At 52.1% G+C, this 57,311-nt stretch overlaps 3 long non-coding RNA genes across 3 annotated transcripts; all 3 read right to left on the bottom strand.

Annotated features, from left to right (window-relative positions):
- Positions 1 to 14,747: 14,747 nt before the first annotated feature.
- On the bottom strand, positions 14,748 to 17,990 carry LOC148056603 (uncharacterized). Its single transcript, XR_015702828.1, has 3 exons — positions 17,939 to 17,990; positions 16,033 to 16,132; positions 14,748 to 15,502 (listed from the first exon to the last, which is right to left on the bottom strand). It is a non-coding gene; the product is annotated as an uncharacterized LOC148056603 (long non-coding RNA).
- A 12,924-nt stretch (positions 17,991 to 30,914) lies between these two features.
- On the bottom strand, positions 30,915 to 34,107 carry LOC148056602 (uncharacterized). Its single transcript, XR_015702826.1, has 3 exons — positions 33,979 to 34,107; positions 32,094 to 32,193; positions 30,915 to 31,563 (listed from the first exon to the last, which is right to left on the bottom strand). It is a non-coding gene; the product is annotated as an uncharacterized LOC148056602 (long non-coding RNA).
- A 12,829-nt stretch (positions 34,108 to 46,936) lies between these two features.
- On the bottom strand, positions 46,937 to 50,192 carry LOC148056601 (uncharacterized). Its single transcript, XR_015702827.1, has 3 exons — positions 50,050 to 50,192; positions 48,118 to 48,217; positions 46,937 to 47,586 (listed from the first exon to the last, which is right to left on the bottom strand). It is a non-coding gene; the product is annotated as an uncharacterized LOC148056601 (long non-coding RNA).
- Positions 50,193 to 57,311: the final 7,119 nt, after the last annotated feature.

The raw sequence follows: 57,311 nt of genomic DNA, 5'->3' as shown, positions 1-57,311 counted from the left end.
AAGAAGGGAACAGGCAGCTCTTCATTTCTCCTAGAGGAAAGTCTGTTCTTTTGCTCCGGGAAGGCAAACAGCTGAAACTGCTATGGGAGCACTGTGCAGGAACGCGGCGCGCTCTCTCAGCTGCAATTTGTCATCGGCTTTTCTGTACGGGTGCAGCGGCTTTGCCTTTCCTCTGGCTTTGATGTGGCGCTTCTGGAGCGTCCTTGACCCGGCAAGGGTTTCTCCCCGTTCCCGCAGCCCCAGACACGTGATTACCTGAGCGCCGAGCGGAATCACCCACGCGGGATTTTCTTTCCGGGACGCAGAAGGTGACGCTGGGAAAGGAGGAGGCAAAAAAGGAAGCGGTCGGTCCGGTGCCACGGCCCTAGAAACTACACCTCCCGGCATGCCCCGGGCAACCAACGTGGCCGACCAAAGGCCCCGGATGCCAGGGGACGCAGCCCTCCGTGCTTTGGGATCCTGGTGGGGACACCGTTCACCGCGGCCACCGCCGCACGTGGAAGCCCCGCCGAGCCCCCAGCGCGGCTCCCCCCGCCGCCCGGCCCTGGAGCGGAGCGGCGCGGCTCGTGCGGCGCCCCCCGCCCCGCACCGCGGCTGCGCCCGCCCAACTCCGGGGCTCACCTCGCCACCGGCCCCGACCCGACGCGCCCCCCTCGCCCGGCTCCGGGAAGCCCCGCCCGCCCGGCTCCCACACGGCACCGAACCCTCCCCGCTCCGTGCCTCCCGCCGGCCCGCCGCTCCCCCGCAGGCAAGGGAAAGGAGTGCAAAAAAGGAAGCGGTTTGCCCGGCAGCCACGGCCCTAGAAACTACACCCTCCCGGCATGCCTGGAACCAACGTGACCGACCAAAAGCCCCGGATGCCGCGAGACGCAACCCTCCGTGTGCTTTGGGATCCGTGCGGGGACACCGCTCTGCCCCCCCGCCGCCGCACGTGGAAGCCCCGCTGACACCCCCAGCGCGGCTCCGGCGGAGTCCCCTCTCGCCAACACCTCCGGCTGCCCGCCCCCGCCCGGCTGACGCCGCGCTGGCGCCCCCGTCGCCCGTCCCCGGACCGGCGCGGCCCCCCCCCCCCCCCGCCCGGCCCCGGAGCCGGCAGCGGCTCGGCGCGGCACTCTGCCCCGGAGCGGCGCGGCTCGGCGCAGCGCTCCCCCGCTGCCCAACCCCGGCGCGGCTCGGTGCGGCGCCCCCCGCCGCCCGGCCCCAGCGCGCGCGGCGCCCCCCGCCGCCCGGCCCCGGCGTGGCCTCGGCGCTCCCCCGCTGCCCAACCCCGACGCGGCCTCGGCGCGGCGCTCCCCCCGCCGCCCGGCCCCTCCCGGCCCCGGCGGGGCCTCCGGCTGCGGCGCCTCTCCGCCGCCCGGCCCCGGAGCGGCGCGGATCGGCGCGGCGCCCCCCCCCCGCCGCCCAGCATCGGACCAGCCGCGGCTCAGACGCGCGGCGTCCCCCCCCCGGCGCCCGGCCCCAGAGCCGGCGCGGCTCGAGGGCGCGGCGCTCGCCGCCCGGCCCCGGAGCGGCGCGACTGCGCCGCCGCCCGGCCCAGCGCAGCTCGGCGCTGCTCCGCCGCCCGGCCTTGGCGCGGCTCGGCGCTGCCCCTCTCCCCCCGCCGCACTTCTCGGCCCGCACCGCCGGCGCGGCGCCCGCCCAGCATCGAACCAGCGCCGGCTCGGCTCGGCGCGGCGCCCCCCCGCCGCCCGGCCCCCAGGCGGCGCGCGGCGCCCCCGCCGCCCGGCCCGGGAAAGCCCCACCCCGCCCGGCTCCCACACGGCACCGCACCCTCCCCCCGGCTCCGTGCGCCGCCTCCGCGCCCGGCCGGCCGGCCGCTCCCCCCCCCGGGCACGCGCCGCCCTTCTCCGGGACTTTCCCCGCTCACCTCCTCCCTGCCTGCAGCCGCAGCCGGACTCCCGCTGGCGCCCCTCCGCGCACGGGGGGAAGCTCCACCCACGGCGCGATGCCCGCCCCGATGCACCTCTCGCAGGCGCGTGGCCGAAGCTCGGCCCTCCCAGCGGAAAACCCCGCCCTCTGCAGCCAAGGCTCTGCCCTGCACACAGCACGCATGAGCGGGTGCAGCTCCGCCCCCTCGGCAAAGCTGCCCACCTCCCATGGCAAAGCTCCGCCCCCCGCAGCAAAGCTCCGCCCCTGAGACAGCGCGCATGCGCAGACAAAGCTCCGCCCTTCACAGCAAACCTCCGCCCTCCCACGGCAAAGCTCCGCCCCCCGCAGCAAAGCTCCGCCCCTGAGACAGCGCGCATGCGCAGACAAAGCTCCGCCCTTCACAGCAAACCTCCGCCCTCCCACGGCAAAGCTCCGCCCCCCCGCGGCAAGGCTCCGCCCCCGACGCATCGCGCATGCCCTGGTCAAGCTCCGCCCTCACCCGGCAAAGCTCCGCCCTCACCCGGCAAAGCTCCGCCCCCCCGCGGCAAGGCTCCGCCCCCGACGCATCGCGCATGCGCTGGTCAAGCTCCGCCCTCACCCGGCAAAGCTCCGCCCTCACCTGGCAAGGCTCCGCCCCCCCCCCGCGGCAAAGCTCCGCCCCCGAGGCAGCGCGCATGCGCGGCAAAGCTCCGCCTTTCACATCAAAGCTCCGCCCCCACGGCAAAACTCCGCCCCGAGACAGCGCGCATGCGCTGGGTAAGCTCCGCCCTCACACGGCAAGCTCCGCCCACCCGCGGCAAAGCCCCGCCCTTCAGAGCAAAGCACCGCCCCCCCTCGGCAAGGCTCCGCCCCCGAGACAGCACGCATGCGCCAGTGAAGCTCCGCCCTCGCACGGCAAAGCTCCGCCTTACCACCGCTAGGCTCCGCCCCCCCGCGGCTAAGCTCCACCCCAACACAGTGCGCAGGCGTGGTCTCCAGGGGCGGGGCCTGTCACTAGGGGTGGTGCCCTTCCCCTGCCCGGGGGCATCCAGGGGCGGGGCCCGGCGCTAGGGGCGGGGCCGCTCCACACCAGGACCGGGGCATTCGGCGGGGCGGGGCTGCAGCGGAGGCGGACGCCACGGGGCGGGGCTGCAGCGGAGGCGGACGCGGCAGTGCTAGCAGCGGCAAGCGCCTCCCGTGCGGCGAGAGCGGCGCTTCCTTACCGGGAGGCAGCAACGGCTGCGGCGGCAGCACCCCGCGGCCACCGCGCTGTCGCATGCCCGTTACCGGCCACCGGCACCGGCGACCACGGGGACGCCACCGCCCCTGCGCGGCTCCCGCCCTGCAGTACCCGCTTTTGGCCGCCAGGCGGCAGCACCACACCAAGCCCGGCGCTCCGACCGCGCCCCGCGGGGGGAAGGAGTCGGCCCCCGGGCCGCCTGGGGCCGCCCGCAGCCGCCGCCGCCGCCGCCGCCGCCTTACGGGGGCGGGGGGTGTCACAAGCCTCGCCCTTCTCTGCCCCTGCTCCCGCTCACAGCCCACGCAGCCACAGCCATCGCCTCGCCACCAAAAAGCACCCAAGCGGCTCGAGCATTTCAGTCCTCTGCACTTGACAGCTTGCAGCGGCTGCTGGCCCTTTCTCTCCGCGCCCCCCACCCCAGCACCCAGCCGGGGGACGCAGCACAGGGAACCTGGTCAATACCTTTGCCTTGCCTCGGCTTTTTTGCCCCCAGAAAAAGCCCCCGGGAGTGCTGGATTCATCTGCATGTGCCATCAGGGGTGGGAGAGTGACACCAGCGAGTCAACAGACCCTGGACAGATTTTAGTAAAAAAAAAAAAAAAAAAGAAAAAAAAAAGAAAATAAAAGCGACACCGATGGCATCCTCAAGGCACTGAAAGCTGCTTTGCGTCAGAGGGGCAGCTACGATTATCAGGAAGCGGTGCATGCGAGCAGACCACGGGCAAGCGCGCGATCTGCGAGCGAGCGATACGCTGGCGCCCCTCGGGCTCTGCTGCGGTGCCCTCTGCTCATCCTGCACACGCACCGGGCTTCCCGCGCAGGGCTTGCCGCTTAAACAAGACGCTGCGCCATGTTACTTACCGCCCTGCCCTGCGGCGTGCAAAGGAATGAGACGTGAAACAGGGAAAGCAAAGGGGCACGGCGGCCCCTCAGCTGGCCGCACCAGACGGCCGTAGAGCCCTGCCAGTTCCCTCGCTGCTCTGGACGGCAGCGCAGCTCCGCGCTCCCTGCCGCTCCCGCCAGCACGCGCGGCGCCCGCGCTTGGCCGCCTGCAGCGCGCGAGACTCGGGAGGCTGGAGGGGCCGCTCGCCTCCTTCGGCTGCTTCATTTGCCGCCTTAAAACAATCGCTTCCACGCTCCCTTTCTTCATTTCAGACCCCTCTCCACATCTCCTGGCCTGCAAGCCATTTGCAGCAAGCAACACGGCTGAAATCCTGTGCTGCTAGACACCTAGCTGTCATCTTGCTCCCACGCCCAAAGGCTTTGGGAACCTGAACCCCCTGCTTGGTTGGGCATCGAGACTGCGAGGCGAGAAACACGCCTGGACTCCACCAAGCCAGGCGCCTGCCACATCGCTCAGCACGGTGCTACGCGGCTGCCTGACCGACACCTTCTGCCGCTAAAACCAGAGCGCGGTTCCCTTCTGAAGAGTCGCCGGCAGCGCGGAGAGTCCCTCGCCTTTCCCTGCGCCAGGTCCCCCGGGAACAGCGTCTCAGTCGGACTGGAGCGTGCAGCAGCCTCCGGTCGTCCCAGCCCCTCGCCCGTCCAGAAAGCGCCTGCCTGTAGCAGCGGCAGAACCGCTGCTGCCCAGAGGGGAAAGGAATGGCTCGGGGCAAAGCTCCCCAGGCTGCCCGTGTCCCGTGCGGAGCTGGGGGTCCAGAAGCAAAGGAGCTATGGGAGGGGGAAGCAGGGGAGCGGGGGCACGAGACTGGAGGGCAGGGGACGCGGGGGGCACGTCACGGGGAAAAAAAAACCCGCACGGGGGGAAAAACCTTGTGGGGGGGGGCGGTTGGGTGGAGAGGACTTGGGAGGGCGCAGAGACAGGCAGAGGAGGACGGGGGGCGGAGACGGACACGGACGGACAGCGGCTGTGTGTGGGTAGAAAGGTGCACGGGGGGACACGGGTGGGGATGACCTGCACCAGGGGGTCCGCCCGGCATAATCCACAGCAGATAACTCACCTGGGATAAGCCGCAACGGATAGTCCGCTCCGGAGAAGGAATCCACGCCAGATAATCCCCAGCAATGCCCCTCAAACTGCCAGCGGTTCACCCCAAATTTGGCCCAAATTGGTGCGGGTTTTGCGTTTGGGTTTTTTGGTTTGTTGGCTTGTTTTTTTGTTGTTGTTCTTTTTTGTTTTTTCTTTTACATCATACAAAACTTGGGGGTTTCTGCTTTTCAAAACTATTCAGTTCTGGGGTTTTCCGGCGCTTTTCCACATCATAACAATGGGTCATTTTTGGTTTTCTGCGTTAAAATGTGGGGGGGGGGGGGTGTGGGGGTGTGGGTGTGTGCGTGCGCGCTTGCTTTCCAGCTGCACAAATCCAGGCGGATTCGGCTTTCCTGGGAGCCCCAAACCGTGTTGCTCTTGGATATTTTGCTCTTGGACTTGGATATTTTGACACTTTGGTATCTTAGACTTCGGTATCTACTTACAATTCTGTCTATTTAGACTTAGTTATCTGTTTACACTTCCATAGAACCTTTACTTCCATTACACAGACGACCTACTTTGGCTTACTCGGTGACACACGGTAAGCGTAGATACCTCTACCTATCCAGACTTTCTTCTGTTTTCAATTCCTTCATCTACATCATCTCTTTTTGCGTTTTAAACTCCTTTATTTCTTCACATATAGACAAGTTCTTTTTTATTTTAAAACCCTATCTATCTCCATTTAGATTTTTTAATAATTTCTAGAACGTAGCAGGTACAGGTTTGTATTTTGAAATCCTTTTCTCTCTCTCTCTCTCTCTCTAGAAATGAATATTATTTTTCAATATATATATATATATAAAGGCGAGAGATTTTCCTCTACTGCAATGCCTCGCACCCGTATTTCCAGTTTTTAACATTTTTAATCACACACACACACACGAGTTTTCAGGCATTTTGGGGCTGTGACCCCCCCTCCTCTGGGGGGGAACCTCCCCGTGACACCTTCATCCCCCACTCACCTGCTCCTCTGTTTCATCATCACACCCCCCGCCCCCAGGGACGTTGGGGTGCCCCAAATGACATCATCACCCCCCAGGCCCCTCCACACTTTTTCATCACCCCCCCAAAAAAGGCACAAAACAAGGAAAACAGCCCCGACCGGCAGCTCGCTACTTTAATAATGCCGTTTACATATGTAGGCGCCCCCCCGAAAAGGGGAGCTCCGCCAGAGAAATAAAATGCGGGCAGCCCCCCCCAGCCCCTGTCCCGCAAGCCGGCGGCTGCCCCACGCCGCGGGGGGAGCCTGCCAGGGGACGGTGACGCACCTCTCGCTCAGGCTCTGCTCTGCCGTGCTCCCCCTCCGTTCCCGCGCTGGGACGGGCTCCCCGGGGCAGCGAACCTCCCCGCTCCCTCTTGGCCCGGGGCTCTCCCCACCAGACAGCCCTCGCTGACGCACCCGCGGGGCACCCGCCAGAGACAGAGCCAGGAGCCTCCAGGCACGGGGCCGGCCCCTTACCCTCGGGACGCTTCACGACCGGCAGGCCAACCTGGGCCGGGGGGGACCTAGCGAGCATCACGAGACGCCTGCAACGAGACACCTGAAAAACAAAAATCCCAAGCGATATTTCCGCATGGGAAAAAAATAGCACAGCAGCGAGTAGAGGAATTCAGTCAGAGCAAGGGAGAGGAGAGCAGTTGAGCTCAAGGAGGATTCGAGGTAAGCAGGTCAGCTCAAAACACAAGACGTCCTTTAAAAGCTAGAGCGACCTGAACGCTTCCAATCAGCATGAAGACTAACCGGTACGATTCCAAACACGTTCTGCGCGTAAAAGTACGCGCTCTTGCCGGCGTTGGAAAACGTCTCACCCCTTCCTTACGGCACGGCTGCAGGGAGACAACCCTGCGAGGCTGCAGGACAAGGGCGTACCGCAATCAGAATCTACGCTTACAGATCCGCCGCAACAGCTACGGCCCTCACGCTCCTGCGCATCTTGCTGGCTCGGTCGATAAAGCTGGAAGCGAAGCGTAACGCTTTCGAGGGTAAAAGGAAAACCAGAGGACAAATCGCAGCAATTCGCTTCCTACTAAAAAAGCTGTGCGTGTGCTTACAGACATCCAATAAAAATACTTCTACTGGAGAAGGGCTGGATTTTCCTTTTGCGTTAATTTAACTTGCACAGCTGTGAATCGATACCAGCAGATTATCTGTCTCCAAGATACGCAGTTATCATTTGACCAGGGGTTTTTTGCACCTTACGTCATTAGGAGCGACATCTGGCCAGCCGCGCTGCCCGAGAGAGATGCTACTGAACTGCCAGGGAAACGCACCCTTGAAAGCCAGACAGAAAGAAAAGTACTTCAGAGCACTCCGTCAAACGAGCGGGGGGGGTGGGAAAAACCCGTAACGTTCAGTTGCCTCTCCTGGTCAACGTTTAGAACAAATACCTAACGGCTCAAATACACCTAAGCAATTGTACGCCACAGCTAGTTGGCAGTTAAAGTTGAAACAACGCCACAGCTAGTTGGCAGTTGCAGTTGAAACAATGCAAGGCAGTTTGTATAGACAATTTTAACTTTTTTTTTTCCTAAAGTTACATCTAGGGTAGAAAAATCAGTGAGAGAAGAGATCCCTCATACGGTTTTACTTTGCGGGCGGAATCCAATCCCCGGGGCTGCAATGCCTAAGGCTACCAAAAAGGACCGGCAGATTTGCTAACGCTTTTGGCTGCACCGAAGCACGCAGAGGAACGCGTGTTGATGACATCTCGGCTGTTGCAACTGAGAACCAGCGATGCCATCAACTTCCGGAAGACGTGCTGTGCTCGGCTCTTTGGAAGCAAACGGACTTTTCTTTCTTTTTTTTTTTTTTTTTTCTTTTTTTTTTTTTTTAAGAGAGCGGAAAGTCTCGCTGCTGCTGACTTCTACTGCCAAGCGCATCATCTCTGAAGATCCCCACTCTGATGGGGAGTTCATAAAACACAACTTCTTTGAATGAGAAAGACTTCCATTCTGGAAAATCTCTTTCCAACTGAAGTAAGAAACCACACGCTGTAGGTTAAGGAAAAAGGACGCTGCCGAAGCAGTAACTCACCGAAACCACGTCAGGACTCGCTGTCGCTACTTACAAGGCTGGCAATGCTTCTCGGGAAAGCGACGCCGATTCCTCCTCTTTTGTCCACGTCTCTCCTTGGACCTGGATCGCTTTTAGTATGGGTGCCAGTATCTCAGTAAGCTTTTCAAGTACTACTGTAAGATATTTTCAAAACTTACTGACTGAAAAAGCACACAACAGACGATCCCTCAGAAACATCTGTAACGCGACGCTTCCCGGACACGTCCGCGCTTTAAGCGCAAGATAAGCAGGGCTCAAGAAACGCCATGCCGATGAGGCGACGCGTTCGAGACCCTCGGGAGGCTTACCGAGGGGCCCCATGATCACCAAGAGCTACGGAAACATCAAGACCCGAGAAAGCCAGGGTACGAGACACAGAAGACAGACTACGCAAAAGCAGAACGCACAGACACAGGATGGAACCGCCCTGCCCAGCCAACGTCAGCAGCGTGCTAAGAACAGTAACCCGGTCCTTTTCCCTTCCCAAAGGAGACTGCTCCTGGACAGGCCTCTCCCCGACACCAACTTTATAACCCCTCCCTGCAATTCCTATCCTTGATACCTCCTCAGCCCTCACCCCGCAACTGAGCTTTCAGAGGGCCAGGGATCTGAATCCACCCTCAAAAAAGAAAAAAAGAAAACCACCACACACCGAACTAGAACATTCCTGCACTCACTCAGTTCTTCTTCATCATCTCAAAAAAAACCAAAAAACAAAAAACCCCAAAACCTCCCAACCCAAAAACCCACAGCACACTAACAAACTAAAACACAGTGCTGGTATTCAGCATCGGTCTGGTTACTGCCAACCGCTTCTGCGACACCCTCCTCCTCAAAAGCACCGCACCGCTCTGCTCCCCTGCTCCACGCCTGTTCTCAAGAAAGATGCTGCGGCTGTCGCTCGGTGCGCCTAGGATGCCAGGAGACACAAAGTTCCCGTGGCGCTCGGGTGAAATAGCCAGCCCCGTGTGCCTCCCCTCTACCACCCAGCTCACCTCAACTTCTCAGCCGATTCTCAAGGCAGCCAGCACAGCTCCCACAAAACCAAACGGGAAATGATTAACCAACATGCCATTTCATACTTTACTATTAAATGACGACCCGGCTGACAACCACCTCGCCTCCTCCAGCCGCTCCTCAGCGGGAAGCTACGCCCCTCCGAGGCTGTTAAAAGGGAGGACCCTAAGGAAAGAGAACAACTCCTTGAAAACTAAAGACAGGGAACGGGATAAAAGCAAAAAAAAGTCAATAATGACGGGAATTAGGGCAACAAAGAGAAAAAAATGAAAACCGGGGACAGTGAACTAAAAGAGAGACGTAGGAAGACAATTGAAAAAGCAAAGGTACTAATAGAGACAAGGAAGAATTAAAAAAGGGAAACGGCAAACGGAATACAAGTAGACAGAAGCTTTCTTTTGTCGTGGTTTAACCCCAGCCAGCAGCTAAGCACCACACAGCCGCTACGGGGGAGAAAATTGGAAGGGTGGAAGTCAGAACACTCGTGGGTTAAAGGAAGAACAGTTTAACAATTGAAGGAAAAGACAACAGAATAGTAGTAATAGTACTAGCAGTAATAATAATAAACCAATAACAGTATACAAAGCAAGCGATTCACTCTACAGGTGCTCACCACTCGCCGACCGATGCCAAGCACGTCCCCGAGCAGCGATCGCTGACTCCTGGCCAACGACCCCCCGTTTCCCTACCGAGCGTGACGTCACACGGGAGGGAACAGCGCTTCGGCCGGTGCGGGTCAGCTGAGCTGGCTGTGGCGCCTCCCAGCTTCTGGCGCACCGGGCAGAGCACGGGACGCTGAAAGGTCCTTGAGAGGTGTAAGCGCTACTTAGCGACAAACAAAAACGTCAGTGCGTTACCAACATTGTTCTCATCCTAAATCCAAACCGCAGCACTGTGCCAGCTACTTGGCCCAGCCCCGTCTTCGCTTCATGGGTCCCACCTGGGCTGCCCTAGCTGGAACCCATCAGGAACTGAGGCCATCACCCCAGCCCCACAGCACATCACTGCGTCCCCTGGACCCAACCGCAGCCGCTCACCCAGAGGCCAGGGGCTGGAAACACATCTGGGGTCACAAAGGAGGCAGCAAATGTTTGTTCCTTCACGCCCATCAGAAATCCCAGCAATGAGCTGGTTACGAGGCTTGATGCCCAAAGGCAGCGGGACAGAGGGAAAAGAGGGACGAGGAAAGCAGAAGGAAGGATGGAGGGAGGTAGAGAAGAGGTGTAGGACAGGGAGCCAGAAAACGGGATACTGGGAACAAGAGAGGGACGGGGAACCGCACAAGGGTGTTGAGAGAGAGAGAAATGGAGTGCAGCGAGGAGGAGGATGGGGAGATCCCACAGGAACAGGGAGCAACAGGGGGCAGGGGAGAGAGACAGAAGGGACCGAGCGGGACAACAGGAACAGCAGAGAGGGACAGAGAGAATAAGAGACACGCAGGCAGCGGCGGGGCGGGGCGGATAGAGGGAAGTACAAAAGGGGGAAAAAGCAAAAAGAATTAAAAAAAAGTGACAGGAAGTTGGAGAGAGGCAGTCACAGAAATAGAAATTAAAAAGCAACAAACATAGGCAAGAATTAAAAATTAGAGAATGTAAGACAGAGCGAGAAATAGAAAGGGAACAGGACAGAGAGGCAGGAAATGTAAAAAATTGTTAAAGGGAGCTATGTAGAGGGAGATTTGAAAGGGAAAATAAAAAACAATGGACTACAGGAAACACAGGAAAGAAAAATGGGACAGGGAACTAGATAAATGGAGACATAGAAATAAGACGTTAAAAGCAACGTGGTACGTGACAGGAAAGCATTAAGAATAAGGGAAAGGGAACTAGATAAATGGAGACATAAAAAGAAAATTTTAAAAGCGACAGGGTAAGGAAAACCAGAAAAAATTAAAAACAGGGAGAGCAAACTGCGTAAAAGATGAGAGAGAGAAAAATTCAAAAAGGATGGGACAGGAAAGAATTAAAAAACAGGGATAGGGACCTTGATAAAAGTAGACCTAGAAGGAAACTTGAAAATGCCAAGAGGTACAGCACAGTCAGCAAAGAACTAAAAACAGGGACAGCAAACCAGATTACATATGGAAACAAAATTTTAAAAGCCGAGGGATAAAGAGAGGGGAAAATGAAAAAAATAGAGATGGCAATCTAAAGAGAGACATACGAAGAAAAGAGATGAAGTGAAGCACAGGCTGGAGGACAGACAGGAAAGCATTAACAAATAAGCGCATTGGATGGGATAAAATTAGACATCGGAAAAATAAAAGCCACGTCTCTTAGGAAAGACAAGAAAAAACTACCAAATAAAGAAAGGGGGACAAAGAGAGAGACGCATACAAAGTAAATTTTAAAAGCAACGGGGTACACAACAGACCGAAAACTATTAAAAAGTAAGGATAGGGAGCTTGATCAAAGTAGATATAGAAAGAAAATTTCAAAAGCAACTGGGTAGAGGACAAACAGAAAGAAAATTAAACACAGAGGCAGCAAACGAGATAAAAGTAGACATAGAAACAAAAATTTTAAAGCCGAGGTACTAAGACAGGAAAGAATTAAAGAAATAGCAACAGCGAACCAAACAAATGCAGAGAGACAGAAATTGTAAAAAGCGACCGCACTAAGGAAAGATGAGAAATAATTAAAAAATAATGACAGTGAACGGAATAAAGGTAGAAAATTTTTAAAGCAACAGAGTTGAGGGAAATAGAGGAAAAAATTTAAAAGTAGGGGCACTGAACTGAAACGGGGACATAGGAAGAAAATTGAAAATCAAAGGCACTAAGGAAATAATTAAAAATAAAGACATCGAAGGGAAAAATGTAGACAGGGAAAGAACGTTTTAAAAGTGATGGGTATGAGGGAAATAAAGGGAAAAATTAAAAGATAGGGACAGCGAACTAAAACAGATGTGGAAAGAAAATTTAAAAAGCAACGGCACGAATGAAAGAAAAAGAAATAATTTTTTAAACAACAGCAAAGGGAATAAAAGTGGGCATAGAAAGAACATTTAATAAGCAGAGGGGAACTAGGGGAATAAAGGGGAAAAATTGAAAAATAGGGACAGCAAACTCAGAGATGGAGAAAGAACATTGAAAAAGCGAGGGCACTAAGGACAGACAAGAAATTATGAAAAGAAAAGACAGCAAAATAAAGACTGCAAAGGGAATAAACGTAGACAATTTTAAAAGCGACAGGGATTAGGGAAATCAAGGGAAAATTATGAGATAAGGAGAGCAAACTAAAACAGAGATGTAAAAATAAAATTTTTGAAGTGACGGCACTAAGACAAGAAATTATTAAAAAAATTCAAAGGTAATAAAAGTAGGCATAGAAAGAAGATTTAATAAGCAGAGGGGAATTAGGGAAACAAAGGAAAAAATTAGGAAATAGGGACAGTGAACTAAAATAAATGCAGAAAGAAACTCTAAAAAGCAAGGGCACTAACAAAAGACAAGAAATTATTAAAAGACAAGACAGCAACATAAAGACAGTGAACGAGGTAAAAGTAGAAAAATCTGAAAAGCAAGGGGGATTAGGGAAATAAAATAGAAAAATTTAAAAATAGGGACTGAACTAAAACAGAGATGTAGAAAGAAAAGAAATAATTAAAAAATAAAGGCATCAAAAGTAAGAAAAGTAAGCATAGAAAGAACATTTTAAAAGGGGGCGATAAGGGAAAAATTAAAACGTAGAGACAGCAGGCTAGAACAGATTAAAATAGAACATCTAAAAAGCAAAGGAATTAAAGAAAGGCAAGAAGTAATTAAAAGAACAGCATAATAAAGACTGGGAACGGCATAAAAGAAAATTTTAAAAAGTAACAGGGATTAGACAAATAAATGGAAAAATTAAAAAATAGTGGCAGTGAACTTAAAGAGATGGAGAAGGATAATTTAAAAAGTGAGGGCACTATGGAAAGACAAGAAATAATTAAAACATAAATACAGGGAAATAATGACAGCTACTGGAACAAAAGGAGACAGAAAACTTTAAAAGAAACTCTGATTAAGGAAATAAGGATAACATTCAAAAATAGCATCACTGAACTAAAATGGAGATGATGAAAGAAAATCTAAAAAGCGGTAGCACTAAGGAAAGACAAGAAAGGACAATCAAAAACTAACAGCAGCAAACGGGATAAAAGTAGAACATTTTAAAAGCCAAAGGACGGAGAAAGGAAAGAACTAAAAAATAGCAGCAGTGAACTACAATGCAGAAATAAAAAAAAAAAATGCACTAAGGAAATACAAGAAATCATTCAAAACTACAGATGGTGAACAGGAGAAAAGTGGGCAGAGAAAGAAAATTTGCAAAGCCATGAGCATTAGGGAAAAGAAGGGGAGGGAACTAAAAACTAGGGACAGCAAACTAAAGGCAGAGCAAGAAAATTTAAAACGGGAGGGCCCTAAGGAAAGACAAGAAATAATTAACTAGAGCACAATAAAGACAGCAAAGGGGATAAAAGGAGACAGAAAATTTAAAAGCAATGGAGATTAAAGCCATATTGAGTAAATGAAAAAACGGCGATGGCAAACTATAAGGAAAATAAGGAAAAAATTAATCGAAACTGTGAACTAAAAGAGAGATGTAGAATTAAAAAATTGTAAAAGCAATGGCAGTAATGAAAAACAAGAAAAAATAATTAACGTCTCATGACCGCAAAGGAGATAAAAGTAGAAAATTTTAAAAACCAATGATCAAGATTAAGAAAGGAAAAAAGGAAAACCCAAATATTAAGATTAAGAAAGGAAATCGCTAAAAAATAGTGACAGCTAACTACAACACAGACATAAATAGAAATTTTAAAAAGCAAAGGCACTAAGGAAAGACAAGAAATCATTAAATAATAAAGACAGTGAACAGGACAAAAGTAGGCATAGAAAGAAAACTAAAAGAAAAAGAAAACAAACTAAGAGAGAGCTGTGGAAAGAAAATTTTAAAAGGTAGGGCACTAAGGAAAGACAAAAAAATAATTAAAGATAAATACATCAAAATAAAGACAGGAAATGGTATAAAAACAGACAAACTTTTAAAAGCAATGGTGATTAAGGAAATAAGGAAAAAATTTTAAAATCCCATTGGTGAACTAAAATGGAGATGGACAAGAAGATTTAAAAAGTGATGGCACTAAGGAAAAACAAGAAAGAATAATTAAAAGTTAATGACAGCAAACAAGATGCAAGTAGAAATTTTAAAAGCCAAAGGATTAAGAGAGGAAAGCAGTACAAAGTAGCAACATTGAACTACAATGCAGACATAGACAGAAATTTTTAAAAGCGACAGTGCTAAGGAAAGACAAGAAATCATTCAAAATAAAGACAGTGAACGGAATAAAAGGAGGCATAGAAAGAAAACTTAAAAAGCAATCAGCATTAGGGACAGTGCACTAAAACAGAGATGCAGAAACAAAATTTTAAAAAGCAAGGGCACTAAGGAAAGACAAGAAATAATTGGGAAAATTAAAAAACAGGACATCAGGAAGTGATTTAAAAACCCGCATCGGTGAACTAAAACGGAGACGGAAAAAATGGAAAAAGACAGAAAATTATTTTTGAATCATTTATATAATACAGCAGATATAGGTTTGTATTTGGAAATCCTTCTTTTTTTATATATATATATATATATATATGAATACTGTATATATACATATGAATATTATTTTTTTATATATATATATATATATATAAAGGCGAGAGATTTTTCTCTACTGCAATGCCTCACACCCGTATTTACAGTTTTGAACGTTTTTGATCACACACACGAATTTTCGAGGCCGATTCCTCCTCTTTTGTCCACGTCTCTCCTTGGACCTGGATCGCTTTTAGTACGGACGCTAGTATCTCAGTAAGCTTTTCAAGTACTACTCTAAGATATTTTCAAAACTTATTGACTGAAAAAGCACACAGCTTCTATGACGAAAACAAAGCCTGTTTCTTCTGAACGCCTGAACTCTTACAAACGGCGTCTTTCCTCTTTTAGGACGCAACTATTTTCCCGATATCATTTCCTAGTAAGCGCACAGAAACAGAAGATTGCGCTTTCAGGAAGGCAAAATAAACGGAGGGAAGTCGGCTTTGCACAGGCAGAACACGCTCCAGCGCAGACCTTCTTTTCCTTTTAGGATCTGCGTTAAAATAGTTCCTAGAAAAACTACAGAAGGAAGGAGAGCTGGCGCATTCTTGACGTTAACTTTGAAGTCCATGCTCCAAGCGCCTTAGGAAAAACGCGGACACGCATCGCGGACGTACCTTGTACTCGCAGACCGCTACGCAGCCTTTCCGTCCGTCTTGCGCTTTCACGGCAGAAGAAAGGGCGACCACGGTGAAACGGCGGCAGCTGACACTCTGCTGAGAGAGGAAAAAAAACCTGTAGCATAAAGCTGGGGAGGAGTCCCAAGCTGCCCGGTTTTGTGAAGTCTTGCGAAGGCTACAGCCGAGCGAAGGAAAAAATAGCCCTTTGGAACATATTGCCAAACAACATTCGGCAATAAAACTCGGAGGCGTTTGACACGCGCCCATTTTTTGGTAACTTGCTATTTGCTTCCTGTTATCGTTGTTCTTCCTTCAGAACCTCTACTTGGAGCCAACTTCTTTGCTACCGGTTCAAGCGTTTCCCTTCCTGGTATTACTAGCACACGGGCCCAGGCAAGTCCCTGAACTGCTCTTCCGAACTTCTCCAAACGACAATTACAGCCACAAAAGAGGACTTCAAGAGAGGAAAAGGAGAGGCCGGGCAGCAAAAGAGCTCTGCAGGCTGCCACCAGTCAACATTCCACTCTTTTTTTTTTTTTTTCTTTTAAATACACCCCCCCCCCGCCCCCAAATACAAACAAAAAAACCCCATGACCTTGTATTTTTTTCCTTTGGGAGCTCACCCCTGTCTCAGCACAGTGTCCTCCACAGAGCAGGAAGCGCAGACGATCTGTATCCCGATCTGCACGCGACGAATCCGTGTTCAGAAGAAATAGGCCAGATCTGTAAGACCGGTGTTATTTTGGGGGTTTTAACAATCACAACGCAATTGCATCGACCGACGCGTTTGTGAGAAAACTCCTTAACTTCTAAACGTAGCACCTCCTTGGGTAAAAAAACGTGTGCGAGACTGAAAAAAAGGGATGATTCAGAGCTCCCGCTCACGATGGAGCCGTGGCGAAAGGAATGAAAGTGAAGACAAACAGCAGCAACAGGAAGTGAAATTCGGCTTTAATTCTAGGCACGTGCTTAAGAGACTCTCCAAGCCCACACCTCAATCCTAGGAGCGACTAGCCCTTTTCTGGAAGGACAAACTTTGTTACTTCAAAGTCCTAGACCGAAGGCTCCACGGAACAGAACGTGCACCGAGCCACAGGCCACCGTGCCACCGACGCTCTGATGGCAAAGAAAAACCAAGGAAAACTAAAGTTTAAAGATCGGTTTCCATCGCGTTTCATTCCTTACGTTTCCACTGGCACCTAGGTGCTCCAAAATGAACTCTACTGACACCGCATGTTACTAACAATTTAGTTCTGCGTATCAAAACAACAGGCTATTTCCAGCTCGCCCATCAAAGTAGCACGACCGACCAGAAGAGAAACACCGGACCCTAAAGAAGGGAACAGGCAGCTCTTCATTTCTCCTAGAGGAAAGTCTGTTCTTTTGCCCGGAAGGCAAACAGCCGAAACTGCCAAGGGAGCACTGCAGGAACGCGGCGCGCTCTCTCAGCTGCAATTTGTCATCGGCTTTTCTGCACGGGCAGCGGCTTTGCCTTTCCTCTGGCTTTGATGTGGCGCCCCTGGAGCGTCCTTGACCCGGCAAGGGTTTCTCCCCGCTCCCGCAGCCCCAGACACGCGATTACCTGAGCGCCGAGCGGAATCACCCACGCGGGATTTTCTTCCCGGGACGCAGAAGGTGACGCTGGGAAAGGAGGAGGCAAAAAAGGAAGCGGTTTGTCCGGCAGCCACGGCCCTAGAAACTACACCTCCCGGCATGCCCCGGGCAACCAACGTGACCGACCAAAAGCCCCGGATGCCGCGAGACGCAACCCTCCGTGCTTTGGGACCCTGCGGGGACACCGTTCCCCCCGCCGCCGCCGCACGTGGAAGCCCCGCCGAGCCCCCAGCGCGGCTCCGGGCAGCCCCCGCCAACACCTCCGGCTGCCCGCCCCCGCCCGGCGCCGACGCGGCGCGGCGCCCCCCCGCCGCCCGGCCCCGGACCGGCGCGGCTCCCCCCCCCGCCCGGCCCCGGACCGACGCGGCTCGGCGCGGCGCTCCCCCGCCGCCCGGCCCCGGCGGGGCTCGGTGCGGCGCCTCTCCGCCGCCCGGCCCCGGACCGGCGCGGCGCCTGCCCAGCATCGAATCAGTGCGGCTCAGATCGGCGCGGCGGCCCCCGGCGCCCGGCCCCAGAGCGGCGCGGCTCGGCGCGGCGCCCGCCCGGCCCCGGAGCGGCGCGGCTCGGCTCGGCGCGACGCTCTCCCGCCGCCCGGCCCCGGCGCGGCTCGGCGCTGCCCCGCCGCCCGGCCCCGGCGCGGCTCGGCGCTGCCCCGCCGCGCGGCTCGGCGCTGCCCCGCCGCCCGGCCCGCACCGGCGCGGCGCCCGCCCAGCATCGAACCAGCGCGGCTCAGCTCGGCGCGGCGCCCCCCGCCGCCCGGCCCCGGAGCGGCGCGGCGCCCCCCGCCGCCCGGCCCCGGGAAGCCCCACCCGCCCGGCTCCCACACGGCACCGCACCCTCCCCGCTCCGTGCCTCCCGCCGGCCCGGCCGCTCCCCCCAGGCACCGCCGCCCTTCTCGGGACTTTCCCCGCTCACCTCCTCCCTGCCTGCAGCCGCAGCCGGGCTCCCGCTGGCCCCTCCGCGGGGGAAGCTCCACCCACGGCGCGATGCCCGCCCCCGATGCACCTCGCAGGCGCTGGCGAAGCTCCGCCCTCCCAGCGGAAAACCCCGCCCTCTGCAGCCAAGCTCTGCCCTGCACACAGCACGCATGAGCCGGTGAAGCTCCGCCCCCTCGGCAAAGCTCCACCCTCCCATGGCAAAGCTCCGCCCCCCGCAGCAAAGCTCCGCCCCTGAGACAGCGCGCATGCGCAGACAAAGCTCCGCCCTTCACAGCAAACCTCCGCCCTCCCACGGCAAAGCTCCGCCCCCCGCAGCAAAGCTCCGCCCCTGAGACAGCGCGCATGCGCAGACAAAGCTCCGCCCTTCACAGCAAACCTCCGCCCTCCCACGGCAAAGCTCCGCCCCCCCGCGGCAAGGCTCCGCCCCCGACGCATCGCGCATGCCCTGGTCAAGCTCCGCCCTCACCCGGCAAAGCTCCGCCCTCACCCGCCAAAGCTCCGCCCCCCCCCGCGGCAAGGCTCCGCCCCCGACGCATCGCGCATGCGCTGGTCAAGCTCCGCCCTCACCCGGCAAAGCTCCGCCCTCACCTGGCAAGGCTCCGCCCCCCCGCGGCAAAGCTCCGCCCCCGAGGCAGCGCGCATGCGCGGCAAAGCTCCGCCTTTCACATCAAAGCTCCGCCCCCACGGCAAAACTCCGCCCCGAGACAGCGCGCATGCGCTGGGTAAGCTCCGCCCTCACACGGCAAGCTCCGCCCACCCGCGGCAAAGCCCCGCCCTTCAGAGCAAAGCACCGCCCCCCCTCGGCAAGGCTCCGCCCCCGAGACAGCACGCATGCGCCAGTGAAGCTCCGCCCTCGCACGGCAAAGCTCCGCCTTACCACCGCTAGGCTCCGCCCCCGCGGCTAAGCTCCACCCCAACACAGTGCGCAGGCGTGGTCTCCAGGGGCGGGGCCTGTCACTAGGGGTGGTGCCCTTCCCCTGCCCGGGGGCATCCAGGGGCGGGGCCCGGCGCTAGGGGCGGGGCCGCTCCACACCAGGACCGGGGCATTCGGCGGGGCGGGGCTGCAGCGGAGGCGGACGCCACGGGGCGGGGCTGCAGCGGAGGCGGACGCGGCAGTGCTAGCAGCGGCAAGCGCCTCCCGTGCGGCGAGAGCGGCGCTTCCTTACCGGGAGGCAGCAACGGCTGCGGCGGCAGCACCCCGCGGCCACCGCGCTGTCGCATGCCCGTTACCGGCCACCGGCACCGGCGACCACGGGGACGCCACCGCCCCTGCGCGGCTCCCGCCCTGCAGTACCCGCTTTTGGCCGCCAGGCGGCAGCACCACACCAAGCCCGGCGCTCCGACCGCGCCCCGCGGGGAGAAAGGACTCGCCCCCCGGCCCGCCTGGGGCCGCCCGCAGCCGCCGCCGCCGCCGCCGCCGCCTTACGGGGGGGCGGGGGGTGTCACAAGCCTCGCCCTTCTCTGCCCCTGCTCCCGCTCACAGCCCACGCAGCCACAGCCATCGCCTCGCCACCAAAAAGCACCCAAGCGGCTCGAGCATTTCAGTCCTCTGCACTTGACAGCTTGCAGTGGCTGCTGGCCCTTTCTCTCCGCGCCCCCCACCCCAGCACCCAGCCGGGGGACGCAGCACAGGGAACCTGGTCAATACCTTTGCCTTGCCTCGGCTTTTTTGCCCCCAGAAAAAGCCCCCGGGAGTGCTGGATTCATCTGCATGTGGCATCAGGGGTGGGAGAGTGACACCAGCGAGTCAACAGACCCTGGACAGATTTTAGTAAAAAAAAAAAAAAAGAAAAAAAAAAAGAAAATAAAAGCGACACCGATGGCATCCTCAAGGCACTGAAAGCTGCTTTGCGTCAGAGGGGCAGCTACCTACGATTATCAGGAAGCGCTGCATGCGAGCAGACCACGGGCAAGCGCGCGATCTGCGAGCGAGCGATACGCTGGCGCCCCTCGGGCTCTGCTGCGGTGCCCTCTGCTCATCCTGCACACGCACCGGGCTTCCCGCGCAGGGCTTGCCGCTTAAACAAGACGCTGCGCCATGTTACTTACCGCCCTGCCCTGCGGCGTGCAAAGGAATGAGACGTGAAACAGGGAAAGCAAAGGGGCACGGCGGCCCCTCAGCTGGCCGCACCAGACGGCCGTAGAGCCCTGCCAGTTCCCTCGCTGCTCTGGACGGCAGCGCAGCTCCGCGCTCCCTGCCGCTCCCGCCAGCACGCGCGGCGCCCGCGCTTGGCCGCCTGCAGCGCGCGAGACTCGGGAGGCTGGAGGGGCCGCTCGCCTCCTTCGGCTGCTTCATTTGCCGCCTTAAAACAATCGCTTCCACGCTCCCTTTCTTCATTTCAGACCCCTCTCCACATCTCCTGGCCTGCAAGCCATTTGCAGCAAGCAACACGGCTGAAATCCTGTGCTGCTAGACACCTAGCTGTCATCTTGCTCCCACGCCCAAAGGCTTTGGGAACCTGAACCCCCTGCTTGGTTGGGCATCGAGACTGCGAGGCGAGAAACACGCCTGGACTCCACCAAGCCAGGCGCCTGCCACATCGCTCAGCACGGTGCTACGCGGCTGCCTGACCGACACCTTCTGCCGCTAAAACCAGAGCGCGGTTCCCTTCTGAAGAGTCGCCGGCAGCGCGGAGAGTCCCTCGCCTTTCCCTGCGCCAGGTCCCCCGGGAACAGCGTCTCAGTCGGACTGGAGCGTGCAGCAGCCTCCGGTCGTCCCAGCCCCTCGCCCGTCCAGAAAGCGCCTGCCTGTAGCAGCGGCAGAACCGCTGCTGCCCAGAGGGGAAAGGAATGGCTCGGGGCAAAGCTCCCCAGGCTGCCCGTGTCCCGTGCGGAGCTGGGGGTCCAGAAGCAAAGGAGCTATGGGAGGGGGGAGCAGGGGAGCGGGGGCACGAGACTGGAGGGCAGGGGACGCGGGGGGCACGTCACGGGGAAAAAAAAACCCTGCACGGGGGGAAAAACCTTGTGTGGGGGGACGTTTGGGTGGAGAGCACTTGGGAGGGCGCAGAGACAGGCAGAGGAGGACGGGGGGCGGAGACGGACACGGACGGACAGCGGCTGTGTGTGGGTAGAAAGGTGCACGGGGGGACACGGGTGGGGATGACCTGCACCAGGGGGTCCGCCCGGCATAATCCACAGCAGATAACTCACCTGGGATAAGCCGCAACGGATAGTCCGCTCCGGAGAAGGAATCCACGCCAGATAATCCCCAGCAATGCCCCTCAAACTGCCAGCGGTTCACCCCAAATTTGGCCCAAATTGGTGCGGGTTTTGCGTTTGGGTTTTTTGGTTTGTTGGCTTGTTTTTTTGTTGTTGTTCTTTTTTGTTTTTTCTTTTACATCATACAAAACTTGGGGGTTTCTGCTTTTCAAAACTATTCAGTTCTGGGGTTTTCCGGCGCTTTTCCACATCATAACAATGGGTCATTTTTGGTTTTCTGCGTTAAAATGGGGGGGGGGGGTGTGGGGGTGTGCGCGCGCGCTTGCTTTCCAGCTGCACAAATCCAGGCGGATTCGGCTTTCCTGGGAGCCCCAAACCGTGTTGCTCTTGGATATTTTGCTCTTGGACTTGGATATTTTGACACTTTGGTATCTTAGACTTCGGTATCTACTTACAATTCTGTCTATTTAGACTTAGTTATCTGTTTACACTTCCATAGAACCTTTACTTCCATTACACAGACGACCTACTTTGGCTTACTCGGTGACACACGGTAAGCGTAGATACCTCTACCTATCCAGACTTTCTTCTGTTTTCAATTCCTTCATCTACATCATCTCTTTTTGCGTTTTAAACTCCTTTATTTCTTCACATATAGACAAGTTCTTTTTTATTTTAAAACCCTATCTATCTCCATTTAGATTTTTTAATAATTTCTAGAACGTAGCAGGTACAGGTTTGTATTTTGAAATCCTTTTCTCTCTCTCTCTCTCTCTCTAGAAATGAATATTATTTTTCAATATATATATATATATAAAGGCGAGAGATTTTCCTCTACTGCAATGCCTCGCACCCCTATTTCCAGTTTTTAACATTTTTAATCACACACACACACACGAGTTTTCAGGCATTTTGGGGCTGTGACCCCCCCTCCTCTGGGGGGGAACCTCCCCGTGACACCTTCATCCCCCACTCACCTGCTCCTCTGTTTCATCATCACACCCCCCGCCCCCAGGGACGTTGGGGTGCCCCAAATGACATCATCACCCCCCAGGCCCCTCCACACTTTTTCATCACCCCCCCAAAAAAGGCACAAAACAAGGAAAACAGCCCCGACCGGCAGCTCGCTACTTTAATAATGCCGTTTACATATGTAGGCGCCCCCCGAAAAGGGGAGCTCCGCCAGAGAAATAAAATGCGGGCAGCCCCCCCCAGCCCCTGTCCCGCAAGCCGGCGGCTGCCCCACGCCGCGGGGGGAGCCTGCCAGGGGACGGTGACGCACCTCTCGCTCAGGCTCTGCTCTGCCGTGCTCCCCCTCCGTTCCCGCGCTGGGACGGGCTCCCCGGGGCAGCGAACCTCCCCGCTCCCTCTTGGCCCGGGGCTCTCCCCACCAGACAGCCCTCGCTGACGCACCCGCGGGGCACCCGCCAGAGACAGAGCCAGGAGCCTCCAGGCACGGGGCCGGCCCCTTACCCTCGGGACGCTTCACGACCGGCAGGCCAACCTGGGCCGGGGGGACCTAGCGAGCATCACGAGACGCCTGCAACGAGACACCTGAAAAACAAAAATCCCAAGCGATATTTCCGCATGGGAAAAAAATAGCACAGCAGCGAGTAGAGGAATTCAGTCAGAGCAAGGGAGAGGAGAGCAGTTGAGCTCAAGGAGGATTCGAGGTAAGCAGGTCAGCTCAAAACACAAGACGTCCTTTAAAAGCTAGAGCGACCTGAACGCTTCCAATCAGCATGAAGACTAACCGGTACGATTCCAAACACGTTCTGCGCGTAAAAGTACGCGCTCTTGCCGGCGTTGGAAAACGTCTCACCCCTTCCTTACGGCACGGCTGCAGGGAGACAACCCTGCGAGGCTGCAGGACAAGGGCGTACCGCAATCAGAATCTACGCTTACAGATCCGCCGCAACAGCTACGGCCCTCACGCTCCTGCGCATCTTGCTGGCTCGGTCGATAAAGCTGGAAGCGAAGCGTAACGCTTTCGAGGGTAAAAGGAAAACCAGAGGACAAATCGCAGCAATTCGCTTCCTACTAAAAAAGCTGTGCGTGTGCTTACAGACATCCAATAAAAATACTTCTACTGGAGAAGGGCTGGATTTTCCTTTTGCGTTAATTTAACTTGCACAGCTGTGAATCGATACCAGCAGATTATCTGTCTCCAAGATACGCAGTTATCATTTGACCAGGGGTTTTTTGCACCTTACGTCATTAGGAGCGACATCTGGCCAGCCGCGCTGCCCGAGAGAGATGCTACTGAACTGCCAGGGAAACGCACCCTTGAAAGCCAGACAGAAAGAAAAGTACTTCAGAGCACTCCGTCAAACGAGCGGGGGGGGTGGGAAAAACCCGTAACGTTCAGTTGCCTCTCCTGGTCAACGTTTAGAACAAATACCTAACGGCTCAAATACACCTAAGCAATTGTACGCCACAGCTAGTTGGCAGTTAAAGTTGAAACAACGCCACAGCTAGTTGGCAGTTGCAGTTGAAACAATGCAAGGCAGTTTGTATAGACAATTTTAACTTTTTTTTTTTTCCTAAAGTTACATCTAGGGTAGAAAAATCAGTGAGAGAAGAGATCCCTCATACGGTTTTACTTTGCGGGCGGAATCCAATCCCCGGGGCTGCAATGCCTAAGGCTACCAAAAAGGACCGGCAGATTTGCTAACGCTTTTGGCTGCACCGAAGCACGCAGAGGAACGCGTGTTGATGACATCTCGGCTGTTGCAACTGAGAACCAGCGATGCCATCAACTTCCGGAAGACGTGCTGTGCTCGGCTCTTTGGAAGCAAACGGACTTTTCTTTCTTTTTTTTTTTTTTTTTTTTTCTTTTTTTTTTTTTTGAGAGAGCGGAAAGTCTCGCTGCTGCTGACTTCTACTGCCAAGCGCATCATCTCTGAAGATCCCCACTCTGATGGGGAGTTCATAAAACACAACTTCTTTGAATGAGAAAGACTTCCATTCTGGAAAATCTCTTTCCAACTGAAGTAAGAAACCACACGCTGTAGGTTAAGGAAAAAGGACGCTGCCGAAGCAGTAACTCACCGAAACCACGTCAGGACTCGCTGTCGCTACTTACAAGGCTGGCAATGCTTCTCGGGAAAGCGACGCCGATTCCTCCTCTTTTGTCCACGTCTCTCCTTGGACCTGGATCGCTTTTAGTATGGGTGCCAGTATCTCAGTAAGCTTTTCAAGTACTACTGTAAGATATTTTCAAAACTTACTGACTGAAAAAGCACACAACAGACGATCCCTCAGAAACATCTGTAACGCGACGCTTCCCGGACACGTCCGCGCTTTAAGCGCAAGATAAGCAGGGCTCAAGAAACGCCATGCCGATGAGGCGACGCGTTCGAGACCCTCGGGAGGCTTACCGAGGGGCCCCATGATCACCAAGAGCTACGGAAACATCAAGACCCGAGAAAGCCAGGGTACGAGACACAGAAGACAGACTACGCAAAAGCAGAACGCACAGACACAGGATGGAACCGCCCTGCCCAGCCAACGTCAGCAGCGTGCTAAGAACAGTAACCCGGTCCTTTTCCCTTCCCAAAGGAGACTGCTCCTGGACAGGCCTCTCCCCGACACCAACTTTATAACCCCTCCCTGCAATTCCTATCCTTGATACCTCCTCAGCCCTCACCCCGCAACTGAGCTTTCAGAGGGCCAGGGATCTGAATCCACCCTCAAAAAAGAAAAAAAGAAAACCACCACACACCGAACTAGAACATTCCTGCACTCACTCAGTTCTTCTTCATCATCTCAAAAAAAACCAAAAAACAAAAAACCCCAAAACCTCCCAACCCAAAAACCCACAGCACACTAACAAACTAAAACACAGTGCTGGTATTCAGCATCGGTCTGGTTACTGCCAACCGCTTCTGCGACACCCTCCTCCTCAAAAGCACCGCACCGCTCTGCTCCCCTGCTCCACGCCTGTTCTCAAGAAAGATGCTGCGGCTGTCGCTCGGTGCGCCTAGGATGCCAGGAGACACAAAGTTCCCGTGGCGCTCGGGTGAAATAGCCAGCCCCGTGTGCCTCCCCTCTACCACCCAGCTCACCTCAACTTCTCAGCCGATTCTCAAGGCAGCCAGCACAGCTCCCACAAAACCAAACGGGAAATGATTAACCAACATGCCATTTCATACTTTACTATTAAATGACGACCCGGCTGACAACCACCTCGCCTCCTCCAGCCGCTCCTCAGCGGGAAGCTACCGCCCCTCCGAGGCTGTTAAAAGGGAGGACCCTAAGGAAAGAGAACAACTCCTTGAAAACTAAAGACAGGGAACGGGATAAAAGCAAAAAAAAGTCAATAATGACGGGAATTAGGGCAACAAAGAGAAAAAAATGAAAACCGGGGACAGTGAACTAAAAGAGAGACGTAGGAAGACAATTGAAAAAGCAAAGGTACTAATAGAGACAAGGAAGAATTAAAAAAGGGAAACGGCAAACGGAATACAAGTAGACAGAAGCTTTCTTTTGTCGTGGTTTAACCCCAGCCAGCAGCTAAGCACCACACAGCCGCTACGGGGGAGAAAATTGGAAGGGTGGAAGTCAGAACACTCGTGGGTTAAAGGAAGAACAGTTTAACAATTGAAGGAAAAGACAACAGAATAGTAGTAATAGTACTAGCAGTAATAATAATAAACCAATAACAGTATACAAAGCAAGCGATTCACTCTACAGGTGCTCACCACTCGCCGACCGATGCCAAGCACGTCCCCGAGCAGCGATCGCTGACTCCTGGCCAACGACCCCCCGTTTCCCTACCGAGCGTGACGTCACACGGGAGGGAACAGCGCTTCGGCCGGTGCGGGTCAGCTGAGCTGGCTGTGGCGCCTCCCAGCTTCTGGCGCACCGGGCAGAGCACGGGACGCTGAAAGGTCCTTGAGAGGTGTAAGCGCTACTTAGCGACAAACAAAAACGTCAGTGCGTTACCAACATTGTTCTCATCCTAAATCCAAACCGCAGCACTGTGCCAGCTACTTGGCCCAGCCCCGTCTTCGCTTCATGGGTCCCACCTGGGCTGCCCTAGCTGGAACCCATCAGGAACTGAGGCCATCACCCCAGCCCCACAGCACATCACTGCGTCCCCTGGACCCAACCGCAGCCGCTCACCCAGAGGCCAGGGGCTGGAAACACATCTGGGGTCACAAAGGAGGCAGCAAATGTTTGTTCCTTCACGCCCATCAGAAATCCCAGCAATGAGCTGGTTACGAGGCTTGATGCCCAAAGGCAGCGGGACAGAGGGAAAAGAGGGACGAGGAAAGCAGAAGGAAGGATGGAGGGAGGTAGAGAAGAGGTGTAGGACAGGGAGCCAGAAAACGGGATACTGGGAACAAGAGAGGGACGGGGAACCGCACAAGGGTGTTGAGAGAGAGAGAAATGGAGTGCAGCGAGGAGGAGGATGGGGAGATCCCACAGGAACAGGGAGCAACAGGGGGCAGGGGAGAGAGACAGAAGGGACCGAGCGGGACAACAGGAACAGCAGAGAGGGACAGAGAGAATAAGAGACACGCAGGCAGCGGCGGGGCGGGGCGGATAGAGGGAAGTACAAAAGGGGGAAAAAGCAAAAAGAATTAAAAAAAAGTGACAGGAAGTTGGAGAGAGGCAGTCACAGAAATAGAAATTAAAAAGCAACAAACATAGGCAAGAATTAAAAATTAGAGAATGTAAGACAGAGCGAGAAATAGAAAGGGAACAGGACAGAGAGGCAGGAAATGTAAAAAATTGTTAAAGGGAGCTATGTAGAGGGAGATTTGAAAGGGAAAATAAAAAACAATGGACTACAGGAAACACAGGAAAGAAAAATGGGACAGGGAACTAGATAAATGGAGACATAGAAATAAGACGTTAAAAGCAACGTGGTACGTGACAGGAAAGCATTAAGAATAAGGGAAAGGGAACTAGATAAATGGAGACATAAAAAGAAAATTTTAAAAGCGACAGGGTAAGGAAAACCAGAAAAAATTAAAAACAGGGAGAGCAAACTGCGTAAAAGATGAGAGAGAGAAAAATTCAAAAAGGATGGGACAGGAAAGAATTAAAAAACAGGGATAGGGACCTTGATAAAAGTAGACCTAGAAGGAAACTTGAAAATGCCAAGAGGTACAGCACAGTCAGCAAAGAACTAAAAACAGGGACAGCAAACCAGATTACATATGGAAACAAAATTTTAAAAGCCGAGGGATAAAGAGAGGGGAAAATGAAAAAAATAGAGATGGCAATCTAAAGAGAGACATACGAAGAAAAGAGATGAAGTGAAGCACAGGCTGGAGGACAGACAGGAAAGCATTAACAAATAAGCGCATTGGATGGGATAAAATTAGACATCGGAAAAATAAAAGCCACGTCTCTTAGGAAAGACAAGAAAAAACTACCAAATAAAGAAAGGGGGACAAAGAGAGAGACGCATACAAAGTAAATTTTAAAAGCAACGGGGTACACAACAGACCGAAAACTATTAAAAAGTAAGGATAGGGAGCTTGATCAAAGTAGATATAGAAAGAAAATTTCAAAAGCAACTGGGTAGAGGACAAACAGAAAGAAAATTAAACACAGAGGCAGCAAACGAGATAAAAGTAGACATAGAAACAAAAATTTTAAAGCCGAGGTACTAAGACAGGAAAGAATTAAAGAAATAGCAACAGCGAACCAAACAAATGCAGAGAGACAGAAATTGTAAAAAGCGACCGCACTAAGGAAAGATGAGAAATAATTAAAAAATAATGACAGTGAACGGAATAAAGGTAGAAAATTTTTAAAGCAACAGAGTTGAGGGAAATAGAGGAAAAAATTTAAAAGTAGGGGCACTGAACTGAAACGGGGACATAGGAAGAAAATTGAAAATCAAAGGCACTAAGGAAATAATTAAAAATAAAGACATCGAAGGGAAAAATGTAGACAGGGAAAGAACGTTTTAAAAGTGATGGGTATGAGGGAAATAAAGGGAAAAATTAAAAGATAGGGACAGCGAACTAAAACAGATGTGGAAAGAAAATTTAAAAAGCAACGGCACGAATGAAAGAAAAAGAAATAATTTTTTAAACAACAGCAAAGGGAATAAAAGTGGGCATAGAAAGAACATTTAATAAGCAGAGGGGAACTAGGGGAATAAAGGGGAAAAATTGAAAAATAGGGACAGCAAACTCAGAGATGGAGAAAGAACATTGAAAAAGCGAGGGCACTAAGGACAGACAAGAAATTATGAAAAGAAAAGACAGCAAAATAAAGACTGCAAAGGGAATAAACGTAGACAATTTTAAAAGCGACAGGGATTAGGGAAATCAAGGGAAAATTATGAGATAAGGAGAGCAAACTAAAACAGAGATGTAAAAATAAAATTTTTGAAGTGACGGCACTAAGACAAGAAATTATTAAAAAAATTCAAAGGTAATAAAAGTAGGCATAGAAAGAAGATTTAATAAGCAGAGGGGAATTAGGGAAACAAAGGAAAAAATTAGGAAATAGGGACAGTGAACTAAAATAAATGCAGAAAGAAACTCTAAAAAGCAAGGGCACTAACAAAAGACAAGAAATTATTAAAAGACAAGACAGCAACATAAAGACAGTGAACGAGGTAAAAGTAGAAAAATCTGAAAAGCAAGGGGGATTAGGGAAATAAAATAGAAAAATTTAAAAATAGGGACTGAACTAAAACAGAGATGTAGAAAGAAAAGAAATAATTAAAAAATAAAGGCATCAAAAGTAAGAAAAGTAAGCATAGAAAGAACATTTTAAAAGGGGGCGATAAGGGAAAAATTAAAACGTAGAGACAGCAGGCTAGAACAGATTAAAATAGAACATCTAAAAAGCAAAGGAATTAAAGAAAGGCAAGAAGTAATTAAAAGAACAGCATAATAAAGACTGGGAACGGCATAAAAGAAAATTTTAAAAAGTAACAGGGATTAGACAAATAAATGGAAAAATTAAAAAATAGTGGCAGTGAACTTAAAGAGATGGAGAAGGATAATTTAAAAAGTGAGGGCACTATGGAAAGACAAGAAATAATTAAAACATAAATACAGGGAAATAATGACAGCTACTGGAACAAAAGGAGACAGAAAACTTTAAAAGAAACTCTGATTAAGGAAATAAGGATAACATTCAAAAATAGCATCACTGAACTAAAATGGAGATGATGAAAGAAAATCTAAAAAGCGGTAGCACTAAGGAAAGACAAGAAAGGACAATCAAAAACTAACAGCAGCAAACGGGATAAAAGTAGAACATTTTAAAAGCCAAAGGACGGAGAAAGGAAAGAACTAAAAAATAGCAGCAGTGAACTACAATGCAGAAATAAAAAAAAAAAAAAATGCACTAAGGAAATACAAGAAATCATTCAAAACTACAGATGGTGAACAGGAGAAAAGTGGGCAGAGAAAGAAAATTTGCAAAGCCATGAGCATTAGGGAAAAGAAGGGGAGGGAACTAAAAACTAGGGACAGCAAACGAAAGGCAGAGCAAGAAAATTTAAAACGGGAGGGCCCTAAGGAAAGACAAGAAATAATTAACTAGAGCACAATAAAGACAGCAAAGGGGATAAAAGGAGACAGAAAATTTAAAAGCAATGGAGATTAAAGCCATATTGAGTAAATGAAAAAACGGCGATGGCAAACTATAAGGAAAATAAGGAAAAAATTAATCGAAACTGTGAACTAAAAGAGAGATGTAGAATTAAAAAATTGTAAAAGCAATGGCAGTAATGAAAAACAAGAAAAAATAATTAACGTCTCATGACCGCAAAGGAGATAAAAGTAGAAAATTTTAAAAACCAATGATCAAGATTAAGAAAGGAAAAAAGGAAAACCCAAATATTAAGATTAAGAAAGGAAATCGCTAAAAAATAGTGACAGCTAACTACAACACAGACATAAATAGAAATTTTAAAAAGCAAAGGCACTAAGGAAAGACAAGAAATCATTAAATAATAAAGACAGTGAACAGGACAAAAGTAGGCATAGAAAGAAAACTAAAAGAAAAAGAAAACAAACTAAGAGAGAGCTGTGGAAAGAAAATTTTAAAAGGTAGGGCACTAAGGAAAGACAAAAAAATAATTAAAGATAAATACATCAAAATAAAGACAGGAAATGGTATAAAAACAGACAAACTTTTAAAAGCAATGGTGATTAAGGAAATAAGGAAAAAATTTTAAAATCCCATTGGTGAACTAAAATGGAGATGGACAAGAAGATTTAAAAAGTGATGGCACTAAGGAAAAACAAGAAAGAATAATTAAAAGTTAATGACAGCAAACAAGATGCAAGTAGAAATTTTAAAAGCCAAAGGATTAAGAGAGGAAAGCAGTACAAAGTAGCAACATTGAACTACAATGCAGACATAGACAGAAATTTTTAAAAGCGACAGTGCTAAGGAAAGACAAGAAATCATTCAAAATAAAGACAGTGAACGGAATAAAAGGAGGCATAGAAAGAAAACTTAAAAAGCAATCAGCATTAGGGACAGTGCACTAAAACAGAGATGCAGAAACAAAATTTTAAAAAGCAAGGGCACTAAGGAAAGACAAGAAATAATTGGGAAAATTAAAAAACAGGACATCAGGAAGTGATTTAAAAACCCGCATCGGTGAACTAAAACGGAGACGGAAAAAATGGAAAAAGACAGAAAATTATTTTTGAATCATTTATATAATACAGCAGATATAGGTTTGTATTTGGAAATCCTTCTTTTTTTATATATATATATATATATATATATGAATACTGTATATATACATATGAATATTATTTTTTTATATATATATATATATATATATAAAGGCGAGAGATTTTTCTCTACTGCAATGCCTCACACCCGTATTTACAGTTTTGAACGTTTTTGATCACACACACGAATTTTCGAGGCCGATTCCTCCTCTTTTGTCCACGTCTCTCCTTGGACCTGGATCGCTTTTAGTACGGACGCTAGTATCTCAGTAAGCTTTTCAAGTACTACTCTAAGATATTTTCAAAACTTATTGACTGAAAAAGCACACAGCTTCTATGACGAAAACAAAGCCTGTTTCTTCTGAACGCCTGAACTCTTACAAACGGCGTCTTTCCTCTTTTAGGACGCAACTATTTTCCCGATATCATTTCCTAGTAAGCGCACAGAAACAGAAGATTGCGCTTTCAGGAAGGCAAAATAAACGGAGGGAAGTCGGCTTTGCACAGGCAGAACACGCTCCAGCGCAGACCTTCTTTTCCTTTTAGGATCTGCGTTAAAATAGTTCCTAGAAAAACTACAGAAGGAAGGAGAGCTGGCGCATTCTTGACGTTAACTTTGAAGTCCATGCTCCAAGCGCCTTAGGAAAAACGCGGACACGCATCGCGGACGTACCTTGTACTCGCAGACCGCTACGCAGCCTTTCCGTCCGTCTTGCGCTTTCACGGCAGAAGAAAGGGCGACCACGGTGAAACGGCGGCAGCTGACACTCTGCTGAGAGAGGAAAAAAAACCTGTAGCATAAAGCTGGGGAGGAGTCCCAAGCTGCCCGGTTTTGTGAAGTCTTGCGAAGGCTACAGCCGAGCGAAGGAAAAAATAGCCCTTTGGAACATATTGCCAAACAACATTCGGCAATAAAACTCGGAGGCGTTTGACACGCGCCCATTTTTTGGTAACTTGCTATTTGCTTCCTGTTATCGTTGTTCTTCCTTCAGAACCTCTACTTGGAGCCAACTTCTTTGCTACCGGTTCAAGCGTTTCCCTTCCTGGTATTACTAGCACACGGGCCCAGGCAAGTCCCTGAACTGCTCTTCCGAACTTCTCCAAACGACAATTACAGCCACAAAAGAGGACTTCAAGAGAGGAAAAGGAGAGGCCGGGCAGCAAAAGAGCTCTGCAGGCTGCCACCAGTCAACATTCCACTCTTTTTTTTTTTTTTTCTTTTAAATACACCCCCCCCCGCCCCCAAATACAAACAAAAAAACCCCATGACCTTGTATTTTTTTTCCTTTGGGAGCTCACCCCTGTCTCAGCACAGTGTCCTCCACAGAGCAGGAAGCGCAGACGATCTGTATCCCGATCTGCACGCGACGAATCCGTGTTCAGAAGAAATAGGCCAGATCTGTAAGACCGGTGTTATTTTGGGGGTTTTAACAATCACAACGCAATTGCATCGACCGACGCGTTTGTGAGAAAACTCCTTAACTTCTAAACGTAGCACCTCCTTGGGTAAAAAAACGTGTGCGAGACTGAAAAAAAGGGATGATTCAGAGCTCCCGCTCACGATGGAGCCGTGGCGAAAGGAATGAAAGTGAAGACAAACAGCAGCAACAGGAAGTGAAATTCGGCTTTAATTCTAGGCACGTGCTTAAGAGACTCTCCAAGCCCACACCTCAATCCTAGGAGCGACTAGCCCTTTTCTGGAAGGACAAACTTTGTTACTTCAAAGTCCTAGACCGAAGGCTCCACGGAACAGAACGTGCACCGAGCCACAGGCCACCGTGCCACCGACGCTCTGATGGCAAAGAAAAACCAAGGAAAACTAAAGTTTAAAGATCGGTTTCCATCGCGTTTCATTCCTTACGTTTCCACTGGCACCTAGGTGCTCCAAAATGAACTCTACTGACACCGCATGTTACTAACAATTTAGTTCTGCGTATCAAAACAACAGGCTATTTCCAGCTCGCCCATCAAAGTAGCACGACCGACCAGAAGAGAAACACCGGACCCTAAAGAAGGGAACAGGCAGCTCTTCATTTCTCCTAGAGGAAAGTCTGTTCTTTTGCCCGGAAGGCAAACAGCCGAAACTGCCAAGGGAGCACTGCAGGAACGCGGCGCGCTCTCTCAGCTGCAATTTGTCATCGGCTTTTCTGCACGGGCAGCGGCTTTGCCTTTCCTCTGGCTTTGATGTGGCGCCCCTGGAGCGTCCTTGACCCGGCAAGGGTTTCTCCCCGCTCCCGCAGCCCCAGACACGCGATTACCTGAGCGCCGAGCGGAATCACCCACGCGGGATTTTCTTCCCGGGACGCAGAAGGTGACGCTGGGAAAGGAGGAGGCAAAAAAGGAAGCGGTTTGTCCGGCAGCCACGGCCCTAGAAACTACACCTCCCGGCATGCCCCGGGCAACCAACGTGACCGACCAAAAGCCCCGGATGCCGCGAGACGCAACCCTCCGTGCTTTGGGACCCTGCGGGGACACCGTTCCCCCCGCCGCCGCCGCACGTGGAAGCCCCGCCGAGCCCCCAGCGCGGCTCCGGGCAGCCCCCGCCAACACCTCCGGCTGCCCGCCCCCGCCCGGCGCCGACGCGGCGCGGCGCCCCCCCGCCGCCCGGCCCCGGACCGGCGCGGCTCCCCCCCCCCCGCCCGGCCCCGGACCGACGCGGCTCGGCGCGGCGCTCCCCCGCCGCCCGGCCCCGGCGGGGCTCGGTGCGGCGCCTCTCCGCCGCCCGGCCCCGGACCGGCGCGGCGCCTGCCCAGCATCGAATCAGTGCGGCTCAGATCGGCGCGGCGGCCCCCGGCGCCCGGCCCCAGAGCGGCGCGGCTCGGCGCGGCGCCCGCCCGGCCCCGGAGCGGCGCGGCTCGGCTCGGCGCGACGCTCTCCCGCCGCCCGGCCCCGGCGCGGCTCGGCGCTGCCCCGCCGCCCGGCCCCGGCGCGGCTCGGCGCTGCCCCGCCGCCCGGCCCGCACCGGCGCGGCGCCCGCCCAGCATCGAACCAGCGCGGCTCAGCTCGGCGCGGCGCCCCCCGCCGCCCGGCCCCGGAGCGGCGCGGCGCCCCCCGCCGCCCGGCCCCGGGAAGCCCCACCCGCCCGGCTCCCACACGGCACCGCACCCTCCCCGCTCCGTGCCTCCCGCCGGCCCGGCCGCTCCCCCCAGGCACCGCCGCCCTTCTCGGGACTTTCCCCGCTCACCTCCTCCCTGCCTGCAGCCGCAGCCGGGCTCCCGCTGGCCCCTCCGCGGGGGGAAGCTCCACCCACGGCGCGATGCCCGCCCCCGATGCACCTCGCAGGCGCTGGCGAAGCTCCGCCCTCCCAGCGGAAAACCCCGCCCTCTGCAGCCAAGCTCTGCCCTGCACACAGCACGCATGAGCCGGTGAAGCTCCGCCCCCTCGGCAAAGCTCCACCCTCCCATGGCAAAGCTCCGCCCCCCGCAGCAAAGCTCCGCCCCTGAGACAGCGCGCATGCGCGGACAAAGCTCCCCCCTTCACAGCAAACCTCCGCCCTCCCCCCCCAAAGCTCCGCCCCCCGCAGCAAAGCTCCGCCCCTGAGACAGCGCGCATGCGCAGACAAAGCTCCGCCCTTCACAGCAAACCTCCGCCCTCCCACGGCAAAGCTCCGCCCCCCCGCGGCAAGGCTCCGCCCCCGACGCATCGCGCATGCCCTGGTCAAGCTCCGCCCTCACCCGGCAAAGCTCCGCCCTCACCCGGCAAAGCTCCGCCCCCCCGCGGCAAGGCTCCGCCCCCGACGCATCGCGCATGCGCTGGTCAAGCTCCGCCCTCACCCGGCAAAGCTCCGCCCTCACCTGGCAAGGCTCCGCCCCCCCCGCGGCAAAGCTCCGCCCCCGAGGCAGCGCGCATGCGCGGCAAAGCTCCGCCTTTCACATCAAAGCTCCGCCCCCACGGCAAAACTCCGCCCCGAGACAGCGCGCATGCGCTGGGTAAGCTCCGCCCTCACACGGCAAGCTCCGCCCACCCGCGGCAAAGCCCCGCCCTTCAGAGCAAAGCACCGCCCCCCCGGCAAGGCTCCGCCCCCGAGACAGCACGCATGCGCCAGTGAAGCTCCGCCCTCGCACGGCAAAGCTCCGCCTTACCACCGCTAGGCTCCGCCCCCCCGCGGCTAAGCTCCACCCCAACACAGTGCGCAGGCGTGGTCTCCAGGGGCGGGGCCTGTCACTAGGGGTGGTGCCCTTCCCCTGCCCGGGGGCATCCAGGGGCGGGGCCCGGCGCTAGGGGCGGGGCCGCTCCACACCAGGACCGGGGCATTCGGCGGGGCGGGGCTGCAGCGGAGGCGGACGCCACGGGGCGGGGCTGCAGCGGAGGCGGACGCGGCAGTGCTAGCAGCGGCAAGCGCCTCCCGTGCGGCGAGAGCGGCGCTTCCTTACCGGGAGGCAGCAACGGCTGCGGCGGCAGCACCCCGCGGCCACCGCGCTGTCGCATGCCCGTTACCGGCCACCGGCACCGGCGACCACGGGGACGCCACCGCCCCTGCGCGGCTCCCGCCCTGCAGTACCCGCTTTTGGCCGCCAGGCGGCAGCACCACACCAAGCCCGGCGCTCCGACCGCGCCCCGCGGGGAGAAAGGACTCGCCCCCCGGCCCGCCTGGGGCCGCCCGCAGCCGCCGCCGCCGCCGCCGCCGCCTTACGGGGGCGGGGGGTGTCACAAGCCTCGCCCTTCTCTGCCCCTGCTCCCGCTCACAGCCCACGCAGCCACAGCCATCGCCTCGCCACCAAAAAGCACCCAAGCGGCTCGAGCATTTCAGTCCTCTGCACTTGACAGCTTGCAGTGGCTGCTGGCCCTTTCTCTCCGCGCCCCCCACCCCAGCACCCAGCCGGGGGACGCAGCACAGGGAACCTGGTCAATACCTTTGCCTTGCCTCGGCTTTTTTGCCCCCAGAAAAAGCCCCCGGGAGTGCTGGATTCATCTGCATGTGGCATCAGGGGTGGGAGAGTGACACCAGCGAGTCAACAGACCCTGGAGAGATTTTAGTAAAAAAAAAAAAAAAGAAAAAAAAAAGAAAATAAAAGCGACACCGATGGCATCCTCAAGGCACTGAAAGCTGCTTTGCGTCAGAGGGGCAGCTACCTACGATTATCAGGAAGCGCTGCATGCGAGCAGACCACGGGCAAGCGCGCGATCTGCGAGCGAGCGATACGCTGGCGCCCCTCGGGCTCTGCTGCGGTGCCCTCTGCTCATCCTGCACACGCACCGGGCTTCCCGCGCAGGGCTTGCCGCTTAAACAAGACGCTGCGCCATGTTACTTACCGCCCTGCCCTGCGGCGTGCAAAGGAATGAGACGTGAAACAGGGAAAGCAAAGGGGCACGGCGGCCCCTCAGCTGGCCGCACCAGACGGCCGTAGAGCCCTGCCAGTTCCCTCGCTGCTCTGGACGGCAGCGCAGCTCCGCGCTCCCTGCCGCTCCCGCCAGCACGCGCGGCGCCCGCGCTTGGCCGCCTGCAGCGCGCGAGACTCGGGAGGCTGGAGGGGCCGCTCGCCTCCTTCGGCTGCTTCATTTGCCGCCTTAAAACAATCGCTTCCACGCTCCCTTTCTTCATTTCAGACCCCTCTCCACATCTCCTGGCCTGCAAGCCATTTGCAGCAAGCAACACGGCTGAAATCCTGTGCTGCTAGACACCTAGCTGTCATCTTGCTCCCACGCCCAAAGGCTTTGGGAACCTGAACCCCCTGCTTGGTTGGGCATCGAGACTGCGAGGCGAGAAACACGCCTGGACTCCACCAAGCCAGGCGCCTGCCACATCGCTCAGCACGGTGCTACGCGGCTGCCTGACCGACACCTTCTGCCGCTAAAACCAGAGCGCGGTTCCCTTCTGAAGAGTCGCCGGCAGCGCGGAGAGTCCCTCGCCTTTCCCTGCGCCAGGTCCCCCGGGAACAGCGTCTCAGTCGGACTGGAGCGTGCAGCAGCCTCCGGTCGTCCCAGCCCCTCGCCCGTCCAGAAAGCGCCTGCCTGTAGCAGCGGCAGAACCGCTGCTGCCCAGAGGGGAAAGGAATGGCTCGGGGCAAAGCTCCCCAGGCTGCCCGTGTCCCGTGCGGAGCTGGGGGTCCAGAAGCAAAGGAGCTATGGGAGGGGGGAGCAGGGGAGCGGGGGCACGAGACTGGAGGGCAGGGGACGCGGGGGGCACGTCACGGGGAAAAAAAAACCCGCACGGGGGGAAAAACCTTGTGTGGGGGGACGTTTGGGTGGAGAGCACTTGGGAGGGCGCAGAGACAGGCAGAGGAGGACGGGGGGCGGAGACGGACACGGACGGACAGCGGCTGTGTGTGGGTAGAAAGGTGCACGGGGGGACACGGGTGGGGATGACCTGCACCAGGGGGTCCGCCCGGCATAATCCACAGCAGATAACTCACCTGGGATAAGCCGCAACGGATAGTCCGCTCCGGAGAAGGAATCCACGCCAGATAATCCCCAGCAATGCCCCTCAAACTGCCAGCGGTTCACCCCAAATTTGGCCCAAATTGGTGCGGGTTTTGCGTTTGGGTTTTTTGGTTTGTTGGCTTGTTTTTTTGTTGTTGTTCTTTTTTGTTTTTTCTTTTACATCATACAAAACTTGGGGGTTTCTGCTTTTCAAAACTATTCAGTTCTGGGGTTTTCCGGCGCTTTTCCACATCATAACAATGGGTCATTTTTGGTTTTCTGCGTTAAAATGTAGGGGGGGGGGGGGTGTGGGTGTGTGCGCGCGCGCTTGCTTTCCAGCTGCACAAATCCAGGCGGATTCGGCTTTCCTGGGAGCCCCAAACCGTGTTGCTCTTGGATATTTTGCTCTTGGACTTGGATATTTTGACACTTTGGTATCTTAGACTTCGGTATCTACTTACAATTCTGTCTATTTAGACTTAGTTATCTGTTTACACTTCCATAGAACCTTTACTTCCATTACACAGACGACCTACTTTGGCTTACTCGGTGACACACGGTAAGCGTAGATACCTCTACCTATCCAGACTTTCTTCTGTTTTCAATTCCTTCATCTACATCATCTCTTTTTGCGTTTTAAACTCCTTTATTTCTTCACATATAGACAAGTTCTTTTTTATTTTAAAACCCTATCTATCTCCATTTAGATTTTTTAATAATTTCTAGAACGTAGCAGGTACAGGTTTGTATTTTGAAATCCTTTTCTCTCTCTCTCTCTAGAAATGAATATTATTTTTCAATATATATATATATATAAAGGCGAGAGATTTTCCTCTACTGCAATGCCTCGCACCCCTATTTCCAGTTTTTAACATTTTTAATCACACACACACACACGAGTTTTCAGGCATTTTGGGGCTGTGACCCCCCCTCCTCTGGGGGGGAACCTCCCCGTGACACCTTCATCCCCCACTCACCTGCTCCTCTGTTTCATCATCACACCCCCCGCCCCCAGGGACGTTGGGGTGCCCCAAATGACATCATCACCCCCCAGGCCCCTCCACACTTTTTCATCACCCCCCCAAAAAAGGCACAAAACAAGGAAAACAGCCCCGACCGGCAGCTCGCTACTTTAATAATGCCGTTTACATATGTAGGCGCCCCCCCGAAAAGGGGAGCTCCGCCAGAGAAATAAAATGCGGGCAGCCCCCCCCAGCCCCTGTCCCGCAAGCCGGCGGCTGCCCCACGCCGCGGGGGGAGCCTGCCAGGGGACGGTGACGCACCTCTCGCTCAGGCTCTGCTCTGCCATGCTCCCCCTCCGTTCCCGCGCTGGGACGGGCTCCCCGGGGCAGCGAACCTCCCCGCTCCCTCTTGGCCCGGGGCTCTCCCCACCAGACAGCCCTCGCTGACGCACCCGCGGGGCACCCGCCAGAGACAGAGCCAGGAGCCTCCAGGCACGGGGCCGGCCCCTTACCCTCGGGACGCTTCACGACCGGCAGGCCAACCTGGGCCGGGGGGGACCTAGCGAGCATCACGAGACGCCTGCAACGAGACACCTGAAAAACAAAAATCCCAAGCGATATTTCCGCATGGGAAAAAAATAGCACAGCAGCGAGTAGAGGAATTCAGTCAGAGCAAGGGAGAGGAGAGCAGTTGAGCTCAAGGAGGATTCGAGGTAAGCAGGTCAGCTCAAAACACAAGACGTCCTTTAAAAGCTAGAGCGACCTGAACGCTTCCAATCAGCATGAAGACTAACCGGTACGATTCCAAACACGTTCTGCGCGTAAAAGTACGCGCTCTTGCCGGCGTTGGAAAACGTCTCACCCCTTCCTTACGGCACGGCTGCAGGGAGACAACCCTGCGAGGCTGCAGGACAAGGGCGTACCGCAATCAGAATCTACGCTTACAGATCCGCCGCAACAGCTACGGCCCTCACGCTCCTGCGCATCTTGCTGGCTCGGTCGATAAAGCTGGAAGCGAAGCGTAACGCTTTCGAGGGTAAAAGGAAAACCAGAGGACAAATCGCAGCAATTCGCTTCCTACTAAAAAAGCTGTGCGTGTGCTTACAGACATCCAATAAAAATACTTCTACTGGAGAAGGGCTGGATTTTCCTTTTGCGTTAATTTAACTTGCACAGCTGTGAATCGATACCAGCAGATTATCTGTCTCCAAGATACGCAGTTATCATTTGACCAGGGGTTTTTTGCACCTTACGTCATTAGGAGCGACATCTGGCCAGCCGCGCTGCCCGAGAGAGATGCTACTGAACTGCCAGGGAAACGCACCCTTGAAAGCCAGACAGAAAGAAAAGTACTTCAGAGCACTCCGTCAAACGAGCGGGGGGGGGAAAAACCCGTAACGTTCAGTTGCCTCTCCTGGTCAACGTTTAGAACAAATACCTAACGGCTCAAATACACCTAAGCAATTGTACGCCACAGCTAGTTGGCAGTTAAAGTTGAAACAACGCCACAGCTAGTTGGCAGTTGCAGTTGAAACAATGCAAGGCAGTTTGTATAGACAATTTTAACTTTTTTTTTTTTTTCCTAAAGTTACATCTAGGGTAGAAAAATCAGTGAGAGAAGAGATCCCTCATACGGTTTTACTTTGCGGGCGGAATCCAATCCCCGGGGCTGCAATGCCTAAGGCTACCAAAAAGGACCGGCAGATTTGCTAACGCTTTTGGCTGCACCGAAGCACGCAGAGGAACGCGTGTTGATGACATCTCGGCTGTTGCAACTGAGAACCAGCGATGCCATCAACTTCCGGAAGACGTGCTGTGCTCGGCTCTTTGGAAGCAAACGGACTTTTCTTTCTTTTTTTTTTTTTTTTTTTTTTTTTTTTTGAGAGAGCGGAAAGTCTCGCTGCTGCTGACTTCTACTGCCAAGCGCATCATCTCTGAAGATCCCCACTCTGATGGGGAGTTCATAAAACACAACTTCTTTGAATGAGAAAGACTTCCATTCTGGAAAATCTCTTTCCAACTGAAGTAAGAAACCACACGCTGTAGGTTAAGGAAAAAGGACGCTGCCGAAGCAGTAACTCACCGAAACCACGTCAGGACTCGCTGTCGCTACTTACAAGGCTGGCAATGCTTCTCGGGAAAGCGACGCCGATTCCTCCTCTTTTGTCCACGTCTCTCCTTGGACCTGGATCGCTTTTAGTATGGGTGCCAGTATCTCAGTAAGCTTTTCAAGTACTACTGTAAGATATTTTCAAAACTTACTGACTGAAAAAGCACACAACAGACGATCCCTCAGAAACATCTGTAACGCGACGCTTCCCGGACACGTCCGCGCTTTAAGCGCAAGATAAGCAGGGCTCAAGAAACGCCATGCCGATGAGGCGACGCGTTCGAGACCCTCGGGAGGCTTACCGAGGGGCCCCATGATCACCAAGAGCTACGGAAACATCAAGACCCGAGAAAGCCAGGGTACGAGACACAGAAGACAGACTACGCAAAAGCAGAACGCACAGACACAGGATGGAACCGCCCTGCCCAGCCAACGTCAGCAGCGTGCTAAGAACAGTAACCCGGTCCTTTTCCCTTCCCAAAGGAGACTGCTCCTGGACAGGCCTCTCCCCGACACCAACTTTATAACCCCTCCCTGCAATTCCTATCCTTGATACCTCCTCAGCCCTCACCCCGCAACTGAGCTTTCAGAGGGCCAGGGATCTGAATCCACCCTCAAAAAAGAAAAAAAGAAAACCACCACACACCGAACTAGAACATTCCTGCACTCACTCAGTTCTTCTTCATCATCTCAAAAAAAACCAAAAAACAAAAAACCCCAAAACCTCCCAACCCAAAAACCCACAGCACACTAACAAACTAAAACACAGTGCTGGTATTCAGCATCGGTCTGGTTACTGCCAACCGCTTCTGCGACACCCTCCTCCTCAAAAGCACCGCACCGCTCTGCTCCCCTGCTCCACGCCTGTTCTCAAGAAAGATGCTGCGGCTGTCGCTCGGTGCGCCTAGGATGCCAGGAGACACAAAGTTCCCGTGGCGCTCGGGTGAAATAGCCAGCCCCGTGTGCCTCCCCTCTACCACCCAGCTCACCTCAACTTCTCAGCCGATTCTCAAGGCAGCCAGCACAGCTCCCACAAAACCAAACGGGAAATGATTAACCAACATGCCATTTCATACTTTACTATTAAATGACGACCCGGCTGACAACCACCTCGCCTCCTCCAGCCGCTCCTCAGCGGGAAGCTACGCCCCCTCCGAGGCTGTTAAAAGGGAGGACCCTAAGGAAAGAGAACAACTCCTTGAAAACTAAAGACAGGGAACGGGATAAAAGCAAAAAAAAGTCAATAATGACGGGAATTAGGGCAACAAAGAGAAAAAAATGAAAACCGGGGACAGTGAACTAAAAGAGAGACGTAGGAAGACAATTGAAAAAGCAAAGGTACTAATAGAGACAAGGAAGAATTAAAAAAGGGAAACGGCAAACGGAATACAAGTAGACAGAAGCTTTCTTTTGTCGTGGTTTAACCCCAGCCAGCAGCTAAGCACCACACAGCCGCTACGGGGGAGAAAATTGGAAGGGTGGAAGTCAGAACACTCGTGGGTTAAAGGAAGAACAGTTTAACAATTGAAGGAAAAGACAACAGAATAGTAGTAATAGTACTAGCAGTAATAATAATAAACCAATAACAGTATACAAAGCAAGCGATTCACTCTACAGGTGCTCACCACTCGCCGACCGATGCCAAGCACGTCCCCGAGCAGCGATCGCTGACTCCTGGCCAACGACCCCCCGTTTCCCTACCGAGCGTGACGTCACACGGGAGGGAACAGCGCTTCGGCCGGTGCGGGTCAGCTGAGCTGGCTGTGGCGCCTCCCAGCTTCTGGCGCACCGGGCAGAGCACGGGACGCTGAAAGGTCCTTGAGAGGTGTAAGCGCTACTTAGCGACAAACAAAAACGTCAGTGCGTTACCAACATTGTTCTCATCCTAAATCCAAACCGCAGCACTGTGCCAGCTACTTGGCCCAGCCCCGTCTTCGCTTCATGGGTCCCACCTGGGCTGCCCTAGCTGGAACCCATCAGGAACTGAGGCCATCACCCCAGCCCCACAGCACATCACTGCGTCCCCTGGACCCAACCGCAGCCGCTCACCCAGAGGCCAGGGGCTGGAAACACATCTGGGGTCACAAAGGAGGCAGCAAATGTTTGTTCCTTCACGCCCATCAGAAATCCCAGCAATGAGCTGGTTACGAGGCTTGATGCCCAAAGGCAGCGGGACAGAGGGAAAAGAGGGACGAGGAAAGCAGAAGGAAGGATGGAGGGAGGTAGAGAAGAGGTGTAGGACAGGGAGCCAGAAAACGGGATACTGGGAACAAGAGAGGGACGGGGAACCGCACAAGGGTGTTGAGAGAGAGAGAAATGGAGTGCAGCGAGGAGGAGGATGGGGAGATCCCACAGGAACAGGGAGCAACAGGGGGCAGGGGAGAGAGACAGAAGGGACCGAGCGGGACAACAGGAACAGCAGAGAGGGACAGAGAGAATAAGAGACACGCAGGCAGCGGCGGGGCGGGGCGGATAGAGGGAAGTACAAAAGGGGGAAAAAGCAAAAAGAATTAAAAAAAAGTGACAGGAAGTTGGAGAGAGGCAGTCACAGAAATAGAAATTAAAAAGCAACAAACATAGGCAAGAATTAAAAATTAGAGAATGTAAGACAGAGCGAGAAATAGAAAGGGAACAGGACAGAGAGGCAGGAAATGTAAAAAATTGTTAAAGGGAGCTATGTAGAGGGAGATTTGAAAGGGAAAATAAAAAACAATGGACTACAGGAAACACAGGAAAGAAAAATGGGACAGGGAACTAGATAAATGGAGACATAGAAATAAGACGTTAAAAGCAACGTGGTACGTGACAGGAAAGCATTAAGAATAAGGGAAAGGGAACTAGATAAATGGAGACATAAAAAGAAAATTTTAAAAGCGACAGGGTAAGGAAAACCAGAAAAAATTAAAAACAGGGAGAGCAAACTGCGTAAAAGATGAGAGAGAGAAAAATTCAAAAAGGATGGGACAGGAAAGAATTAAAAAACAGGGATAGGGACCTTGATAAAAGTAGACCTAGAAGGAAACTTGAAAATGCCAAGAGGTACAGCACAGTCAGCAAAGAACTAAAAACAGGGACAGCAAACCAGATTACATATGGAAACAAAATTTTAAAAGCCGAGGGATAAAGAGAGGGGAAAATGAAAAAAATAGAGATGGCAATCTAAAGAGAGACATACGAAGAAAAGAGATGAAGTGAAGCACAGGCTGGAGGACAGACAGGAAAGCATTAACAAATAAGCGCATTGGATGGGATAAAATTAGACATCGGAAAAATAAAAGCCACGTCTCTTAGGAAAGACAAGAAAAAACTACCAAATAAAGAAAGGGGGACAAAGAGAGAGACGCATACAAAGTAAATTTTAAAAGCAACGGGGTACACAACAGACCGAAAACTATTAAAAAGTAAGGATAGGGAGCTTGATCAAAGTAGATATAGAAAGAAAATTTCAAAAGCAACTGGGTAGAGGACAAACAGAAAGAAAATTAAACACAGAGGCAGCAAACGAGATAAAAGTAGACATAGAAACAAAAATTTTAAAGCCGAGGTACTAAGACAGGAAAGAATTAAAGAAATAGCAACAGCGAACCAAACAAATGCAGAGAGACAGAAATTGTAAAAAGCGACCGCACTAAGGAAAGATGAGAAATAATTAAAAAATAATGACAGTGAACGGAATAAAGGTAGAAAATTTTTAAAGCAACAGAGTTGAGGGAAATAGAGGAAAAAATTTAAAAGTAGGGGCACTGAACTGAAACGGGGACATAGGAAGAAAATTGAAAATCAAAGGCACTAAGGAAATAATTAAAAATAAAGACATCGAAGGGAAAAATGTAGACAGGGAAAGAACGTTTTAAAAGTGATGGGTATGAGGGAAATAAAGGGAAAAATTAAAAGATAGGGACAGCGAACTAAAACAGATGTGGAAAGAAAATTTAAAAAGCAACGGCACGAATGAAAGAAAAAGAAATAATTTTTTAAACAACAGCAAAGGGAATAAAAGTGGGCATAGAAAGAACATTTAATAAGCAGAGGGGAACTAGGGGAATAAAGGGGAAAAATTGAAAAATAGGGACAGCAAACTCAGAGATGGAGAAAGAACATTGAAAAAGCGAGGGCACTAAGGACAGACAAGAAATTATGAAAAGAAAAGACAGCAAAATAAAGACTGCAAAGGGAATAAACGTAGACAATTTTAAAAGCGACAGGGATTAGGGAAATCAAGGGAAAATTATGAGATAAGGAGAGCAAACTAAAACAGAGATGTAAAAATAAAATTTTTGAAGTGACGGCACTAAGACAAGAAATTATTAAAAAAATTCAAAGGTAATAAAAGTAGGCATAGAAAGAAGATTTAATAAGCAGAGGGGAATTAGGGAAACAAAGGAAAAAATTAGGAAATAGGGACAGTGAACTAAAATAAATGCAGAAAGAAACTCTAAAAAGCAAGGGCACTAACAAAAGACAAGAAATTATTAAAAGACAAGACAGCAACATAAAGACAGTGAACGAGGTAAAAGTAGAAAAATCTGAAAAGCAAGGGGGATTAGGGAAATAAAATAGAAAAATTTAAAAATAGGGACTGAACTAAAACAGAGATGTAGAAAGAAAAGAAATAATTAAAAAATAAAGGCATCAAAAGTAAGAAAAGTAAGCATAGAAAGAACATTTTAAAAGGGGGCGATAAGGGAAAAATTAAAACGTAGAGACAGCAGGCTAGAACAGATTAAAATAGAACATCTAAAAAGCAAAGGAATTAAAGAAAGGCAAGAAGTAATTAAAAGAACAGCATAATAAAGACTGGGAACGGCATAAAAGAAAATTTTAAAAAGTAACAGGGATTAGACAAATAAATGGAAAAATTAAAAAATAGTGGCAGTGAACTTAAAGAGATGGAGAAGGATAATTTAAAAAGTGAGGGCACTATGGAAAGACAAGAAATAATTAAAACATAAATACAGGGAAATAATGACAGCTACTGGAACAAAAGGAGACAGAAAACTTTAAAAGAAACTCTGATTAAGGAAATAAGGATAACATTCAAAAATAGCATCACTGAACTAAAATGGAGATGATGAAAGAAAATCTAAAAAGCGGTAGCACTAAGGAAAGACAAGAAAGGACAATCAAAAACTAACAGCAGCAAACGGGATAAAAGTAGAACATTTTAAAAGCCAAAGGACGGAGAAAGGAAAGAACTAAAAAATAGCAGCAGTGAACTACAATGCAGAAATAAAAAAAAAAAATGCACTAAGGAAATACAAGAAATCATTCAAAACTACAGATGGTGAACAGGAGAAAAGTGGGCAGAGAAAGAAAATTTGCAAAGCCATGAGCATTAGGGAAAAGAAGGGGAGGGAACTAAAAACTAGGGACAGCAAACTAAAGGCAGAGCAAGAAAATTTAAAACGGGAGGGCCCTAAGGAAAGACAAGAAATAATTAACTAGAGCACAATAAAGACAGCAAAGGGGATAAAAGGAGACAGAAAATTTAAAAGCAATGGAGATTAAAGCCATATTGAGTAAATGAAAAAACGGCGATGGCAAACTATAAGGAAAATAAGGAAAAAATTAATCGAAACTGTGAACTAAAAGAGAGATGTAGAATTAAAAAATTGTAAAAGCAATGGCAGTAATGAAAAACAAGAAAAAATAATTAACGTCTCATGACCGCAAAGGAGATAAAAGTAGAAAATTTTAAAAACCAATGATCAAGATTAAGAAAGGAAAAAAGGAAAACCCAAATATTAAGATTAAGAAAGGAAATCGCTAAAAAATAGTGACAGCTAACTACAACACAGACATAAATAGAAATTTTAAAAAGCAAAGGCACTAAGGAAAGACAAGAAATCATTAAATAATAAAGACAGTGAACAGGACAAAAGTAGGCATAGAAAGAAAACTAAAAGAAAAAGAAAACAAACTAAGAGAGAGCTGTGGAAAGAAAATTTTAAAAGGTAGGGCACTAAGGAAAGACAAAAAAATAATTAAAGATAAATACATCAAAATAAAGACAGGAAATGGTATAAAAACAGACAAACTTTTAAAAGCAATGGTGATTAAGGAAATAAGGAAAAAATTTTAAAATCCCATTGGTGAACTAAAATGGAGATGGACAAGAAGATTTAAAAAGTGATGGCACTAAGGAAAAACAAGAAAGAATAATTAAAAGTTAATGACAGCAAACAAGATGCAAGTAGAAATTTTAAAAGCCAAAGGATTAAGAGAGGAAAGCAGTACAAAGTAGCAACATTGAACTACAATGCAGACATAGACAGAAATTTTTAAAAGCGACAGTGCTAAGGAAAGACAAGAAATCATTCAAAATAAAGACAGTGAACGGAATAAAAGGAGGCATAGAAAGAAAACTTAAAAAGCAATCAGCATTAGGGACAGTGCACTAAAACAGAGATGCAGAAACAAAATTTTAAAAAGCAAGGGCACTAAGGAAAGACAAGAAATAATTGGGAAAATTAAAAAACAGGACATCAGGAAGTGATTTAAAAACCCGCATCGGTGAACTAAAACGGAGACGGAAAAAATGGAAAAAGACAGAAAATTATTTTTGAATCATTTATATAATACAGCAGATATAGGTTTGTATTTGGAAATCCTTCTTTTTTTATATATATATATATATATATATATGAATACTGTATATATACATATGAATATTATTTTTTTATATATATATATATATATATAAAGGCGAGAGATTTTTCTCTACTGCAATGCCTCACACCCGTATTTACAGTTTTGAACGTTTTTGATCACACACACGAATTTTCGAGGCCGATTCCTCCTCTTTTGTCCACGTCTCTCCTTGGACCTGGATCGCTTTTAGTACGGACGCTAGTATCTCAGTAAGCTTTTCAAGTACTACTCTAAGATATTTTCAAAACTTATTGACTGAAAAAGCACACAGCTTCTATGACGAAAACAAAGCCTGTTTCTTCTGAACGCCTGAACTCTTACAAACGGCGTCTTTCCTCTTTTAGGACGCAACTATTTTCCCGATATCATTTCCTAGTAAGCGCACAGAAACAGAAGATTGCGCTTTCAGGAAGGCAAAATAAACGGAGGGAAGTCGGCTTTGCACAGGCAGAACACGCTCCAGCGCAGACCTTCTTTTCCTTTTAGGATCTGCGTTAAAATAGTTCCTAGAAAAACTACAGAAGGAAGGAGAGCTGGCGCATTCTTGACGTTAACTTTGAAGTCCATGCTCCAAGCGCCTTAGGAAAAACGCGGACACGCATCGCGGACGTACCTTGTACTCGCAGACCGCTACGCAGCCTTTCCGTCCGTCTTGCGCTTTCACGGCAGAAGAAAGGGCGACCACGGTGAAACGGCGGCAGCTGACACTCTGCTGAGAGAGGAAAAAAACCTGTAGCATAAAGCTGGGGAGGAGTCCCAAGCTGCCCGGTTTTGTGAAGTCTTGCGAAGGCTACAGCCGAGCGAAGGAAAAAATAGCCCTTTGGAACATATTGCCAAACAACATTCGGCAATAAAACTCGGAGGCGTTTGACACGCGCCCATTTTTTGGTAACTTGCTATTTGCTTCCTGTTATCGTTGTTCTTCCTTCAGAACCTCTACTTGGAGCCAACTTCTTTGCTACCGGTTCAAGCGTTTCCCTTCCTGGTATTACTAGCACACGGGCCCAGGCAAGTCCCTGAACTGCTCTTCCGAACTTCTCCAAACGACAATTACAGCCACGAAAGAGGACTTCAAGAGAGGAAAAGGAGAGGCCGGGCAGCAAAAGAGCTCTGCAGGCTGCCACCAGTCAACATTCCACTCTTTTTTTTTTTTTTTTTCTTTTAAATACACCCCCCCCCCGCCCCCAAATACAAACAAAAAAACCCCATGACCTTGTATTTTTTTCCTTTGGGAGCTCACCCCTGTCTCAGCACAGTGTCCTCCACAGAGCAGGAAGCGCAGACGATCTGTATCCCGATCTGCACGCGACGAATCCGTGTTCAGAAGAAATAGGCCAGATCTGTAAGACCGGTGTTATTTTGGGGGTTTTAACAATCACAACGCAATTGCATCGACCGACGCGTTTGTGAGAAAACTCCTTAACTTCTAAACGTAGCACCTCCTTGGGTAAAAAAACGTGTGCGAGACTGAAAAAAAGGGATGATTCAGAGCTCCCGCTCACGATGGAGCCGTGGCGAAAGGAATGAAAGTGAAGACAAACAGCAGCAACAGGAAGTGAAATTCGGCTTTAATTCTAGGCACGTGCTTAAGAGACTCTCCAAGCCCACACCTCAATCCTAGGAGCGACTAGCCCTTTTCTGGAAGGACAAACTTTGTTACTTCAAAGTCCTAGACCGAAGGCTCCACGGAACAGAACGTGCACCGAGCCACAGGCCACCGTGCCACCGACGCTCTGATGGCAAAGAAAAACCAAGGAAAACTAAAGTTTAAAGATCGGTTTCCATCGCGTTTCATTCCTTACGTTTCCACTGGCACCTAGGTGCTCCAAAATGAACTCTACTGACACCGCATGTTACTAACAATTTAGTTCTGCGTATCAAAACAACAGGCTATTTCCAGCTCGCCCATCAAAGTAGCACGACCGACCAGAAGAGAAACACCGGACCCTAAAGAAGGGAACAGGCAGCTCTTCATTTCTCCTAGAGGAAAGTCTGTTCTTTTGCCCGGAAGGCAAACAGCCGAAACTGCCAAGGGAGCACTGCAGGAACGCGGCGCGCTCTCTCAGCTGCAATTTGTCATCGGCTTTTCTGCACGGGCAGCGGCTTTGCCTTTCCTCTGGCTTTGATGTGGCGCCCCTGGAGCGTCCTTGACCCGGCAAGGGTTTCTCCCCGCTCCCGCAGCCCCAGACACGCGATTACCTGAGCGCCGAGCGGAATCACCCACGCGGGATTTTCTTCCCGGGACGCAGAAGGTGACGCTGGGAAAGGAGGGAGGCAAAAAAGGAAGCGGTTTGTCCGGCAGCCACGGCCCTAGAAACTACACCTCCCGGCATGCCCCGGGCAACCAACGTGACCGACCAAAAGCCCCGGATGCCGCGAGACGCAACCCTCCGTGCTTTGGGACCCTGCGGGGACACCGTTCCCCCCGCCGCCGCCGCACGTGGAAGCCCCGCCGAGCCCCCAGCGCGGCTCCGGGCAGCCCCCGCCAACACCTCCGGCTGCCCGCCCCCGCCCGGCGCCGACGCGGCGCGGCGCCCCCCGCCGCCCGGCCCCGGACCGGCGCGGCTCCCCCCCCCGCCCGGCCCCGGACCGACGCGGCTCGGCGCGGCGCTCCCCGCCGCCCGGCCCCGGCGGGGCTCGGTGCGGCGCCTCTCCGCCGCCCGGCCCCGGACCGGCGCGGCGCCTGCCCAGCATCGAATCAGTGCGGCTCAGATCGGCGCGGCGGCCCCCGGCGCCCGGCCCCAGAGCGGCGCGGCTCGGCGCGGCGCCCGCCCGGCCCCGGAGCGGCGCGGCTCGGCTCGGCCGCGCGGCTCGGCTCGGCGCGACGCTCCCCCGCCGCCCGGCCCCGGCGCGGCTCGGCGCTGCCCCCCGCCGCCCGGCCCCGGCGCGGCTCGGCGCTGCCCCGCCGCCCGGCCCGCACCGGCGCGGCGCCCGCCCAGCATCGAACCAGCGCGGCTCAGCTCGGCGCGGCGCCCCCCCGCCGCCCGGCCCCAGCGCGGCTCAGCGCGGCGCGGCGCCCCCCCCGCCGCCCGGCCCCCCCGCCGCCCGGCCCCGGGAAGCCCCACCCGCCCGGCTCCCACACGGCACCGCACCCTCCCCGCTCCGGGCCTCCCGCCGGCCCGGCCGCTCCCCCCCAGGCACCGCCGCCCTTCTCGGGACTTTCCCCGCTCACCTCCTCCCTGCCTGCAGCCGCAGCCGGGCTCCCGCTGGCCCCTCCGCGGGGGGAAGCTCCACCCACGGCGCGATGCCCGCCCCCGATGCACCTCGCAGGCGCTGGCGAAGCTCCGCCCTCCCAGCGGAAAACCCCGCCCTCTGCAGCCAAGCTCTGCCCTGCACACAGCACGCATGAGCCGGTGAAGCTCCGCCCCCTCGGCAAAGCTCCACCCTCCCATGGCAAAGCTCCGCCCCCCCGCAGCAAAGCTCCGCCCCTGAGACAGCGCGCATGCGCAGACAAAGCTCCGCCCTTCACAGCAAACCTCCGCCCTCCCACGGCAAAGCTCCGCCCCCCGCAGCAAAGCTCCGCCCCTGAGACAGCGCGCATGCGCAGACAAAGCTCCGCCCTTCACAGCAAACCTCCGCCCTCCCACGGCAAAGCTCCGCCCCCCCGCGGCAAGGCTCCGCCCCCGACGCATCGCGCATGCCCTGGTCAAGCTCCGCCCTCACCCGGCAAAGCTCCGCCCTCACCCGGCAAAGCTCCGCCCCCCCCGCGGCAAGGCTCCGCCCCCGACGCATCGCGCATGCGCTGGTCAAGCTCCGCCCTCACCCGGCAAAGCTCCGCCCTCACCTGGCAAGGCTCCGCCCCCCCGCGGCAAAGCTCCGCCCCCGAGGCAGCGCGCATGCGCGGCAAAGCTCCGCCTTTCACATCAAAGCTCCGCCCCCACGGCAAAACTCCGCCCCGAGACAGCGCGCATGCGCTGGGTAAGCTCCGCCCTCACACGGCAAGCTCCGCCCACCCGCGGCAAAGCCCCGCCCTTCAGAGCAAAGCACCGCCCCCCCTCGGCAAGGCTCCGCCCCCGAGACAGCACGCATGCGCCAGTGAAGCTCCGCCCTCGCACGGCAAAGCTCCGCCTTACCACCGCTAGGCTCCGCCCCCCCGCGGCTAAGCTCCACCCCAACACAGTGCGCAGGCGTGGTCTCCAGGGGCGGGGCCTGTCACTAGGGGTGGTGCCCTTCCCCTGCCCGGGGGCATCCAGGGGCGGGGCCCGGCGCTAGGGGCGGGGCCGCTCCACACCAGGACCGGGGCATTCGGCGGGGCGGGGCTGCAGCGGAGGCGGACGCCACGGGGCGGGGCTGCAGCGGAGGCGGACGCGGCAGTGCTAGCAGCGGGCAAGCGCCTCCCGTGCGGCGAGAGCGGCGCTTCCTTACCGGGAGGCAGCAACGGCTGCGGCGGCAGCACCCCGCGGCCACCGCGCTGTCGCATGCCCGTTACCGGCCACCGGCACCGGCGACCACGGGGACGCCACCGCCCCTGCGCGGCTCCCGCCCTGCAGTACCCGCTTTTGGCCGCCAGGCGGCAGCACCACACCAAGCCCGGCGCTCCGACCGCGCCCCGCGGGGGAGAAAGGACTCGCCCCCCGGCCCGCCTGGGGCCGCCCGCAGCCGCCGCCGCCGCCGCCGCCGCCGCCGCCTTACGGGGGGCGGGGGGTGTCACAAGCCTCGCCCTTCTCTGCCCCTGCTCCCCGCTCACAGCCCAGACGCAGCCACAGCCATCGCCTCGCCACCAAAAAGCACCCAAGCGGCTCGAGCATTTTCAGTCCTCTGCACTTGACAGCTTGCAGTGGCTGCTGGCAGCCTTTCTCTCTCCGCGCTCCCCACTCCCAGCACCCAGCGGGGGGACGCAGCACAGGGAACCTGGTCACTAATAACACCTTTGCCTTGCCTCGGCTTTTTTGCCCCCAGAAAAAGCCCTCGGGAGTGCTGGATTCCATCTGCATGTGGCATCAGGGGTGGGAGAGTGGACACCAGCGAGTCAACAGACCCTGGACAGATTTTTTTAGTAAAAAAAATAAAAAGATCAGAACCAGAAGGGTAAAAGTGAGAAAATTCATGGATTGAGATAAAAACAGTTGAACAACCACAACCACCATTACAGAAAAGAGGAAAACTAAAAATCTAAGAGAAAAACAAAAGCCAATGCAGACAAGCCATACAACTGAAAACAATTGCTCACTACCAAGCGACTGATGCTCCGCCAGTCCCTGAGCCGCAGCCCCCCGCCAGCCTCCCCCTCATTTTATGGCTGGACGTGACGCACACGGTGCGGGATGTCCCCTTGGTCGGCCGGGGTCCGCTGTCCCAGCCCCCTCCCCTCCCAGCTTTCTGTGCCCCCGCCTGCTCGCCGGCGGGGCAGGGTGAGGAGCAGAAAGGGCCTTGACTCTGTGCAAGTGCTGCTCGGTGACTAAAACATCCCTGCGTGTGTTATCAACACTTTTTCCAGCACAAATCCAAAACACAGGGGCAGGGAGAGCGGGATGGGAGCAGGGTGCAGGTGGTGTCTTGCGGAAACAGTCATTTTCCAATTAGCAAAACTGCTAACTGCTTGTGCCTTGGGAACGGAATTTGGGAGGGAGCTCAAAGAGATGAAAGTGTTTGTTTAAGTAACAAACTGTGGGCAACTAACGGCTCCAGCCTTGAGGAAGAGCTCACAGACTGATAAAAGGGAGCATCTCGGTACCAAAGACTGGACGGTGGCCAGAGAAGCGTGAAGTTTGATCAAACTGCAGAAAGTGGGTGAAAGGTAAACGTGGCGAGGGGAGATCGCGACCGCCGACTCAATTCAGGACCGAAAAGACTTGCCCCCCGACCTGAAAGGAGCACGCCTGCTAATTTACATAGCAAGCGAGGCTAATTTAAGTACAGCAAACCAATAGTGTATGAAATGTTAATCACCAGCCGATAAGTGTAAATTTAGGCAGGTTTATACCGATCTTGTAACCTGACAAATACACTGCCGGTTTGTGTGAGGGTGTGCCTGACTTGTGGGAAATCGCCAAGCACCCAGCTTTGCGCAGACCTGAAATAAGTGATCAGTGTCTCTCCTGAGTGGGTGGTTATTGGGCCGTTGCACACTGGGCAAAGGATCCGCCTTTCGGACAAGAGTTTTGGCGACCGCGATGGGACAGCCGTGGAGCCTTGCCCGGAGCGACTCGCCGGCCACCAGAGGGGAGAAGCTGTTCTTCGGATTCCAGCGTGCGCCGACCTGTTTGTTCGGGGACTCTGCGAGTGCTCTCCCTGTCCGGAGCGGGCAAACGACTCAAAGGTGCAGCGCGTAAATTAGAGACACTGTAAGGGGAGCTGTATAAACGGTAAAAGTAAGAGGTATTCGTGAACGCTTGACAGTGATGACTGGAGTGCCTGAAAAAGGGGATAAGACCATTCTTTTTGGGTAAAAATATGGGAGCGGGACAAGGGGCAGGAAAGTCTGCTGAACCTCCCCTTTGCTCTCCGTTAGGATACATCCTGCAATACCGGAATAAGTTTGGTGGGGATCCCCTAAGTAAAAGAAAGTTAAAAGAATACTGCAGTCAATGGTGGCCGATGTATAAATTGGATGATGGGGAAAAATGGCCGGATATGAGAACTCTGAATTATAATACTATTTTGCAGCTCGTTATTTTGTAGAAGGCAGGATAAATGGGATGAAATACGTGGATTTGTTCTTTTCTTTAAGAAATGATTATAAGACAACAAGAAAATGCAAATTGTTGGTATCTGATTCAAATGTCTTGATGACGGAGTATAAAAATAAATTGCCTCGGTGTTGTTCTGCTTCTAGCATTGGGAAAAGGTGTTTGAAAGTGGAAGCTGGAGAAGAGGATGCGCAGCTGATGGTGTCCCCGGGAAGGGAAGGGGACAGTGTTGTTGGCAGGGAGAGAAGCAGCGAAGGACGTGAGTCCCATTGTGGGCAGAACTCGGGCGCAGCAGAACCCCGTTATTCGGGCTCCGTTGCGCCAGGCGGTAGGACCGGACGGAACGCCTGTCTCTGTGACAGTACCTTTTTCAGCCTCAGAGTTAATGAATTGGAAGGAGTCTGCTGGGTCATATCGGGAAAATCCGGAAAAAATGTATCGGTCCTTTAAATTGATAATTGAAAATCATAACCCGGATTGGAAAGATATGCAGGCGTTGCTTAATACTTTATTTCTCCCTGAGGAGAAGAGAATGGTGTTAGGAAAAGCTCCAGAGGACAATATGAGGTTAAATACCAGGGGCGGTCCGGGTCATTTTATGCCAATACAAGAACCAGATTGGGATCAGAATATTAGTGCGGACAGATTGATGATCAAAAGGTATCAGCAGTTAATTTTGTGTGGGGTAAAGCAGGGGGTACCTAGACCCAAAAATCTTGCAAAGTTGTATCAGGTGGTTCAGAGTAAAAATGAAGACCCTTCTGCTTTCTATGAGAGGCTGTGTGAAACTGCTAGAAAATGGATGGATTTGAATCCGGATGATGAAGCAAATGGGAGGATGTTCAGTATGGTGTTTATTGGGCAGTCGGTGCAGGATATAAAGAGACTGTAACGGAAAGTCGATGGGGACAGGGGTATGTCAATAACTGGGATGAGAGAGAAAGAAAAGAGAAACAGAATAGAATGAAGTTGCAAGCATCTTCGCTGGCAGCAGCAATAAATGGGAATAATAGTAGAAGGAAAGGTAGGGGTGGAAGTAGAGTAAGAGGGGGACGAGGCGGAATGACGCCGGGAAGAGGGTCACAAAACCTAACCCTGGTGGGTCCAAAGCACCGTGCAGCCTGTAAACAGGAGGGACGCTGGAAGAATGAACGCCCGAGCCCAAAGGGGCTAGAGGAGCAGGATCGGGTAAGAAATGCCCACCTTATGGCGTCAGAGGATTCGCAGAATGAAGGAAGGGCACCGGGGGAAAACATTAAGGTCTCCCCAGCTGATCCCCTGGTTTCAGTTCAGCTGGCGAATCAGACGGTTAAATTTTTAGTTGACATAGGAGCAATATATTCTCTATTAAACAGTTGTAAAGGACCTATGAGTAAATTCTCAATGTCAGTAATTGGTGCCACGGGAAAATGAGAGATTAGAACTTTCTTTCAACCGATCAAGTGTGAAATTGGAAACAAAGCACTTACACATGAATTTTTGTATATGCCAGAATGTCCCCTACCTCTGATGGGAAGGGATTTATTGAATAAATTGGGAGCACAGATAACTTTTTCATGAGAATAAAGTTCAATTGCATATTCCACAAAATAACGCCTGGGAGGCACAAGCATATATGTTACAGGAATTGTCAGAAACGAAGAATGCTGAAAATAAGGAAGAACAAATTGAAGCGCCCTCTGAAATCATGAATGCAGCGGTTGCCTTTGAATGGGCAACTGAGAAACCTGGAAGAGCCAAATTGGCAGAACCGGTAAAAGTGGACTTGAAACTGGGAGCGAGGCCAGTAAGACGAGAACAATATTCCATGAAATTGGAAGCTCGGGTTGGACTGGAGCCTATAATTAATAATTTTCTAAAATATGGACTGTTGAGAGTGTCAATCTGAATACAATACCCTGATTTTGCCTGATAAAAAGCCACATTCGTAGGAATATCGATTAGTACAGGATCTAAGAGCTATTAATCAAATAGTGATTGCTGTACACCCGGTGGTGCCTAATCCCTACACTCTGCTGACAACGATAGTTGATTCAAATGTTTATTTTACAGTGTTGGACTTAAAAGATGCTTTCTTTTGCATTCCATTGGACGAACAAAGTGGGAAGCTGTTTGCCTTTGAATGGGAGAGCCCTGCAACGGGACGCAAAGTGCAGTTCTGCCGGACAGTGCTTCCTCAGGGACTCAAGAATAATCCTACAATCTTTGGTAATGCATTGGCAAAAGAACTGGAACAATGGCAAGGTCAGAAGCCTACCGCTCCCTGGTTACAATACGTAGATGGTATCTTGTTGGGGGCAGACAGAGCTGAAGAATGTAAAGAGGCAACTATTAATCTATTGAAGTGTCTGGGGTTGGCAGGATACAGAATGCCACAAAAGAAAGCACAGATTATGCAGAAAAATGTAATTTATCTTGGATTAGAGATATCCCAAGGAAAAAGGAAACTGGGAGTTGAGAGAAAAGAGGCGATCTGCCAAATCGCCCTCCCCCCATCGAAAAGAGAACTCAGGGGATTTCTAGGAATGGCTGGATGGTGTCGCCTGTGGATACCTAATTTGGGGTTAATGGCTAAACCTTTGTATGAAGCTGTTAAGGGACCAGGAGGGCTATTGGAATGGACTCCAGAATGCCAGAAAGGATTTGATGAAATAAAAATCGCTCTCATGAGTGCTTTAGGTCTCCTGAATTTATCAAACATCAGGCACTGGGAGTGCTTGTACAAACTTTGGGAGACGAAAAGACCAGTAGCTTACTTTTCAAAACAATTGGATAAAGTAAATTCTGGATGGCCAGGGTGTCTGAGAGCGGTAGCAGCTGCTGTGTTGCCAATACAAGAGGCATGAAAATTGACTTTGGGACAGAAAATAACTGTTTATGTGGCACATGCTGTTGCAGCGGTGCTGGAGCAGAAAGGACATCATTGGCTATCTCCGAGCAGAATGGTACAAGACCAAGCAATATTGCTCGAACAAGAATATATAGCAATGAGAGTGTCCAGTGCCCTGACTCTGGCATCGCTGTTACCTGTACGTGAAAGGGAGGAATTGTCATATGATTGTCCACAAACCATCGAACAGGTGTACTCTAGTCGTTCAGACCTGAAGGATACTCCCTTGCAGAATCCCAACTGGGAGCTGTTCTCTGATGGAAGCAGCTTCGCCGTGAAAGGGGAACGGAGGGCTGAGTATGCTGCTGTTACCTTAGAAGAAGAAATAGAAGCAAGACCACTGCCAGTGAATACACCTGCTCAGAAGGCTGAATTAGTCGCTTTAACTCAAGCTCTGGAATTATCAGAAGGAAAGCGGGCTAATACCTATACTGATTCAAAATATGCTTTTGGAGTAATACATGCACATGGTGCAATTTGGAAAGAAAGAGGACTGTTATCATCACAAGAAAACCCAATAAAATACAGCAAAGAGATTATGAAATTACTTGAGGCACTTAATAAACCTAAAGAAATAGCAGTAATACACTGCAAAGCACATCAGTCTGGTCAAACTGATGTAATTAAAGGAAATCGAAAAGCAGATGAGGATGCCAAAAAAAGAATTGCTCTATCAGCAACAGTGACAACCTTAGTTCCAGAAAGAATCTTAAAAACTGACACTCCTAAATATACAGAAAAAGAAGACAAGTTGGCTGAACTATTGAAATGCATTAAGACTGCCGAAGGATGGTGGGTGACTCCAGTCGGACAATGTGTTGTAACTCCACAGATAATGAAGGAACTAACGGAACGAACACATAAGAGCACACGTATGGGAACTGAAGCTTTAATTGAAACAGTAAGAGGTAGGCT

Source organism: Nipponia nippon, unplaced genomic scaffold (genome assembly GCF_047370975.1).
Source record: "Nipponia nippon isolate SJK-2023a ecotype South Korea unplaced genomic scaffold, ASM4737097v1 scaffold_123, whole genome shotgun sequence".
Classification (NCBI taxonomy): Eukaryota; Metazoa; Chordata; class Aves; order Pelecaniformes; family Threskiornithidae; genus Nipponia; species Nipponia nippon.
The sequence above is the reverse complement of the archived record's forward strand: the minus strand, read 5'-3'. Positions and strand labels throughout refer to the sequence as shown.